Below are 68,630 nucleotides of genomic sequence, written 5' to 3' on the forward strand. Positions count from 1 at the left end.
GCAGCCAGGTGGTACAGTGGATAAATCACTGGCCCCAGATTTAGGAGGATCTGAGTTCAAATCTGGCCTTAGACACTTGACCAGATACCTAGGCTACCTCTGAACTGAGCAAATGCCTAATTTTCTTTTTTTTCTCTTTAATTTTGTGTGTGTGTGTGTGTGTGTGTGTGTGTGTGTGTGTGTGTGTGTGAGGCAATTGGGGTTAAGTGACTTGCCCAGGGTCACACAGCTAGTAAGTGTTAAGTGTCTGAGGTCAGATTTGAACTCAGGTCCTCCTGAATCCAGGGCCGGTGCTCTATCCACTGAGCCACCTGGCTGCCCCCTAATTTTCTAAAGGGAAGAAAAATTAGAGATAAAATGTCACAGAAACAGAAACTGATAAAATGGCTGAGATGTCCCAGATCACAGGATTTGAGAGACAGAAGGGACCTCAGCTGCCATCTTGTCAAACATAGCCAAAGGCATCTCTAAATATGATCTTCTCAACTTGACTTGAAGACTGCTGGGGGGGGGGAGCTGCACCCTGTTTACCTCAGTTTCTTCATCTGTAAAATGAACTGGAGAAGGAAATGGCAAACCACTCCAGAGTCTTTGCCTAGAAAAGCCCACATGGGGCTGAGAAGAGTCAGACAGGACTGAACAAGAACAACATCACACATCCATACATAATATATACTACATTTATGTTGATCAAGTGAATATTTATTTGTTGATAAGGTGAATGAATGAATGAATGAATGAATGAATGCCAAATCAGAAAAAAAAGCTAAGAACAAGACACTGTATATCAATCTGTATGCACACGCTGTCTATATGCTCTTCAGTATCTTGTTTTCATCCTTTTTTTCTGATTTGGTGTTCATTCACCTAATCAATAAACATTCATGAAACACCTACTGTGTGCCGAGCCCAGAAGGAGAAGCCAAGTTTAGATAAAAATGTAGTCCCTGCCCTCATACAGCTTACAGTCTATAAGGGGGACAAGAAACAGAAAATAACTCTAACATCCAACATCTAACATAGAGAGGTGCAAAGTGAAGTCTCTGAGAGAAAGGGGGACAGGGAAGATTTCAAGGAAGAGGTGGCCTATATGTAAACAGTTATGCTGAAGCCAGCCTGAACTGGATCGCTACATATCCAGTGTGAGCGTCTCTGCTGGGCACTGAAACAAGCACACTTCCTATCAAGGCTTGATGTATGTATGATCTTGGGAATGGTCTCTAGACTTAAGGAAGTCGTCGAGAAAATGTTCATGCCGTTGAAGCTCTTTGCGTGTGTCGAGAGAGCAATGCTGTTAAATATGGGATCAATTTAGGGGACAAAGAGCCCCAAATCGAGCCGGGCGGTGGAGGGGGTGGAGGGAGTTAATAGGTAACTAGGCTGGTCATTATCATTCTCGCGCTCATCGATTTACCGGAGGTAGGATGGGGACTAAACGGGGACATCGATTCTGCCATCAGGCAGGCTTTGTTTAGTTATCTCTGATCCCTTGTTTATCATCCATTTCACTGCTGATGCTGCGAAAAAACAAAATGAACATGTGCATGGGTACTACCCAGCCTATGCTGAAAAGGAAAGCAGGTGGGGAGAGGTTATATACCTTTTAAACAAAGGCAGGTAAGGTCTTTTGGAGAAAAGGTGGGCTTAGAAAGGAACGAGTCCGTCCCATTCCGAAGGGGAGGGAGATTGAGGAATTCCAGGGGTCAAGGATGTGGCCTTTGCTACACAAAACAGAAGACATCCTTGGCGATAAGTAGTTCACACTTCCAGGCTTGATAAGATCTCTCCAAAAACAGGGTAATTCTGAGGCCCAATAACCAAATTCAGGGGCGTCGATGGAGGTAAGTTTGTCTCCAGAAAGACCACAAACAGGATATATCCATAGTCTCATAACCTGCAGTCAGGTAGGTCTTTGAAAACAGGGATGTTTCTTTTTTTTTTCAGTTTTTTTTTTGTTTTGTTTTTTTTGTTTTGTTTGTTTTTATGAGATATTTTATTTTTCCGTTATATGTAAAGATAGTTCTCAACTTTTGTTTATACATGCTTTACAATTTCAGATTTTTCTCCCTCCCTCCCCTCCCTCCCCCCTCCCCTAGACAGCAGGCAATCTGATATAGGTTATATCTATATATCTCTATACATATACATATAGATATATATATATACACACACATATATATACACATAATAACATTAATCCTATTTCTGCATTAATCCTGCTACAAGAGAAAGAATCAGAGCAGTGATGCAAAACCTCAAAATAGAAAAAAAAAACCAACAGCACCCAAAACAAAAGAAATAATATGGTTCAATCAGCATCTATACTCCACAGTTCTTTCTTTCTTTTTTTTTCCTTGGATTTGGAGATCCTCTTCTATCATGAGTTCCCTGGAACTCTTCTGTACCATTGCATTGGTGAGAAGAATATAGTCCATCACAGTAGGTCAACACTCAATGTTGATGATACTGTGTACAATGTTCTTCTGGTTCTGCTCATCTCACTCATCATCAGCTCACGTAAGACCCTCCAGGTTTCTCTGAACTCTTCCTGCTCATCATTTCTTACAGCACAATAGTATTCCATTGTATTCATATACCACAACTTGTCCAGCCATTCCCCAATTGATGGGCACCCCCTCAACTTCCAATTCCTTGCTACCACGTAAAGAGCAGCTATAAATATTTTTGTACATGTGGGTCCCTTTCCCCCTTCCATGATTTCTTTGGGCAAAAGACCTAAAAGTGGGATTGCTGGGTCAAAGGGTATGCACAGCTTTATCGCCCTTTGGGCATAATTCCAAATTGCTCTCCAGAATGGTTGGATCAGCTCACAGCTCCACCAACAATGCATTAGTGTTCCAATTTTCCCACAGCCTCTCCAACATTTATTATCTTCCTTTTTTGTCATTTTAGCCAATCTGATAGGTGTCAGGTGGTACCTCAGAGTTGGAAAACAGGGATGTTTCTTAAAGGTCCATAAACCACCAAATGGCTCAGGGTCTGCTTTAAAATTGGGATGAGCTTAGTTGGCTTCAGAGTTGCTGATTTTCTGCCCCTTCAGCTAGGTCTACTCTTGATCACCGCAAAGGATTGTTGGTATGTCACCCCATGCAGCCAGTCCCTACACAGTTCTTCTGGTTACCTGGATGATATTGGGGGGGGGGGGGTGAGGGACTCAAGCAAATCAAGGTATTCATTTGTACACTTTCCAGCTTTGTTTCATAGCATTCAGTTTGTGAACCGTCCATTCTAGCTAATCCGAATGAAGCTGCTAGCTGTTCACCTGGTCTCTGTGACATAGTGGTAGAGTGCTGGACTCAGCAGGACCCTAGGCAAGTCACTTACCCTCTCGGCTTCAGTTTCTCCATCTGTACAATGGGGATGAGAAGATAATATACCACTTCCCTCACAGGACTGTTGTGAGAAACACGAGATAATATTTGCAAAGTATTTTGCAAACTTTAAATTGCTATATAAGTGTTAGCTGTTGTTATTTTTATTTTTATTTTTTTTTTTAGTGAGGCAGTTGGGGTTAAGTGACTTGCCCAGGGTCACACAGCTAGTAAGTGTTAAGTGTCTGAGGCCGGATTTGAACTCAGGTACTCCTGAATCCAGGGCCAGTACTCTATCCACTGCGCCACCTAGCTGCCCCATAGCTGTTGTTATTTTAAAATTTAAAAATTGTAATTTTCAGTTCCAAATCCCCCCCATGGGTTGAGAAAGCAAAATATTGTTGTCATTGTAATCTCCCACTTCAGTGTATCTGCCTAATTCATGCTACATACCTAGTGTGTGTCCCCACCTCAATCTCTCAGAATCCTTCTTTTCCTCCAAGTGTCCTTTCAGGTTCTGACTTCTCTGAGAAGTCTTCTTTGATCTGTCCTCTCATTAATAATGCTCTCTTCCCTCCAGAGTCTCCTGTTTTGTGCTTATTTCTACACATTCTGGGTATAGCAGCTATGCGGTGCATCAGACTGAGCCTGAGCCTGGAGTCAAGAAAACCTGAGTTCAATTTCAGCTTCAGACATTTACTAGCTATGTGACCCTGGGCAAGTCATTTTACCTCTATCTGTCTCAGTTTCCTCATCTATCAAATGAGAATCATAATAGCACCTACCTCCCAGGATTGTGGTAAGGAGCAAATGAGGTAATATTGAAAAGTGTTTAGCTCAGTGCTAGGTACATAGTAATAAATTATAAATTGTAAAATCAATAAATACTTGTTCCCTTTCCCTTCCCACCCTCTACCCGGTCCCCCCCCCCCAACGCACTGTCTGCTCCTTGACAGCAGGGACTGTTTTGCATTTTTTGTTTAAGTGTTTGTTGAATTGAATTGAATTGTGCCCATCTCTACACCGAGCACCTGAGCTGGAGCCAGGCAGACTTGAGTTCAAATCCTGCCTCAGACACTTCCTAGCTGTGTGACCCTGGGCAGGTCACTTTCCCTTTATGGGGTTACTTCCATCCCCAAATGTGTGACCATCTGTCCAAGTGCACTTAGATGGAAGGATTCTGCTGAGGTCAGTTATTTTCTCTAGGTCTTCATCCTCTGCCATGGATGGGGCTGCACAGGCTTCAGGGTGACCTGTTTGTTTAGAGCCCATGTGATTGAGAGAGGGGCAGGGACCAAGGATTCCTCAAAGTCATGTTTCTGGAAGGCTTTGGGCTCAATGAAACTGGCTTGGCCAACCCCTTTACTGTCCTCTCTGGGAAGAGCTGTTCTTCCACAGGACCAACGATTTAGTGTTAGAAGGGGGCCTGGGGACCATTCAGTCAAACTGACCTCATTTTATAGAGGAGGAAACAGGTTAAAAGGATGTGCCTGGGGCAGCTAGGTGGCACAGTGGATAAAGCACCAGCCCTGGATTCAGAAGGACCTGAGTTCAAATCCGACCTCAGACACTTAACACTCACTAGCTGTGTGACCCTGGGCAAGTCATTTAACCCCAATTGCCTCACCAAAAAAAAAAAAAAAAAAGATGTGCCTGAAGACACAGCTAGTAAGCGTCTGAGGCTGAATTGGAACTCAGGTCTTCCTGTCTCCAAAGCCAGTCTTCCATCCTGCCCACCATCTTGCCCTTGTCTTCTAGTTTCATCCACCTTGGATTGTTACCATGGTTTAGGGCTGCCAGGAAGGTGAGGAATTCGATGGTCTGTGGACAAAAACGATGTGGTGAACACAAGAGCAGTCACCTTGGTGCTGAGAACTAAGGGATCCTCATTCCCTTGTGTCTCCTGCCTGGCCATTCACTCCCCCAGCCTGGCAGCAGGCTAGAAAGGGCTGCGCAGGACAGAGGTCCAGGAGAGCTACAGCTGGCTGGTTTTGCATTCAGGGCAAGTAGCAGGAGATATACCCTGGGCCCATAGCACAAAATATGCATTTAAATGCTCTGGGATTGGGCATGTGACTGTGAGGAGTGGCTCCCCCACTTCAGGGGCAGTATGCAGTCTAACCTGGTGGTAACCACTCGATCAGCTCAGCATGTTATCCTTGCATACCTCAGTTGAAGGCTTATAGGGAAGTCCGCCCTCTCTCCATTTTCCTTCCTGGGAAAAAGGCCTAGTCACCCTACCCGATTTACAGCCCAGACGCCAGGTAAGTGTGATTATGGACACACAAACCGGAGGAGGGCGGGGAATGTGAAGAGACGCGGATGTGGGAAGAAGCAGCAACAATCGGATTCAAGGAGAGGTTTGATTTGGATGCAAGAGCGGTTTGCTCTGGCAAACACTAGCTGCGCTCTTGGCTGGAGCTGAGGCTGGGCTGAGCTGGAGTATAAGTTTGTCAGGAATCAAGGATGTATCTGCCTTCTCTGAGAACGCCTGTTCTTTCCATTTTGTTATCGGTTCAACAAACATTGATTAGATACCTGCTGTTTGTCCTCCGTTCTCCAAGACACCCGGAGGTGATGTCAGGACTTGCACTGAACGGGATTGAAGTGAGGCAGGGCTGTGCAAGGTCACCAACCTCACTCTCTCCTCCAGAGCCATCTGGGGCCAGTGGCCAGATATGGAAGTGGCTGTGGCTGTTTAAGGCAATTTTGGGTTAAGTGACTTGCCCAGGGTCACACAGGTAGTAAGTGAGGTGAGATTCAACCTCAGGTCCTCACAACTTCAGGGCTAGTGTTCTATCCAGCGTGCCCCTGGGTAGGCTTAGGACCAGCCAGGAAGAGCAAAGGGAGCAAAGGCTTGGAGGTGGGAGACTGAAAGGTAACCACGTGCTGCGGGATACCCTTGGGATGATCTCAACCAAACCAGACGTTGCTGATGGGGAAACTGAGGCCCAGAGAAGGGCTGGTGCTTGCTCAAGGTCACTAGGCCAGGACTAGACCTGGGCACTGCATTGACTCGATAGAATTGGCATCGGGGGCCTGGATTCGAATTCAGCTTAACTCTGCCCCGGTTCGGAAGGGGAAGTCATGGGTCCTCTCTGAGCCTCAGGTTCTTTTTTGGTCAAAATGATAGAGTGGGACACGGGGGTCACTAAGGCTCCTCCCAACCCACGTGGGAGGAGGCTACATTCAGGACCCCCACCTCTGCTTGGGAAACCCTCCCCTTCCCTTCGCCTTCAGCGCCGCAATCAATCCCGGGCAGGGTCGCGGGAGGGGCGGGCCCTCCCCAGATCCGCCTGGGGGGGGGTGCCTGTCTCTTTAAGAGGGGAGGGGCAGGGAGAACCATCTTTCCGACTCCGTCTTCTTCCTCCCGGATCCGTCATTGCTTGCAGGGGTGGGGCAGCGGCTCCACGGAGGGGCGGGGCGGGAGGAGCAGGAGGAACTCTGCCCGGGTTGCTACTGTCTCTTTAAGAGCGCGGGTCTCCCAAGGGGTGGGGCGCCTCTCGCTGTTCAGTCCCTAGGATCCTTCTTGGCCGAAGCTCCTTTCTCTTTAAGAGGCAGTACCTCAGGAGGGGTGGGGCCAAAGTGGGTGGGGCGGGTTCCTTACTTTCCTAGGCCTGCGCAATGCGCCATAGATCCGGGCTCCTGTCTCTTTAAGAGCGCGATGAGTACGGCGGAAGGTGAAAGGGGAAGAGAAAGCAACAAGGCCGCACCCCTGCCCCGCCCCGCGCCACGCTGCGTGAGCTGGAGGCGGAGGCGGAGCTAGAGCGAACCGAGATCGAGGCTCCTCCGGCTCCGCGCCCCCTGCCCCCCCACCCCACCCCACTTCATCCTGCCGGAATCCGAGCCGGGCCAGGTGAGAACTGGGGCCCCCGCGAGGGAGGGAGAGGCCGAGCCCCCCGCCCCGCCCCCATTCTCCGGACGTCTCCCAGACCCCCAGTTTCCCTCACTTTAGCTACGCGGGGCCTTGAATGCCGTGATCATTTCCCTTATCAGGTCCGTAGCAGAGGGCTGGAAGGGGTGGGGGCCTTCCGACCACCCGGCCCAGAAGTGGGGTCGGAGGACCAGGGTTCACATTCTGACTGCTCGGATGGGTCATTTCGCCTCCCTGTGCCTTAGTTTCCCCATCTGTAAGAAGAGGGCGTTCTCTGCGCCCCCTTCCTGGTCTGGATCTGTGATCTTATAGAGTACAGCCCCTCCCCCCCAGCTCCCTTTTTCAGGACTAACGATGATAAAGGGGCTCTGGCTCCTTTAGGTTTGCGGGGACCTTGGCCCCCATTTCACAGATGAGTAAATTGAGGCCCGGGGTCCTAGGGCGTGGCTGCCACCTTAGCTCCTCCCCCTCCGAGCCTGTCCCCTCCTCCTCTGTGCCTGGCTGGGGGGGTCCTCCCCTCCCCCCTTCCAGACTCCGCAGGGGTGTCACCCCCTCCTGAGGCCCTCCCGGATTCCCTCCCCTGTTAGCGGTCTCTGCCTGTCCTCCAGCGTCTGTTATTAGAAATTAATAATAATAACAATAATAACGATAACAAGGATAAACTGCAAAGGGCTGCAGCATCCAGGGGGTGGATGAGGAAGGGCGTCCTGCAGAGGTGGGCTTGGAGAACTGAGACCAGGCATGGGCTAGGAGCAGGGGGGACCAGCCTGGCTTCGTTATGGGGGATCTGAGTGAGGTGCCCGGCAGTTTGGGTTTGATGGTGGAAGTAATAGGGAGCCACTGAATATTATTGAGTGAGGGGGAGGTGAGAGGAGAATCCCTGTGGCATCGAGGAGGATGGAGGGACAGGGACAAAACATTTGGGCTGAGCCTTAAACGCACCTAGGAATGCCAAGCATGCACCTGACTGAAACGGAACTCGTTGTAGGCTAATGACCAGGGAGGGCTAGGTCCAGAGCTGGCCTCCTTGGAGGCACTAAGTACATGCTAGGTCAATTGACTGACCTCGATGAGCCTCAGTTTCCTCTCCAGGGAAATGGGTCTAAGCAACACCTCCTCACAAGGCAATTAGGGTCTAGGCATTTTATTAACTTCGAAAGGTTCCCCAAATGTCACCTGTTATTACTTCTCAGTTCTTTGGGTTTTTTGGCCATTTACAACAAATTTTTCTTCCTTTAGACGCCTCTGCAACTGTTCCTTTCGATAGCTGGACGGGAACCTACCGAATGAATGGCAACTGTGGATGACTTAAAATTTGAAGGTAATGACCTTCCAGGACTCTGACCCGGGAAGCAGTGTGTCTGCCCACAAACACTGACTGTACTCTTAATATCATAGGTCCCTCAGGGAGCTCTTAGTGGGCACCTACTGTATGCAGCTGCTTCTTGGGAGGTAGGCTAGACTTGGGGGTGAGGTCAGAGTGACAGTGACATGGGCCCTGCCCTCCAAGAACTTAAAATCTAGCAAGGGCCCTGAGGCAGAGAGAGAAGAGACTACATTCTAATCCATATTAGATTTGTTCACAGTTTTTCAAGTGGTCAAGAAAACAAAAAGAATGCATTTCATAGTAGAGGTTCTTGTGTCCAGCCCCCTCATTTTCCAGAAGTCTTGTCTCCCCCTATTACACTGAAACCTCCCCGAGGCAAATACTAGGTAAACCTGGAGGCCTGAAGCATTTCATTAAGCTCTTTCTACAGGCTAATCTGGGCAAAAAAAGACCTGCCCTCCTGAGTCTGAATTGGAAGGGGGAAAGTAGACCATACCTCAAAGGGAAGATGGCCTTAGTGAAATGTTCGTGTTCTGTTCTTAAGTATCTTTTCATTTCTTTCATTAGATTTATTTAGCTCTATTTTAAATATAGATTTTAACATTTACAATTGTTTGTGGGGTTTTTTTGGTGAGGCAATTGGGGTTAAGTGACTTGCCTAGGGTCACACAGCTAGTAATTGTTAAGTGTCTGAGGCCAGATTTGAACTCAGGTCCTCCTGAATCCAGGGCCAGTGCTTTATCCACTATGCCACCTAGCTGCCCCTACAATTGTTTTAAAAATTGAATTAAAAATTTAAAAAATGGATAAAGTGACTTATCAGGGGACGACTAATTAGCTCAGAAGCTGCTGACCAGAAAATAACCCTCTGTGGCCTCCAGACCCTTATCTCTGTTGCCCTTTCTGGTCACCTGCGCTCACCAGCCTGGGGTTGCCCTTCCCTCTTCCCTCTCCCGGGACTCCCATAGCCAATCAGTTCCCAAGTCTTGGCACTTCAGCTCCAATTTGGTTCAAGCACGGCAGAGCCCCAGAGTTTCCCCTTTAGGCCCAGCCCTAGTGCCACTTCTTATACTAGGCCTCTCCTACCCTGTTAGTATTGCCCCTCCTCCCCAATTCCAGTGAGACTAACAACAGCTGACCTTCCTAAAGCACAGGAAGGTTTACTGAGTACCTCACAGGTGGTGTTCCATTTGAACCTCACAACAACCCTGGGAGGTGGGTGTTATTATCTTATTATCATCTCACGGATGAGGAAACCGGGGCAGACAGAAGTTGAGTGACTTGTCCAGGGTCACACAGCTAGAAAGCATCTGAGGTTGGGTTCCAGTTCAAGTCTTGCTGACGCCAGGCCCAGCACTAACCACTGTGCTACCTCATTGGCTTAACCACGGTTTGTTCAGCCAGGAAATCATTGCATTTTGCTGTACCTGGAATGCACTCTGGAACTTCAGCTCTGGAACCTCAGCTGTGCCTCCTAGAACCCCAGCTTCTGGGCTGCCACTTGTTGAACATTTCCCGCTTCTCTTGGTGCCAGTGCCCTCCACCTCCCCACGTGGGTCACATATGTACTTGGCCGTGGGCACATCACATCCCTCCTTGTAAGAATGCGCTTGAGTCCAGGGACTGTTTCCTTCTGGTAGATGCTCAGGATGTTTAACATAGAAGGCCTTCAGTCAATGTTGGCACGAATGCATGTTGTGAGTTCCCTTCTGGACGCCAAGCATGCCCATGCCTGGCCATGCCCATGCAGTTGATTTCTTCCCTTTTCTTCTCTGGGAGACGAGGCCATCCCTTTCCCTAGACAAGGGAACTCATCTGAGCTTAACTCAAGCCTGAGAGTCATGGGGAATGTAGCAGGTTGTTAGGCCTGGAAATATCTTCCTCATCTCTGCTTTTATTTATTAATTCTATAGTTTTCTTACTTTTTTCTTTCTTTTTTTGGGGGGGGGCGGGGCAATAAGGGTTAAGTGACTTGCCCAGGGTCACACAGCTAGTAAGTGTCAAATGTCTGAGGCCAGATTTGAACTCAGGTCCTCCTGATTCCAGGGCTGTTGATTTATCTACTGGGCTATGCAGCTGCCCCTTCCTCATCTCTGCTATGTCCAGCTGACTTTTCTAGGCTTGTGCAACTAGGAAGTGTCTGCTGCGCCTCACTGCCTCCCCTCCAGCCCAGGCAGCCGATGTCCCACAGTGAGTGGGGGGCCTCTGTCTAACAGTCTGAATTCTGCATTAGCTGGTGCTGAGGTCCTAGCCCCTTACTCTGAACAGGCTCTGAGGGAGGTTGCCCCCTCCCCAGCATCTTTGGGGCATTCCAAGTGCAGAGTCTACACCCCCGTCTCTCTGTTGGGTTCTCGTCTGCAGAATTTGGCGATTCAGCCAACCTGCTGCCGGCCCCCCAGGATGACACCGTCGTGACCATTGAGGAGCCCAGCCAGAAGCCCCCGGCCCCAAGGGGTCTCCCGAGGGGCTCTGGGAGGGAGGAAGATGAAGAACTCCTGGGCAACAGCGACTCTGATAAAACAGAGGTGAGAAGAGCCGTCCTCTGGGCTCTGCCTTTTAGCAGTCATTCCAACCCTGGCAGATCCTTCTTGAGAGCTTGTGTGTGTCCCAGGCAGTCAGCACTTACATTGGATTTTACAATTCTGAGTTATCCTTAGGTAGGGGCTGTCGGGTCCAGCCAGGCCCACACCTTCTCCCGTTTCTGTCCTGCAGGGGTGCCTTATGCCCCGTCCCTTTGGCTGAAGTGTTCTAGGCCCCTCGTTCGCAGTTCACATTCTGTAGGAAAAGGGAAGGAAGCATTCTCCCCTCATGGAGACTGAGGATTTGAAGACAGAAATGCAGCCGGAGGAAAGAAGATTTAGGGGTGACAAAGCTTTGGCCCCAGAGGGCAGATTGGAAGATGATCTTGTGTGACCTTGGTCAGATCACTTCCCCCTGAGGGCCTCTTCTATAGAGTGAGGGGAGTGGCTCGGCCCCATCCTAAAGGCAATGGTCCTTTTTCTATGTGGGGGCAGGAAGAGAACACTTCTGCACCATGAGAGGGGGCAGAACAGGGTATGGGCTGCCCTGCCGGGAGGGAGTTCTCCATCATTGGAGATCTTCATGTGAAGGCAGGAGTCACACTTCCGTAATTGTGTCGGGGGGCAGTCACTGAGGCACTGGAGGGATGATGCCAGGGGCAGCTTCCTGTTCTGGGGAAGGAATACTTCCATGGAGGTGTTTGCTTCAAGGGGGGCGCCCTGGGGCAGTGGGCCTGTAAGGACCAGTTAGGAGGCGGGCACAGACGACTGTCCCTGTCTGTGCTGAGGTCGAGCGAAAGCTTAGCATCTATGGTAAGGCCAGAATGGGCCCTCCCTTCATGGTTTGCTACAGGAGGAATTCAGCACAGAGACGGGGAGAGGGTGTTCAGTACAGGGAAGAGCCCCAACAAAGCCGCGGAGGTGGGAGCAGAGGCCCTGTGGGGTGACTGGTTGGGCCGGATGCCTCTGAGGGCCTGTCCAGGCCCAACATTCTGGGGCTGTGGGTCCTTTCTGATTGGGGGGAGGGGGTCTAAGGCTCTCTCATTACTCTCCTGTGTGACTGGGGGTCCAGGGAGTCTGAGGCTTGGGAGGGGAGTGTCCATGAAAGCTGGGCCAAGAGAACAGGGGATGGGGGAGGGAAGGCCAACTTTGGGCAGCACCTGTGATTTTGCTCAGTGTGGGCAGCCCCCAGAACAGGGATGTGGCATCCGCCATCTTTGTATAGCTCAACAGACCCATGACCAGGGGCCCTGTCCTGGGCAGGGCTTTGCTGAGTGCACTTGTTCCTCCACTGGCAGCTCCTGGCCGGACAGAAGAAAAGCTCTCCCTTCTGGACATTTGAATACTACCAGACATTCTTTGATGTGGACACCTACCAGGTGTGTGAAAAGTGTGTGTGTGTGTGTGTGTGTGTGTGTGTGTGCACGCGCGCACGCAGGAGAGTAGCCTTGGGCCTTGGGCAGAGTTTCGTGGCCACATTTATGATCAGGGGTTCCTCAGTGTGTAGTCTGGCCCCTTCTGTGAGTCACTCAAGGGGCAGCTAGGTGGCGCAGTGGATAGAGCACCGGCCCTGGAGTCAGGAGGACCTGAGTTCAAATCCTGCCTCAGACACTTAACACTGGCTGTGTGACCCTGGGCAAGTCACTTAACCCCAATTGCCTCGCTAAAAAAAAAGTCACTCAGGTGGAGCCCCCAGACCTTTCTCAGAAGAATGTTTTTAAATAATTGAAGGAAAATGCAAAGTTTCCATTAGAATTTAGTGGAAAAAAGGTGCAATGTTATTTTTTCCCTATTAAACTTCCCAGATTCCCTGAAATCTACCCACAGACTGGGGGGAGGGGGCAGGGCGGGGTTGTGGACCCTCAAAAGAAGCCCTGAGTTAGACTTTACTGGGCCTGGGTCTGCACATACTTGGTTCCCACTCACACTCAGACCTCACACGGCCTGAGCCCAGGCCTTTGGGTCCCCAGGCCAGCACTTTTTGTTACATCATCCCCAGTCAGTCAGTCAGTTAACTAGCATTTAAAAAACGCCTACTATGTGCCAGAACCCAAGGATAGAGAGAGGCAGAGGACAGGCGCTGCCCGCCAACAGCCCTTGTAGCACAGGCAGTACCCAGTTTGCCGGCGTTGCTTCTCTGGTCTCTGACTTCACCGTCTTGTTTTTAGGTCTTCGACAGGATCAAAGGCTCGGTCGTACCCATCCCTGGGAGAAACTTCGTCAGGCTGTATATCCGGAGCAATCCGGATCTCTATGGTGGGTGCCGCGTCTCTGCGCTGGGGGCGGGGCGGGGAAAGCAGCGGCTCCTCCCATGGGGCCAAGGCCTCGGGGGCTTTCTCTTGGGGGGCCTTGGAGGCAAGGAAGGAGAAGAAGAGAGACCGAGGCCTTGGAAAGGCCTCAGCTGATGTCGCCACACAGCGCATCCCAAATCAGCCCTGGAGGGTTAAAGGGTTGATGTTCTGTGGGCCATCAGGATGGGATGGCAGCCAGGTGGGGTGGGTAGAGAGTCAGGAAGGGAGTGGGGAGCCCTGGCAGGCCTACGAGCTGGGCAGTGACATGTATCTATTCCATGGCCCAGGGAGATGGGTGGAAAGATGGCTAGCACTGATCAGGTTCTTACTGTGTGCCAGGCTCTGTGCCAGGTGATGGGGGTACAAAGACTTTGCTTGCCCTCAGACAGCTTACACTCTAATGCAGCCACCAGGCAAATACAGGCTATATCAGAGTCTGAATGGATGGCAATCTGAGGGGGAGGGTGTTCCCAGGGAGGGGACTGAGAAGAGCCTCCTATCAGAGGCGAGATTTGGGCTGAGTCTTGAAGGAAGCCGGGGTGGGGGAGGGGGGGGGTCTCCCGGGTGCTCCCGGCTCAGGCCTCTGGGGCCAAGAAGAACAGGGCTCATCTTTCTTCCACAGGACAGTCTGGGAGTTGCCTTCAGGTGTCCAAAGGGCTGGCCTGTGGACAGGGATTGGCCAGGCTGGGCTTGGCCCCAGGGGGCAGAAGCAGAGCCCGGATGGGGAGGTCTCTGTTATCCCTCACGTTTGCCGATCTCCTTCCCTCAGAGCTCTCCCCACCCTGCGTGGGGTGCTCCCCCTCCCCCCAAATCCTCAGGTTCTTTCCAGGCCCTGCTCAGAATCCTCGTCCTGGGGACCCCTTCCCTCTTCTTCTGGCCCTGGGCCTGGTCCGGGGTGCTGGGCATATTAGACACTTGGGGCTTGGACTTGGAGTCAGTGAGGCCTCAGGTCAGATCCTGCCTTAGATACTTCCTGAGCTGTGTGATCCTGGCAGGTCACTTCACTGGGCCTCAGTTTCCTCCTCTGTAAAATGAGGGGGTTGTGCTAGACGGCTTCTCAAGTCCCTTCTGGCTCAATGCTGATCAGACTGGATTGGCTTGGCTTGGCATGGACAGAGAAAAGTTTTAGCGGTAAATAGCGGTCCAATGAAAGCAAAAACCATTAGGCGTATTGTCTAAAACTAGGTCGGGCTGTCTCCGAACTGAAGGCCTCTAAGCAGAGGCCGGTGACCTGCCACCCTGGTTCTTTAGTGGGAATCCCGTGGTTCACTGGTTACTGAAGATCTATGTCCCTAATCCCTCAAGTCTTTAATCCAACTAGTGGCTGACAGAAGCTCTGGCCTTTCAAAGATAATCACATCAGGCAAGTGTTGATTTTGTCTGAAACTCTGTTCCCTCCTGGGCCAGTGCAGAGAGAGGGGAAGAGGGTCTTTGCAGCCCCAGGCCGGTGCTGACTCTGCATGTGTGTGTACGTCCGTGTGTGTGTGTGTGTGTGTGTGTGTGTGTGAGTGAATGTGAAGGGGGGTGTGCTACCTCTCATGCCCTCTGACCCTTCCTTCACAGGGCCCTTCTGGATATGCGCCACCCTGGTCTTTGCCATCGCCATCAGTGGGAATCTCTCCAACTTCCTCATCCACTTGGGCGACAAGACTTTCCATTACGTCCCAGAATTCCGGAAAGGTCAGGGAATGGCTCGGCGGGTGTCTGCTGACCTGGGGTAGAGAGGCACGGTGCTGTTGACATATTAGGGCCAGCTAGGGCATTGCTCAGGAGAAAAACTGGTAATGTCAGTAGAGCTGGCACAAAGTCTTGGCGTGTGCTGGGCACGGTTTGGCAGTCAGGTTGCATGTATGTTTGTCTATGGAGGCTTGGGGCCTTCATCCAGGATAGTAGGACTTATCAAGTGGTCAATCGACAAACATTCATTAAGCACAAAGGCAAAGAGCAAGCAATTATTTATTTATTAAGCAACTCCTCTGTGTCAGGTCCTGTACTAGGTGCTAGAGATGCAAAGACAAAAAGGAAACAGTTCTTTCCTTCCAGGCTTGCCCCCCCTCACCCATCGTCGTGCAGGTCTGATCATGTCACCTCCCCTGCTCAATAAACTCTAGTGGCTGCCTATTGCCTTCAGAATCAGATCCAAAATTTGCTGCTTGGTGTTCAAGGCCCTTCATGTCCCAGCCCCACTTTTACCTTTCCAGTCTTTTTACATCTTACTCCGCAACACAATTCTATGACGTGCTTAAAGACTCAGTCATTACTTAAGCAGCAGAGCTGTGATCTACATCCAGGTTCTTGTCACACAGAGTCCACTGATAACAGAATTTTTCATTTTTGTCTTTGTGTTTGTAGTGCCTAGCAGAGTACCTGGTACATAGTGGGTGATTAATAAATGCTACTTGATTGAATGAATGTAGGGATTGTGTCTTTGGGGTTTTTTTGTTTTTGTTTTATTTCGGGGCAATGAGGGTTAAGTGACTTGCCCAGGGTCACACAGCTAGTAAGTGTCAAGTGTCTGAGGCCGGATTTGAACTCAGGTCCTCCTGACTCCAGGGCCGGTGCTCTATCCACTGTGCCACCTAGCTGCCCTGAGATTGTGTCTTAACTAAACTTTGACCCTCTCTCAGCACAGTTCTTTGTATACATTAGGTATATGATATTTGTTGATTAACTGAATGACTCCATGGGATTTTTTGACATTAAAAATACATGCATTTATAAACAGCCATATTTAAAACAACCCCTTACTGTGCCCCTTCCTGAGTGTGATGCTCCAGGCAATTGTCTCTTTTGCCCACTCCTTGTCCCAGCTCTGGTTGGACACTGAACCAGACTGCTCAAAACATAAAGGAGGGTGGGCCACATCCTGGGGTTGTCTCACCTTTATGAACCCATACTCCTAAAGAAAGAGAGAAAGGGAGAGGAAGAAAGGAAGAGAGAGGGAGGGAGGGAGGGAGGAAGGGGAGGAGAGAGAGAGATAGGATAGGAAAGAAAAAGAGAAGGGAGCAAGTAAGAGAGAGGGAGGGAGAGACAGAAAGAGAAAGGGGGGATGGGATGGGAAAGAAAGAGAGAAAGGAGGAAAGAGGCAGAGGAAGAGTAGGGGACAGAGACAGAGAATGCAGGAGAGAGCTTCCTTCTCAAACCTTTTGTGGTTTCAGGAAGAAGAGAAAGGTTGAGTTCTAGGTGGACCCCTGTCATTCAGAGGAGTCACTGAATGGTATTTCAGCCTCTAAGGTGGCATTCTTTAGAGAAGAAAGGACACTGAAAATTATTTCCAGCAATTCACCATAGAACTCAAATACCCATTTACCAGATAGGAGCCTTCAGTAACATAGTGAGAAAGTTAGTTTGTAGCCAGGGAGTATTAATAAGTTAGCTAAAGACGTTGCTGTCAGCTCTGGTTATCCTGTGAGAGGGGAGGACATCATCTGCCGAGGAGTCATCAATCTGATTTCCTTGGTCGAGATGCCTGCCTGTGTCCCTGGTGCTGCGCCCTTTGTCGTTTTCTCTTGGCTAATCGAGTCACTTAGTGGTATCAGCCTTTCATGCCCAGGGGACAGCGGTGGGTGGAGGCGGTTGTGGCCGCCCCGTGTTAGGTCGGGCGTTTAGACGGCTGTGATATCTTTCCCAGTATCCATAGCGGCCACGGCCATCTACGCCTACGCCTGGCTGGTCCCACTTGGCCTCTGGGGGTTCCTTCTGTGGAGAAACAGCAAAGTGATGAGCATCGTCTCCTATTCGTTCCTGGAGATTGTGTGTGTCTACGGCTACTCGCTTTTCATCTACATCCCCACGGCGGTAAGTCAGCCCAGGGGGTAGCTGACCCTGCTGGCTCTTCTCCTGGGGAGGGAGCTGTGTGGCCCAGGGACAGTGCTGGGCATGGAGGCAGGCAGGCCTGGGCTCCCTTGCCTCTGCCCCCTGCTCCTCATGTGACCCTGGTCAAGTCAACTTCCTAGAACCACAGATGTCGAGCCAGATCAAACCTTAGACTCTGCCTTATTTTACTGCTGAGAAAACCGAGGCAGACAGTGGTTCAGTTACTTGCCTGGGGTCACACACCCTGTAAGATGCACTCTCCAGGTCAGAGTTGTGATGCCATGGCCACCCTGAGGTAGTTCTGCCCTCTGACCCTTCTGGGAGGTTCCCCCCTTTCCTGGAGGGAGAGCACGGATTGTTCCTCTTTGTTTTTATATCTCCAGCACCTGGCCCATTGAGGGGGCCTTGGGCCCTTGTTCTAAGGAGCAGCTGACTGATGACCCTTAGAAGAGCCTCCCAACATCCATGTGTCAGTCCCATTATTGTCTGAATGCAGATCAATGATTTTCTCACTGTGGGAAACTCCCAGGATGAAAACACACTCCTCTGATACAGATTGCACCTCATCTCTAAGCTGTAGTCTCAAAGAGCTGCCTGGGTCATTGAGTTGCTAAGTAGTAGGTTTCAGAGAACTGACTTGAATCCTAGTCTTGCTGACTCTAAGACCAGATTCTTAACCTGGGTTCTTTTTTTTTAAAGTGAGGCAGTTGGGGTTAAGTGACTTGCCCAAGGTCACTTGGTCACAGCTAGTAAATGTTAAGTGTCTGAGGTTGGATTTGAATTCAGGTACTCCTCAATCCAGGGCCAGTGCTCTATCTACTGTGCCACCTAGCTGCCCCCAACCTGGGTTCTTTTTTTTTTTTTTTTTGGTGAGTCAATTAGGGTTAAGTGATTTGCCCAGGGTCATACAGCTAGTAAGTGTCAAGTGTCTGAGGCCGGATTTGAACTCAGGTCCTCCTAACTCCAGGGCCAGTGCTCTATCCACTGTGCCACCTAGCTGCCCCCTTGGGTTCTTTTAAAAAAAACCCAAAATTAGTTACTGTTAAGTTGTGTTTGATTCTTTGTGATCCCAATTGGCGTTTTCTTGGTAAAGATACTGGAGTGGTTTGCCATTTCCTGCTCCAGCTCATTTTAGAGGAGGAAACTGAGGCAAGCAGGGTGAGGTGACTTGCCTAGGGTCACACAGCTAATAGGTGAGGCTGGACTTGAATTAAGGTCTCCTGATTCCTGGCCCATGGCTCTATCTGCTATGCCACCTGGTTGTATTTCAATCCAGTTGGTTTCCTTTGTAATACTATATAACTCATTTATGCAAGGGGCAGAGGGAGGCATTAGCAGCCGGGGGGATCAGGAAGGGCTGGGAGGAGGTGCTTGAGCTGAGTGTGGAGGGCTATTGGGCATCTGGAGGGACACAGGTGTGCAGGGAGAGCATTCCTGGCCGGGGCAGGGGCAGGGATAGAGATCTGTGAGGATATAATTCCATTTGACAGATAAGAAAGTTGAGGCCGAGAAAGGTGATTTTCTTTGTCCAGAGCTGCCCAGTCAGTGGCTGGAGGACAGCTTTTTCCCCAGGGCCTGGCCTCTGTCCGGGGCTGCTAGCGAGTTTGTTGTCCTGGATGGTGCTGGCAGCCTGGGGGAGCCTGTGGACCCCCGTCCCCAAATGTCAGTGTTTAAACAATTGAAGGAGGTGCCACATGTCAGAGGCCAGAGAAGTGAAGGAGGTTCACAGAACTGGCACCAACTTAACAACCCCTGACCCCGAGGGCGTTTGGCCCGAGCTTGTGCTGCCTGTGAGAGCCTCACCCTGCCGCAGCCTCCCCAAGACGCCTCTGAAGGCCCTTCTTTCTCCTCTAGATCCTGTGGATCATCCCCCAGAAGGCCGTGCGCTGGATCCTGGTCATGGTTGCCCTGGGCCTCTCGGGTTCCGTCCTCGTGATGACGTTCTGGCCCGCTGTCCGCGACGATAACCGGAGGATCGCCATTGCCACCATTGTGACCATCATCCTGCTCCACACGCTCCTCTCTGTGGGCTGCTTGGTAAGGGCTCTGTCCTGCTCCTCCGTGGTTGCCAGTGGTTAGTTACACAGGCTGGAGCTACCACTGAGTGCATTAGTGCTGCGGAATCCTGGAACGGGAGAGCAAATCCCCCCACCCAGATGGGAAGCTCCTGCCCACGATCAGGGATCGAGCTGGGCCTCGAACCCAGGGCCAGATTCTCACTGCGCTACAATTCTCTGGTAACATACAGGGCTCCTCTGCGGGCTCCCGGAGTTGCTGCCACATCTTGGGAGGGTGAGGAGGGGGCAGCTCACCGTGGTGAGGTGAGGGAAGCAAAGTCAGCCCCTAATACAGACAGCCACCCATCTCAAAGTGGGACGGGGTGTTTGGGGAGAAAGCGAGCTCCCGTCACAGGAAGTCTTCCAAGTGGAGGCCGGATGACCTTTGGCTGGGTGTGTTGTGGTGGGGATTCCAGACCTGCTTGCCCCACAGTGCGAAGCAGCTGTACAGGTCATTGAAGAGGGCGCAGCTCACATGGTCGTCTGGCCTCGTAAACAAACCCGGACGGCCACAGTACAGGAGAGAGTGTAACCACTCATTGTGGTTACAAGGTGCAGTGGAGGGAATGGCAGCAGGGACCTGGGTGTGAATTCTGGCTCTGACTGGTATTTACCGTGTGACCTTGGGCAGGTCATCTTTCATTGTTAAGCCTGTGAAGGGAAGGAAACACCGCTCACTTGGATGGAGAGTTGGGAAGGTCTCTCAGGGCTTCTGGGATCCCAAGCTCATAGTCTCGACCTGGGAACATGTTTGAGGTTCAGGGAAGATCCTGCACTCCTGAACCTTGGAGATAAGGGAGTGGAGAGTGTGGAAAGCACTTGGTGAACTTTAAAGCACTTTACAAACAATAGTTAATGCCTAGTCATCTTAATAATAGCAGCTAACATTGACATAGCCAGGCACCGCCCTCAGTGCTTTCCAGTTATTATCTCATTTGATCCTCACAACAACCCTAGGAAGTAGGTGCTGTTATCAACCCCATTTTACAGATGGGGAAACTGAGGCAGACACCGTGTAAGTGACTCACCCAGTGTCACACAGCTAGTAGTGTCTGAGGCAGGATTTGAACTCAGGTCCTCCTGACTCCAGGGCCGGCGCTCTATCCACTGCGCCACCTCGCTGCCCCCTGAAATGGTCTCTCCTGATCTGCCCAACAGCCCAGAGAAAGAGGTGCTATTGTTGTCCCCATTTCAGTCACACAGCAAGGAAGCGTCTGGCGCAGGATTCAGACTCAGGTCTTTGTGACTGTTTTGTTAGCACTAGTGAGTGATCAGCAGAGCCAGGATTCAAACTCAGGTTGTTTTATGCCAAATCTGGGCTTCTTTCCTCCATAGCATCCTCTTCTTCAGAGATCTGCCCTGTAGATCTTTGCAGAGATGTGGTAGCTGCCGCTTCAGGAAGGAAGCCCAGCTGTCGGCGGCTTCCCAAAGGAAAGCTGTGGAGGAAGAGCTCAAGTGGCTTCTCACACCTCCTGTGGCCGCCTCCTCTGGCATGCTCTTAGCGCCCCCTGCTGGCCAATGAGGACTGGTGTGAGGCTGCCCTGTTCTCTGGGCGGTCTAGCACCCGCTTCCCAGGGGAGGCCCTTGTGAAGATGCTGGCCTTTAAAAGGCCACTCTTAAGACACTGGTGACCAGAGGTTTGCAGGGGTCAAGGGCCAAAGGTCGAGGACTGGGCAGTATGGCGAGGCGGATGGGTTCCTGCCCCACACTGGCCCATATAAGCTGTGTGACCCTGGGCAACCCTTGAAGGTCATATGTCCCAGGGAAGGTGCCTATCTGCCATGGTGGAGGGCGTCTTCTCACTGTGCCACAGCTCAGGTCATCCCTCACAGCTCTCGTATCCAGCTTGGGCACCCCTAGTCCTTTGGGCACTTCCTACCTGGGCTCACAGGGCTGAGGGCCAAAGCTGGCACTACTGTGCAAAGGCTGCTGGGAGTCAGGGCACCTGGGTTTGAAATGGGCTCTTAGGCCAACCTGTGTGTGACTGTGAACAAGCCCCTTCCTTCAGTCTGCGGGATCCTTTGCACGTGGAAATGTGGGAAGCAGCACAGGGCAGCCAGGAGAATTTTGGACCTGACCCACGCTCATCTCTTCTGTAGGCATACTTCTTTGATGCCCCCGAGCTGGATTACCCTCCTGCTGTTGTTACCCCTGTTCCCACTCAGAAGCAGACAGCTGGAACGGTCAAGGTGCGGTGAAGAAGACTCACCCGGGCTGGGGGACGAAGCCTGTAAGTGATGCCAGGGTCTGCATCTCCCTGCTCTTCAGTGTATTCAAATAACCTGGGTGACTTGTGGGCCACAAGGAACCCAGTGTCCACCGAGCTGTCAGAGGAGACAGGCAGCTGCCCCTTTTGTCTTTTCAGAAGGGGATAACTTGAGTGGTTCTTCACTGATTGGGCAGTGGGGCAGAGAGTGGAGACAACAGCGGAAGGATCTTCCTCTTATTCTTTTTAAAACCAGAAATCACTTTGGAATTGGTGACTCTCTGGGACACATTTATCAGCTTACCAGAAGCACCTTATCTTCTTGGCCCAAGCAGCATCACCCTCATAGGGATTGCCCAGGCCTGGGCACATGACAGTGAGGCGGGTCCCCTGCCAGGCCTGTAAGCTCGAGTGTCGGGGTCTCCCAACAAGAGAGTGATGGATGACCCCTCTAGCACCGCCCTGGCAGAATCATCAGTCTCCTTAGAGACGAGCAGGGGCCTGTCCCCATCCCGAGGCGGCTGGAGATTTATGGCCTGGCCAAGCGCTTGACTGCGATCTCGGGATGAGCTTGCCACGAGAAATAATAGTTTCTAACCTCTCTGCTCCCCAAGATAACCTTCACTGTGTAAATCAGCGGTGCTGCTGGAGATGTTAACCCCTTCCCTGCCCTGGGCTTCCTCCTGGAAGCATCTGGCTAGAACCGGGGAGATGCTCAAGGCCACCTGGTCCAGCCCCCTCTTAGAGGCCCAGGCTGGGGAAGAGGCTGGCCCAGGGTCATGCGGAGGGCAAAACCCGAGGTCAGAACCTTTCACTCTGAATCCTAGGTACTAGAGGCAAATGGCAGCATCAGAAGCCCCGCCCCCCCAAAGCATTAGAAAGCCAAATCAATGGACATTTATTTTTTTTTTTTTTTTTTTTTTTTTTTACGGGGCAATGGGGTTAAGTGACTTGCCCAGGGTCACACAGCTAGTAAGTGTCAAGTGTCTGAGGCCGGATTTGAACTCAGGAACTCCTGAATCCAGGGCCGGTGCTTTATCCACTGCGCCACCTAGCCGCCCCCATTTATTTTTAAATAATTTTTTTTTTCAACGAATCAAAATCATCTTCTCCCTCTCAGCTCCCCAACCCCCATGGGAAAAAAAAAAGGGACAACAAAAGCCCTTGTGACTGACAAGTGTGACTGCAAACATGTTCCTGCCTCGGCCCATCCCTTGGCAGAAGCTGGGGGCCTCCATCCTGAGTCTTGCTGTCCTGGTTGGTCATGGTGTTAATCAGGAGTTTAAAAAAACTTAAAAAATTTTTTTTTGGTGAGGCAAATGGGGTCAAGTGACTTGCCCAGGGTCACACAGCTAGTAAGTGTTAAGTGTCCGAGGCTGGATTTGAACTCAGGTCCTCCTAACTCCAGGGCCGGTGCTCTATCCACTGTGCCACCTAGCTGCCCCTCAGGTACTCTTGAATCCAGGGCTGGTGTACTATCCACCGCGCCACCTAGCAGCCCCTGTTGTCTTTTTTTTTTTTAACATCTCTGTAATTTCCCCCCTTTACTCACTCCCTTCCCCTCCTGGTAGGCTCTCAAATAGCAAATAACATTAAAAACAAAAAATTCAGGGAAAACCAAGAGGGAAAAAAAATTGGCATAATTGATTGATACATTAAAAATGCCTGGGCAGCTAGGTGGCGCAGTGGATAAAGCATTGGCCCTGAATTCAGGAGGCCCTGAGTTCAAATCCAGCTTCAGACACTTGACATTTACTAGCTATGTGACCCTGGGCAAGTCACTTAACCCTCATTGCCCTGCAAAAAAAAAAAATGCCTGAAAGTCTATGCCATGCATCACCCCCCAGGCACCCAGCCTGTCAGGGGTTAGCAATGAATGTATTCTTTCCCAGTGTGCGAGGAGAGGGCCCGGCAGGGAAAGATGGGGATGTTTGCGGTGGCCCTTTTTGTGGTAGCAAAGGTCTGGGGTCAAGCCAGTGCCTGCCATGGGAGGGAGCCAGCTGTCCGGGGCGGGCACATGGGGGCGTGTGGCTGTGCCACAGGAGGGGATACCTCGGCATCATTTCAGGGAGCAGGGGAGTGTTCTGGGAACTGTTGCCGGACCAGGGAAACTTAAATGGAAACAGGCAACAGGGAATAGCCGGTGATCGTCATACTTGTCTCCAAAGAAGAGGTGAGAAAACTCACCTCCCTCCTCCCCACTGTCAGCAGGACTGGCTGGCTGAGGAGGGGGTGGGGCACATTTGAAAATAACCGGAATCTAAGAAACAGAAGTTACCGACGCAGATTCGGAATGACAGAGCCCAGGATGGGGTGCTCCCTTCTTTTGCTGGGGAAGAGGAGGCTGGTGTTAGGGACAGCTTCGTGGAGTCAGGCTTGAATTTGTGCCGGGCTTAGCTGGATGGGCCACAGCCTCCTGGGTCTGGGTGAGAAGGCCTCTCCTTTTACACATGAGGGGACTGAGGCCCAAGAGGCTAAGTGACTGACCCAAGGAGCAGGTCAGCACGGCCGGGCTTGGGCAGATGGTGGTGACCTGACATAGCGGATGCTGTGGTGGGGGGTGAGGGGGCACCTCAGATTGGGGAGTGGTTGTCCCCACGTCTGCCTTTTGCATTTTCAGGTTGGCCGTGGCTGTCTCATTTCCTGGATTAGGGAAGCCCGGAAGCCCAAGAGACAGGCTGGCTGCCTCCGGCTCCCTGGCTTCTGGATGCTGCCGAGCCAGAGACCAACCAGCTCCTAAATAAATGAAAGGCAGTACGGCCCCACCCCCTGCTCCTTGTCCAGGTCCTCGGTCATCATGGCTGGGCCTGGGCGTCTTGATCACATGTGGACACGTGTCCACGGCGCCTGGATTATTTATCATTCTCGCAGGCAGCAGTTCCCAACGCCTTGCATCCTGCCCAGCGTCTCTGGGCTTCACTGGGTCTCTGAGGGGCTCCCTGTCACCCTGCCTCCTGTGGGGCTGGGGTCGCTGTCTGGGGTCACTGGCTTGAGCTGCGGTGCAATAAATACCTCACAGAACGCACAGCTCTCCTCTGTTGCTTGTGTGCCCACCACGGCCTGGGAGCGGGAGGATGCCTGGAATGAGGCCAGAGAGGCCGAGGCCCGAGGGTCCTCACTGCCTTGCTGGGCTTTTCTCTTTCCTGCCCATGGTTCTGGCCCCTTCATCATTCACAGTCACCCCGGTGCCCTCACTGGGGGTGGGGGTTTCCTTCCCACCAGGGGACACCCTGGAGGCTGTGAGGAGTCGGCGAGCTGAGGGGAAGAACCTGGAGTTGGGGTCGGGGAGCTGGTCCTGCTGCCCACTCCCTGGGTGCCCCTGGACAAGTCCCTTCCCTGGGCCCCACTTTCCACATGCTCAGGGCTGAGAAAGCTGGGGGTGGCAGGGAGCATTAGGAGGACTGGAAGAGACTATGGGCAGCTTTGGGCCCCTGGGAAGCCCTCCCTCACCTTTTGCCCCCCAGTCGTCTTGTCATATTTCTTTCTTTTCTATATCCAGAGCCTAGCGTAGAGCCCAGCATACAGTAGGTGCTTAATGATAGGATTACTTGATACTTGCAGTATAGACAGGTCGTTAGTGACGGGGACATCAGGATGGGCTTCCTGGAGCAAGTGGCATTGAAAGGATGAGAGAGAATCCAGCAGGCAGGTGGGGAGCAGGATGCCAGGTGGGGAAGTGGGATGGGCAGCTTGGCCAGATCTGCTCCCCGACCCTCGGGATCTGAGTGGGAAGGGGCCCCAGGGGCCCTGGAGCCCAAGCCCAGCAAGGAAAGTGAGTCCCCTGGGCAGCGTTCCTGACAAAGGGTCCTTGGGATTTGGCTTGGCCACCTCTAGGGAGGGCCCCAGGCCATCCATTCTCAGCTAGCAAAGCTACTTCTAGCAATTTACGGGATGCTCTGAGGCCGCCCACTCAGTGCGAGCCGGGTCTTTATCCCATTCTATAGATGAGAAGCTGAGGCCGCAGTCAGGTCTAGGGTTGCCCAGAGTCTCATGGCTAGTGAGGGTCCGAGGCTTCCTGACCCCACCCGGCCGCCCACAGCTAAGAGGACTTTCCTGACATTCAGCCTCCACGGAGGTTTCTGTGATTTACACCCCGTTCTTTTGTCCTCTCGGTCCAGTTGGAACTAACCTAAGCCCTCGTCTATCCAGAAGTCCTGCAGGTACTGGGAGGGAGCCCTTTTGGCCTCACCAGCTAAACGTCCTGAGCTCCTTTGGTGGGTTCGCATTTGGTGGGAGCACGAGGCCCCTCACTGTCTTTCTCTGGGTTATTCCCTGCCTAACAAGCTTTAGCGACTCCCTGTGGCTCTGACGTTAGAATTGCAGCTGCTCTCTGGCATTTAAACCCCACAGTCTGGCTCCATCCCATCTCTACAATGAGATTGCCCAGCGTTTCCCTGTATGTCATTACTGTTCTCTGTCTGTGACATTCCACCAGCCATCCTCGTGCCTTTGCTTCAAAAGCTCTCTTTCCTCACGTCCACCTCTTGGATTCCCAGACTCCCTTACAAGGCTTAGCTAGAGGGCCTCCACCTTCACAAGGCCTCCTGAGCCCCTCACCCCTGTTGTTAGTGTCATCCCCAACTTGGAATTTGTCCATATTCCATATTTGTCCAGTTCCTCTCCAGTACAGTGTAAGGCCCCTAAGGGCAAAGACTGTCTGGCTTCTGTCTTTGCATCTCCAGAGCACACACTAGGCACTCAATATATGCATCTGGCCACTCTCCTCTGGACCCTCTCCAAATGTCTTTCCTAAACTTGAACCCAGAACTGAACAGGGTGCTTCAAATGTGGTGAGCCCTGGGCAGAGGACAGGAGATAAGCCCTTCCTCATTCCTAGAGTACCCAGCTCCACAAACCTTTGCCTCTATTGTCTGGGGCCCCCGCGGGCCAGGTGTCCAAGGATGCTTCAGTTTCTCTGTCACTGGGGAGTGTGGGGAGCCAGGGGCCATGCTCCCTTCCCAGCACCATCTAAGCATGAGTTCTTATTATCATTGATATTGTGCACAGAGAATGAAAGGCTTGGCAGGATTCAGGGCCAGGAGGCGGTTGCCTCTTTGTAGATTCCCAGCACTTGGTGCTGTACTTTGCATACAACAGGTGTTTAATCAATGCTTGTTGTCTGGCTGATGTCCTTAAGCATCTTACATATGTGGAAACGGAGGCCCAAAGAATTCTGTTAACTTCTTTGAGGTCCCGCAGGAGTTGAGGATGAACAGAAATTTGAATCCAGGACCTCAGACTCAAGATTCAGCAGGTGTTTTTAGTCAAGTGTTTTTAATGTATATGTGGTAGGGGGAGTAAGATGGAGAGATGTGTGTGGGGGAGACAGAAAAAAAGGAGAGGAGAAGAGAGGAGAAGAAAAGGAAGAGGAGCGGGGAGAGAGGGGAAGAGGGGGGGAAAGAGAGGAAGAGGGAGAGAGAGAGGGGAGAGAGAGAAAGAAGAGAGATATGCGGGTGGGTGTTTGTAGATGCTTTAAAGCCTAGTCATTTGCGCTTGCAGCTCAGGGAAACTCCAAGTCCCGGCGTGCATTGCATGTGTAGGCCGGGCCGGCGCCCGCAACTTCCCTTTTCTCCCCAGGCACCTCTCCCTCACGCCTCAGCGAGACTGGGAACTCCAAGTCCCGGCGTGCATTGCGTCCCCCCTCAGGGAAACTCCAAGTCCCGGAGTGCATTGCGCGGACAAGCTGGATGGAGGCGTGTCGACTCTCTTCTCTCCTTCTCCCCTCTTCGCGCACCTCGCTTTTCAGCATGGCAGCTAGTGCATCGCGTCCCCTCCGGAAAGCTCCAAGTGCTGCGTGCATCGAGCGCTTATGCAAGTCGACGGCGTTCCGACTATTCTCTCCCTCCCTGCCTCTCCCTCTTGCTCCTCTGACGGCTAGGGACTCCAAGTCCCATCATGCATCGCGGCGCGGCGCAGACTACAGCTCCCGGCATGCTGCCTTTGGCCCCGCCTTCCGCTCCCGCGACTTCTCCAATCAGGCGGCGCCGCGGGCAGCTCCGTCCACGTCGGGGTCCTCGCGCGGCCCGGCCTCCTTTGAACGGCTGTGGCGGGCGGGCAAGCGGCGGACTGCGGCTGCTGCTGCTGCTTCTGCCGGCACCATGGCCACGGCCTCGGCTTCGGCCGCCGCCAGCGCCCCGCCGCCCCCGCCACCTCCGCCGCCTTCGGCCCCGGGCCCCGGGAGCGCCCGCTCCCCGGCCAGCGCGGAGCGAGACCTGCTCTGGCGGGTGAGCCGCGGGGGCGCGGGCACGTGGGGCGCGGGGTGAGAGTCGGCGGTGGGGTGGGGGCCCGGCCGTGTGCCCCCCCCCCCGCCTCAGTCTACCCCCTTGGGGGCGTGGTGAGGGGGTGCTTTCGTAAGCTTTGGGAAAGTCCGTCCGTGTGTCCCCCCTCTCCCCTCCCCCACTCCAGCCTCCAGCCCTGACCTCTCTCTGGGCCGGCCCGGGCCGCTCCTTGCTGTTGTTCATCCTGCCCTTTGCCCCCTCCAGGCCTCTGGCTCTCTCCTCCTTTTGGCTCAAGGTGGCAGGGACTCTGGTGGTCATCCAGAACCCCCCCCCCCCATTTAACAGAGGGAGAGCCTGAGCCCCGGAAAGCTCACTGGCCGGTTTGCTCAGCAGAGCTGGGGGTCAGACCCTTGTCTGCTTGGCCTCCTTCCCTAGAAGTTGAAGGGATCTGGGAGGCGTCAGGTCCAGCCGAGGTGCCCGGGGCAGGGCGTGATCAGAATTCGAACCCAGGCCCTTGGGTTCCCAATGTAGGGCTCCCACCTGCCTTTTTGTCTGTCCCTCCCGGCCTCTGGGGACCCCTGGGTCTCTATTCTGGCCTCCTCTCTGAGCCCCAGACCCTCAGGACCTGCCCCCTTCCCCAACTCAACATAGCCTGCTCGTTCATCCCGCACAATTATTAAGTGCCTCCTGTGTGCCCTGCACTGTGCTGAGCACTGGGCATAGAAAAAGAGGCCCAAGGCAGGCCCTGCCCTCGAGGGGCTCACCCGCTAAGCTGCCTTCCTTTGCCAGGCTGAGCTGGCCCCTCACCCACCTAAGTGCCTGGGGTGCTGCCGCTCGCCAGGCTCCCTTGCGCAGTCTCCCTGATTCGCCTTGGCCTGTCTGGGCAGTAAGGGTGGCCAGCGCTACCTGTGGACATGGCCCTGGCCCCTCCCTTCCCCCCATGGCTCCCCAGCCTGGGCTGGCGCTGGGGGAGGCGGGTCTGAGACTCCGCAGAGCATCCCTGGGGCCTCGTGCCCCCCCTGCAAACGTGCTTGATGGCTTCATGCCGTCCCACACGGGCACGTTCATGCCCCCCACTGCCCGGGGTTGCACAACCAGGCTGATGCACCCCTGCCCCTGTGGGCACAGGCAGGGCCTGCCCTTTCCTCTCACTGCCAGATGCTGGTGCCACACTGGGCACCTCTGCCAGGGCCTTGGGCCCAGCTCTGCCCCCTCCTGCGGCCCCCCTGCAAGCCCGGAGCCTGGTCTCCTGGTACACGGGGTCCCCTCTGGCTTCTGATTCGGGCTCCCGCCAGGGCCTAGTGCCAGGGGCTGCCCGGAGCTGTGTCCACACAAGGGTCCGCTGACGCTCCTGAGACAGGGAAGGGCACCCACCTCTCTTCACGCCTCGGGCGTCTGCCCTGCTCTCAGGAGGGAGGGTTGGGGTGCATCCTGTGGGGGCAGCATAGAGAGAGGGAGGGGATGGTCCCATCAGTGGGGAGGGGGTCACTCAGTACATGGGGCCCCTGGATGCATGGCCCTGGGGAGGGGTCTTTTCTCTGCCCCTCTGGGTGCCCGCCCTCACTCTTGGCAGGTGTGTAGAAAGCAGGGCTGGTGGGGGGGGGGGGTGGGGAGGGAGAGCATCGCCCCTCTGGGCAGCCCCCGGCCCCGGCCCTGGGCCTTTGGCCGCTGGGGCCAGACCTCTCTTGGTTTTCCTGGGCGGAAGGCCCTGGTGCTGCTGCTGATTGTGCTTGTCGTGCCCCTGTAGATGCCATGTGCTAAGCTGGCACAGGTGGCATTCGGCCGTTGGTGAGGGAACGCACGTAGTCATTTCAGGATGACGGTGAGCTTCCCCCTGAAGGAGCAGGTGCGAGGGCGGCCGCTGCCCCGGCCCGTGCTCTACGGTCCATTGGCCGGTGTTTGTTTCGTGTTCACGGCCCCTGGCGCCCAGCACCTGGGCTTGCTTGGGAGCCAGCCCGGCAGGGTCCGTGACCGCATGTCCTGTCATTAGCCGTCGCTGTCTGACTGTCAAGCTCGGGCCGCGCTGACTGAAGAAGGGAGAGGCCCCGGCCCCCTCGGACCCTCCCGCTCATTGCCAACGCGGGCCTTGCGCTTTCTGTCCTAGGTTCTCGGCTGGAGAATAGTCACCAGCGTGCTCTGCTCTGTCCTGCTTCTGCCCGTCTGTACCACGGCCTTCATCGTCTTGAGCAGCCTCAACGTCCTGCACCCCGTCCAGTGGATCTCAGGTGGGCAGCTTCACGGGGATGCAGCCGCGGCTTGGGGCCAGGGCCGGTTTTAGGGAAATCGGAGCCCTTGCTTCCCCTCCTTTCACGCTAAATATAGAGAACCCAGAACCTGCACAAGTGGGTCCTGGCGAGGTGTGCTTGGTGCCCCCTGTGCTGTCCTCTCCCTCCTTCTGTCCTTTGGTGGGCCTGGGAGGTGACCCCCGGGGAAGGAAGGACGCCCGTGTGGGCGGGGGCTTTGGCGATCCCATCTCACTGACATTCGGATGAGGACGTCCTCAAGGTCGCTGCAAGGGGTAGGGTGGGGGGCAGCTGGGCCACTGTGGCCGGGTCACTTCTTGGGCCACGCAGAGGGTCAGTGGGGTTGCCTCTGGCCAGCAGCCTCCTTCCTCTGTGGTCATTTAGTTTAGGCCCCTGTGACGTGTCAGGCACTGCCAGGCACAGGGACACCCAGACACGAGCCAGCCTTGCCTCTTAGGGGCATGCTGGGCAGGTACGCTGGGGACCCAGGACCCCTGAAGCCTCCCCAAATGTCGTCTGAGGCCCCGGCCTTGCTTCTGAATACATGGCCATGGCAAGAATGGGGGGAGACCACCCCGGGGGTGGGGGACTTTTGGTGGCAGGCTCCACCACCCAGGAAAGTGGCCCTGGTTTGGCCAGCGTTGGCCTCGGCCTGAGGAAGAGCCATGAACAGTCCATGGGGGGGGGGTGGTCCCTTCTGTGTCCTGTGGCCTCTGGGGCTGGTCACGGGCCAAAGGTGCCCAGGAGCTCTCTCGGCCTGTGCCCACGCCTGGGGAGGAGGGGCCTGCCCTCTGCAGCCTCTTCTCAGGACCCCAGCTGGCCTCCCCCACCTAGCTCAAAGGCTCTGGGCAGGGATGTGAGGCATCTTGACTGTGGTCGGTGGCCTGTCCCGAGGCTTGGCTTTTGCAGCAGATTTGAATGACTCTGTCCTGTGTTCCAGCAGGAAAACTAAGGCCAGGGTGACTTTAGATCCCGGCTCTTGGTGAGGAAATAGAGCGTCGCTTACTGGCTCGCGCAGGGTGTTGGTCGTTCTTCAGGCTTTAGTTCTGGGGACTGGCAGCGGAGGTGTGGGCGGCCTTGCCCGTCCCGGTTGTGTTTTTGAGGAGGACGCAGGAGGACGGGCACTCTGTGTGTCTGTTCTGGGGCGGGGTCCCCTTTGATGTCACCCCCGCCCAGGGCAGAACCTTGTCAGCTCCCCCTGCTTGGGGGCTGCCGGCCACAAGGCTCCCCCCGGCCCAGAAAGGCCTCTGCCCTGCCTGACTTCTCCCCTCCGTGTTCTCTGGGGTCCAGCGATGTCGGTAACGGCAGCCCTGATCCTCACGGCTCTGGGAGGCGGGGGCTGCTGCGATCTCAGTTTTACAGAAGAGGAAACTGAGGCAGGCAGGGACTTGCCCAGAGTCACACAGCTACACGGTATCTGAGGCAGGATTGGGGCTTGGACCTTCCCAACTCCAGGCCCGGCACTCCATCCGTGGGGCCGCCACGCGGCCTTTTGGCTGCTTCCTCACATGTGACACCAATTCCTAGCTCTGGACGTTTTCTCTGGCCGCCCCCGGCTGGGCACTCGCTCCTTCCTCCTCTCAGCCTGCGGCTTTGCCCGGCTTCCTTGCTGTCTTCACCAAAGTTCCTCTCAGATGAGGGATGGCAGGCGGCCTTCTGCCCCTTTGTTGGCCACACGGGCCCCTGCCACGCCCTCACGGTGGCTGCTGCTGCTGTCCCCACCGTGCCTTGTGGGCGAGGGCCCGGCGAGGACAGAGACCCAAAGTCACGGCTGCTCTTTTCTCCGTCTTAGACGCTCTGCACGACCTCTGTGGCTCCTGCGTCATCTTCTACCTCCTGCTGCTCTCCGGGGTGGTCGTCGTCATCAGCGTTTTCAATGTCGAATTCTACACGGGTGAGTGTGGTGGATGTGGCACGTGCCGCGGATGCCGGGCGGTCCGGAGCCGCAGGCTCAGTTTGCTGCAGTGACTTTGGGCCTCCCAAGGGAACCCTGCAGTCAGCAGCGCTCGGTGGGGTCAGGTTGGGGGTCTCCGAGAAGGGGTTCTCCCTTGGGGGCGGAGTCTGGCCCAGATACTCCCTGGGCTCTCCTGAGCCAGGGTGCTGGGCTCCCTGTCAGTCCTCACTTGGGGCCCGGGGAGTTGCTTTGGGAAGGGTTTGGGGGCTTCTGTCGCCCTCTTCGGTCTGACCTTAATGCCCAGAGACCTCTTAGGCCTTGACTGTTTCTGTTCCCTGCCTAAAATGCCCGTCACCCAGCCCAGTCCCCATCCTCATAGATGGGTCAGTGCCAGCGTCCGAGTCCTGGGCTCCTCTCCCCCCTCCCTCCTGTGTCGCTGTTGGCCTGCTCGGCTGGACCCTCCCCAGAGTCCTCCCTGACTGAGGTCCCTCCGCGCTCTCCTCCTGGCCAGTGCGATTTAGCCTTCCTCACCCCCCACGCTAGGCCAGGGGTCCCCGGCTGCTTGGTCTTTGAGCCTGAGGGGAGTCAGCGGCAGACGGGCCCCTCTCCCCGGCGCTCACTGGCATGTAGGCGCCTGCTTCTCCCTCCTTCTGGCTCCTCCAGGCCCGCGGGTCGTGCACCGAGGTGGCTTGGGGAGCCCAAGCTGACCCCTGTGCAGAGGCTCCCCTTAAACCTAGGCGTCCCAGGCGGGTTTCCTGCTCTGGGTGAGGGATGTGTAAGTGTAGATGGTGCCACTCGGCCTTGGTAACAGTGGGCGCCTTCAGCCTGATTCACATTAAGCCGGGAGCCCCTCCCCTCCCTTGCTCTTACTGCGGTCATGCAGAGCCTTTCCCTCGGCCTGGGCGCTCCCCCCACGGCCCTCCTGCTGTGCTCTCTCCGCAGTGGTGCCGTCCATCCCCTGCTCCCGCCTGGCCCTCATCGGCAAGATTGTCCACCCCCAGCAGGTGATGCACTCCCTGGTGCACTCGGCCATGGGCATGTTGATGACCTGGTGTGCGGCCGTGATGACCAAGGACCGGTACCACGTTCTGGCGGTGCCCTGCACCGACTCGGACAGGTGACGATGGAGAAAGCGCCTCAGGCCTCCTGGGGTGGGCAGCCTGGGTGGGCTCTGAATGACCAGGCACGGGAGGGGAGAAGCATGTGGGGGCGTGGAGCCCGAGGCTGGGGTCAGATCCAGGCCCTGCCACTGACCTTGCCTGTCCCTCCCTTCTCTGGGTCACGTGCCTCTGGCTCTGTCCACAGTCGGTCCTATAAAATACCTACAAGGAGAGTAGAATTTCTCCCACGAGGGGTTAAATACATAGCTTTGGTTGGTGGGTGCCCTATTACCATAGAAAGGGTGAGGAAGCCCCGGGGACTAAGTACAGCGTTCCCGAGGGCATGTGCTGCCATCGTCCTCCCCCTCTGACGTGTTTGGCCCGATTTTTGTAACGAGTGAGAGAGACCAGGGCCTCCCTGGGGACCCCCTTCCTGGCCATTGGCCGAAAAGGGCCTCGGTGTGTGGCCACAGGGCTGCTGGCTCTTGTGCCTCCTCCCCTCAGGTACCTCATCTGAGCCTCTCGCTAGCCCCGGGAGAGCAGTCGTGAATGTAGGTTTATCCCCATTTTGCAAATGAGAAAACTGAGGCTGAGGGGGTAGAAAGGGCCCTCTGCCTACGCTTTCCTTCTGGGCCTGTTTCCCCTCTCAAATGATGCGGTGACTGGCTGACCTTCACAGCCTGTGATTTGCCGATCCCCTTCTGCCTCATCCTAGTTGTGGGATCCCCTTCTTCCACTCTGGCCTTCCTCTGTGCATGTTTCCTTGTGGCACGGAGGGGACTGGTTTCTTGGAGGCTTTGCTAGCTCAAGGGGAATGGCCCTGGCGGGTCCCAGCAGACTCGGAGGCCATGCGTGTGCATCTTTGGCGAGGAGAAAGCTTAGCTCCAGCTGGGCCTGGGAAGTCCTGGGGACCACGGCCCCCTTGGAGCCCAGCTGCAGGGTTAGTGGTGGGCATGGGTTCGAGGCAGCAGCGGGGGTTGTGTCCCCTGTGCCAGGCAGCTGAAATAAGGGCGCTGCATCTGGGCTAGAGGCTCCCTGGCCACTTGGCTGTCCTTTGTCTCCGTCTGCTATGGGCTTATATTGGGGCAGCTGGCTGGCGCATTGGATAGAGCACCGGTCCTAGATTCAGGAGGACCTGAGTTCAAATCCAGCCTCAGACACTTGACACTAGCTGTGTGACCCTGAGCAAGTCACTTAACCCCAATTGCCTCACCAAGCATCCTTCACAGAATCCAGGGCCAGTGCTTTATCCACTGTGCCACCTAGCTGCATCCATCAATACAATTTTAATAAAAAATAAATATTAGAGAGGCCAGGTGATACCATGGGAAGAGTAGGTGACATGGAGACAGAAGACATGGATTCGGGTCTGGGCTCTGCCATTTACCAGATGTGTGGTTATGGATAAACCGTTTAGAACCTGTTAGGGTTTCTTTTCATGGGGTCTATGATTTTTTTTCCTAAAAATATGTTTTTTCTCATAAAAGTATTATTTTCTCGTTACATGCAGAGATAAAAAAACAGCTTGTTTTAACTGACATTCAGGGCCCTGAAGCACCAGGTCAAGGGGGAGGGGGGGGAGGGGATCCCACGAGCATGCATGGCTGGTCCCGCCCTCCCCCAGGGCCAGCGGGTTCTGTGCTTGGCTTCCTGCCCTCTCACTTGAGGCAGGGCTGATGGCACAAAGGCTCTCCCGGGATCGCCCCTGGCCGTTCTGGGCGTCCCTCGGGATGCCCGCCTGTGAGTGCCCCAGGCCTGGCCTGGGGGACACTCCCAGGGCACCCTCTGCCTTTCTAGGTGTCCGGCCCTTGCCAGAGCTCCCGGTGCCAGGCGAGGCTGCCTCTTGGCCCTCCCTCACTCTGCCCTCCCTCTTCTGCCTGCTTCCTTTCAGCTTGGACGGCCAGGCTGCCCGGGCCTGCCTGAATGAACATCACCTCTTCCTCCTGTTGGCCGGAGCCTTCATGGGCTACAGCTACAGCCTCCTCTATTTTGTGAACAACATGAACTACCTGCCCTTCCCCATCATACAGGTGAGAAGCCACGGCCGGAACATGAGCGGGCAGAGCTTGAGCTGCTGTTCTGGCCCCTGGTGGTGTGGGGCCGTGGCCCAGAAGCAGAGGTCGCTCTGACTGTCCGTCTCCCTCCCGGGATGGCCAGCCTACTTGTCCCACCCCCTCACCCTGGGGCTTCCCTGCCTGCAGGGCAGGGGGGCCACCTCGCAGCACCTGTGCAGATGCCCTGTTGGTGGCCATAAGCCATGGTGGCCACGTGATGGGGGCATCTGCCTCCCAGTGTCTGGGGTGGTGTAGGGCTCAAAACCTGCCTGCCCTAAATTAGGTCCCATGGTCCAGTCCCTTCCCACTTCTGCCTGGCTGATTGGATCTTGTCACTGAATTCTTCATTAAGGCACAGGGTGTTGGCGCTGAATCTGCAAATATTTAATAAGCGTTAAGCACCTACTATGTGCTGGGCCTAGCACTGGGGAGGCAGAGGACAGAGCCTGCCCTCCAGGAGTGCGCAGTCTAATGGGGGACAGGCTGCAGACACTCGTGAACAATAAGCTACGGCCTGTTAGGGATAGGGCGGACAGAGGCCAGGGTGGTGGTGGTGGGGCCCCCCTGCAGCCGAGGCCCAGGTGGGCGGAGCTCATCCCGACCTGTGACCCCCCCGTGGCCACCCGGAGTCTTGCGCCCGTGACCTTGTGTTTCGGAGGCCCGTGGCCTCAGGGATGCCGCCGAGGTGGGGCCGCGGCTCCCAGAAGGCGCCACGGGCAGTGTTGCCCAGGGTCCCAAAGTCCATTTAAACACCTTAAGAGTAGTAGACTTAATCGTCAGGCGTTTCTGAAGAGCCTCCCCAGGAAGCTCCTGTCTCTGGCCCCTGGAGCCCCAGGCCCTCTGAGACCTCAGATAGCTCCTCTCTTTCCTCCTTCTGGCAGGGAGGAGCCCTTTCGATGTCTGGTGGCTATTCTGTGCTCTTGGCTCTTCTGTCTAGCCAGTCAGCAAAGCATTTATTGAGCGCTTACTGTGTGCTTCCTCAGCATATTCCCCTGGGGGGCAGGGAGTCCAGCCCTGGGCTTGCCTGTCAACAGCTCCTGCCTGAGGTGGGGCCAGTGACCGACGCCATCACTCCCCTGTGCCCGGGGCTTGGCAGACACTTTCCCCTGGGGTGGATGCCGTCTGGACGTCCAGTCTAGAGAAGGCTCAGAGAGCCCAGCTGGGGCCTGCGGGGTGGGGCACGCCCCTCACCCCTGCTTTTCTTCCTTCTCTCCAGCAATACAAGTTCTTGCGGTTCCGGAGAGCCCTGCCCCTGCTCCTCCGGCACAGCGCCGTGGAATCCCTGTACCTGGTCAGGAACTTCTGCGGCCTCTACTATTTTCTGGGTAAGGATCTGGCGCTTCCCAGAAGGTGGGCTCCCTCCTCTGCACGAGGTCCCCGTTCCTGGGGGGCCTGGGAGATCCAGCTACTGCGGCAGGACCTCTGCTGAGCCTCAGGGGCTTTGGGGGTGAGCATCCCGGAGTGGCAGGGCTGTCAGCGGAGATGTCTCCTCCCCGCCTGGGGCTGCTGTGGTGCTCACTGGGGTGACGGGCTGGGTGTGGCCCTGGCTGAGCTGGCTGGGAGGAGGTCAGGGCCGCAGCTCAGCCAGAAGCAGGGGGCAGTGGGGTCTGGGGCTCTTGGGCTCAGATTCCTGACTTGTCATCCAGGCCTGGCCGCCTTTGGGCAGGGCCCTGCGCTCGCCCGGTCCTTGGGCACTTCAGGTGTAAAGTGGGTTGGGAGGGGCCTCTGGGGGCCCTATTAGCGGTGAGCCCCCAGACCAGGCTTGGGCCCCTCCCCTTTTGGCTTGCTTCCTGGGTCTCCCTTTGCCTTCTCCCCAGCTCTGCTCTCAGCCTGTCCCCCCCCAATCCAGGCCAGTCCTCGCTCCCTGTGTCCCTCCCTCTTCCCTGCCCTGGTCTCACAGACATTCAGACACAGGCCCGGCCCATCTGCTTGTCCTCCCCTCTTGTTATCCCTGCCATTAATCAAAGCCGAAATCTGGAGAAAGCAGTGGCCCCTGAGAGCAGGGTGCCGTCAGTATAGTTGGCAGTCAGGATTTCTCTGCCATGACCCAGGATTTCTGTAGGACCCCCCGGAGATGCCAGGGCTTCTCTATGCCAGGAGAGCCCGGGCAGCCAGCATGAGCTCAGCCTCTCTGTGTGTCCTGCCTGGGAATGCCGCCCAGCCAGGGAAAAGGATGACCTGCCACTGGGCGCTGAGATCTGATGGTGCTTTAAAAGCCGGGGCCTTGGGTGGAGGAGGGTGTGGCACGGCTGGTGATGCCGTCTCCTGGGTCATGTCTTTGTCACTCACCCAGTAGGTGAGGGGCATGTGGGCTCTGGCCCCGGGCCACTCGCTGCCCCTTGCTTCTGGGCACTCTCCCTGGTGGCGTCAGGCGAGGGCCTGGGTAAATGCCAGTTGTGACTCTTGTACACTAGAAGAAGTGGGGCCTTCCCTGAGCAGGAGCTGCCCCCGGACTCCTCCCTGTACTCCCTCATTATCACTTCTCCAGCCAGGAGAGCCGGCGGCTGAGGCAGGGGTATTGTGGGAGATGGGAGCACGGCATATTTGCTCTATTTTCTGACCAGTAGAGACCTCATCTGCTGTGACTTATGAACACGTCACGGGCGCCGTACAACGTTTCAGGGTGTGCCGGGCAGATCTGGGGGGACAGCTGTTCTGTATTTCCCTTTTACAAGTTAGAGAACCAGGACGTGAGCCAGTCAATCAAGCAGCATTTATTAAGCGCTTTCTTTATGCCAGGACCTGGTCAACCAGAGGTCAGCCCATGTCAGTGCTGCTCTCTCTGCTGGCTCCTTCCTGCTGGGGTTCCTTGTCATGGTCCCAGGTCTCTCTTCATGGCTGGAATCCCCCACATCTCTGGCGGCGTGAGGAGTGGGGGGAGGCTGCCTGTGCCTTGAGCCACCTCCGCTCATGCCACTGCTGGCCAGGCCAGGCATCATGCGCTTGCAGGCAGAGGGGTGAGCTTGGCAATGCCGGGGTGTTGCAGAGAGCCTCCCCCCAGAGGGTGGGGCTCAGCAAACACCGTCTTCCTTTCGGACCAGCTTCTCCTGGTGTCCCTTGTCCCCTCCCCCAGCCCTGGGGTACTGCAGAGGCTCCCCTGGGCTCTGTTTCTAATAGGGTCTGGTCTTTCCAAAGTCCTTCCCTCTTCAACTGTGGCCAGTCTGGCCTGAGCATTCCCCGGCCTGGTGGCTTTGGCTCAGTTGGGCTGCCCAGACTTAACGGTTTGGGGTGTTTCCCCCCCCAGGTTATATCCCCAAAGCGTGGATCAGCACTGCGATGGACCTCCAGAAAGATGAGTGAGTGGCTCTCCCCTTCCCCCTCCCCTCCCCTCTCCTTTTCCTCCTCTTCCCTTCCTGTCTCCCCTTTTCCTGTGCCATGTGCAGGGCAGGGCTGGGAATACTTGATAACAGAGTTCTGGACTTTCTGGGAGTTGGCATCTGGTCAGGAGAAGCATCATGTAACCAGATCATGGCAGCGCAGTGTGAGAGGGGTTGGGGAGGAGATAACTGGCGAGTTCTCTGAGCCTGCCTAGCCCAGCGGGGGCTCTGGGGTGGGGCTTTCAAGGATGTGGAGAAATTTAGCAGGTGGAAAGAGAAAGCAGTTCCTGGAAGAGGAAGCATCTAAGCAAAGGTGTGGAGGTGGGAAACCCCCGGAGGCCACGTGCCAGAGGGGGCACCTGACCACCTGAGGGGCTGGAAGGGCCTCAGGTCACATTGACCCGCTCCCTCATTTCCTGGCCGTAGACACTTATGAGCTGTCTTTGTCTGCCTCGGTTTCCTTATCTGTAAAGTGGGGATCGTGACGGCACCTTCTCCTCTGGTTTCCATGAGGATCAAGTGAAGTCACGCCTGCATAGCCCTTAGTGCAGGGCCTGACGCACAATAGGTGCCATATGGACACTTGTCTCTTTTCCAGAGCCAGGAATCTCTGCTTTGATCTCACTGCTGCTGGTCGTCCAGGCCTGGGGGGGGAGAGGGGCCTGGGGGAGATTGGTGAATGTCTCTGCGTCCCAGCTAGCGTGCTTGGTACAGTGCCTGGCGCGTAGTAAGTGCTCAGGTGTTTGGGGGATAGTCAGTTGAAAGGCAGTACAAGGGAATCCAGTGATCCGCCAGGTCCAATCTCACTTATTTTTGTTCTTTTAAAAACTTTCCTTGATATCCCTTTCCACAAAGGCCGTTGACACAGCTGTTGCTTCCCAGTGAATCACTGTTTTGGTTTTTAAATCACAAAAGTATTTTATTATTTTCCAGTTACATGTAAAAATAGTTTTCAATGTTTGTTTTCATAAGATTTTTAGTTTCAAATTTTTCTTCCTCCCTCCCTTCCCTCCCCACTCCCCAAGACAGAAAGCAATCTGGTAGAGGTTATATACATACAATCACATCAGACCTATTTCTGCATTAGTCGTGTTGTAAAAGAAGAATCAGAACAAAAGGGAAAATCCTCAAAAAAAGTAAAAACAAAAACAAAAATAGAAACAGTGTGGTTCGATCTGCATTCGGATTCCACAGTTCTTTTTTCTGGATGTGGAGAATCACTGTTTTCAGGGCATTTCCTTAGGGATTGAGCAGGCATTCTGCTGGTGTGTGTGAGACTGTGTCTGGGAAGGGCCTGCCCCTCCCCACCCCGCCCTTAGGTCTGTACATCTCGCCCTGGCCACTCAGGAGAATGTGGCCAAGGTGCCGCGAAGTGTGTGTGATTTCCCTTCTTTGTCTGAGCGACTCGAGCCCACTAGAATGTTTAGAATAAGTGGAAAGATGCCCACAAACCTGAGAAAGAAGCCTCATGGATTCCCTTGAGAATGGGAGCCTGTGTTGGGCCACTGAGTATATCGGGGAGATCAAATGGGACATTAGGGAGACTCCTGGGCTTGGTGTGCGCTCCCTTCTGGGTTCACACCTGGAGGCTTGGTCAGAAAGAGCCTGGGCACCCTGGGCATCCCTGGATGTGTGGCAGGTCCGTGTCCACCAGGAGCACCTTGGAAGCCCCACCCCGAGTGACCCCCTCTGGCTGGAGCCCTCGAAGCACAAGTCGGGGCTGGCGCAGACGTGCTCCCCGCCCCATCGGGCCGAGCACCAGGCTCTGGTTATTCTCGCCACTGCCGGCAGGCGCTCATCAGAGCCTCATCTTTCACAGGAAGCAGCCCCCCCTGGACAGCCTGAGTGGACTCTTGGACCTCTCCCTCCTCTACCACGTGTGGCTCTGTGGGGTCTTTGTTCTGGTGCCCTGGTACATCACGTGGGTGCTCTTCAAGATCTATGCCACGGAGGTCAGTGTTGGGCCCACTGGTTGGTCTCCTGCAGGCAGGTTTTTGTTGCTGAGTCCTAGCTGCCCAGAGCCCTGGACATCACAGGGATAGTAGTGACTCACTTGCCGAAGGCTTGTGTTGAGCACAGGGCCGCTTGTCACCCTCACAGCCCCGTATGCCTCGGGCCCCGTTGGGGACGTGTCGAGAGCTCGGGCGTCCTGGCTCCCTCTCGCTCTTTGCTTTGTCTTTGCTGCCTCTTCTCCCTTCAGCCCCGCGGGACGTGGGGTTTGGCTCCATGGTGATGTTTACATTAACGACGTAGAGGGCTTGGATCTCCTGAGGCCTTCAGGCAGGCTGTGCGGGGTGGCTGACCCCTCGTCAGTTTTGCTGCAGATGGGGGTTTCTCTGGGTGTCGGCCAGATGGGGTGGCCTCTGCCTACAAAAGTACCCATGATCCTGTACCCAGGGCTTACCCATACTGGGCTGGTGTTGCCGTCCCCCTGAGATGGAGGTGCTAGGGAAGATGAAGCTTTGGGGCATTGCCTTCACACAGGTTGCATCGATCCCTGGCTCTGGCCTTGTTCTCTCTCCTTGTGGCCTCAGGAGCCGGCGGCCAAGAACCCCCTTTCTGGATGCTCGAAAGCTGGGCATGTGACCTCCAAGGGTTGGGCCCGTCTGGGCCCACCTGGGCTTCCCGACTGCTTCCTGGCCCTTGGTCTCGCTGCCTGGGCGTGGTGAGAGGGTTGCTCTCCTCATCCGTCTTCTCTGATTTCAGGCTCACGTCTTCCCCATTCAGCCCATGTTTACTGGAGATTCGGAGGAATGCTTGCCCAGAGTCCTCAATGGCAACTCTCCCCTCATCATAAAGGTACCCGCTCCCACTTCCCCAGTGTTCCCAGGAGGGCTCCCTCACTGTCAGCCCACACTTAGGTCCTCTGTATGTGGTAGTGGATAAAGGATTGTGGCTCTTAGTTTTTAGGGGTTTGTGTGATGCCTCTCACGGCTTTAAGGGGCACTCTCCCAGGCATTGTTGTCTGTTCTTTGGGGGCCTCCGGGCGCATTTGGGGGTGCCTTCTCACATGGGGCTCCCCACCCTAAGCAGCGTGTGTCCGTCTGTCTCCCCGCAGTATCTGGCCCTGCAGGACCTCATGCTGTTGTCTCAGTACTCTCCTTCTAGGCGACAAGAAGTGTTCAGCCTCAGCCAACCAGGTATCTCGAGGCCGGGTGGGGGAAGAACTCTGCCCGACCTGGCCTTGGAGCCCCCTCCAGGCCTCCTCCCTTCTTTGTGGACCAGAGTGCGGGCCTTGGCCAGTGTTTGGTTACGTGGGCATGACAGACTTCCCCTCTTTTCACTCTGTTACGTGAGGGGTCAGCTCCTGGGGGGGTATATTTGGAAGTAAAATCAGCATAAAGAAAGCCCAGACATGAAAACCTATGACCGTGATCCCAAGATACACTGTCTAGGGAAGGGCAACCGGTCAGGTGAGAAGCCAAGCAGGCCGGAGGGCTCCAGGGAATGGCAGCAGACAGCCCAGCGGGAGGAGGATTTTAAGCGGAGACATCGATTTTTTTCCTCGGTGCTGTCTCTCCTCCACTCGGGAATCTGAACTAGACAGTTTTAGGGAAAAGGAGAGAGGGCTGGTGTAGAATTTTAAAGCTGAAGGGGACCTCTGAGTAATCTCCTTTTACAGGTAAGGAAACTGAGGTGCACTGAAGGGACGTGCCCAGGGTCATGTAGCTGCAAGGGGTAGGGCTGGACTGAAGATTAGAACTGCATGACAGCTCACCTTCGAGCCTCGTTTGAACCCGAGGTTCTCCCTCTGCCCGTGAGCCAGGGGTGGCCGGGATCTGCCACTGACCTCATCTCTAAGTGGTTTCCTCAGTAGGAGGAAGGAGGCTGGGCTCTTCTCTAATCCTCTCCCCCTCAGCTTGGGGGCGGCGGGATCCCCTGGCAAGGGACGAAGAAAGCCAGCCGAGCTCCTAGGCCTTCTTCCACCATTGGGGGAAACAAGGGCCCCTGAGGGAAGCTGGGATGGCTTGGAAGGAAGTGAGCAGGCCTTTGTGAAGCCCTCCCTGGGTGCCAGGCCTTGGGCTGTGTGCTGGGGGCCAGAGCCACGTGAGGAGCCACGTGAGGAGGACAGGCCCTGCCCACAGGGAGCTGAAGCAGGGAGGGCAGCTCCCGGGTTGGGGGATGTGGTGAGAACTCACTTGCGGGGGAGTGAGTGAGTGTGTGCGTGTGGGTCTACACAGCAACAGAACCGTCCACGTCCATGAGGGATTTCTTTAGTCTTTGAGGCATCTCCCACCCTTTCTGGCTGAAGTAACTGAGCCGCTTGCCTGGGGCAGGGTTTGTCTGTCCCTGCTGACTTCTCAGTGCATCCATCCCTAAGGCTCCACCCTTCTTTTTGGCTGATTTTAAGGCTCTTGTCTGATCCCTAGGGGGGCACCCCCACAACTGGGTGGCCATATCTCGTGAGTGCTTGGCTCTGCTAAACGACCTGACTCAGAAGCTTGTGATGTACCAAGAAGCTGCCGCTACCAATGGACGAGCGAAGCCCCCGCCCAGCCCTGTGGAGCAGAAGAAGCCTGCTGTGATGGAAGGTGAGACGGGGCACCTTGTGGGCCGCCCGCTGTAGGCCGCCTCCACATGTTCCCCTGGGGTCCCTCCCCCTCCCTCCCTTCACACGGGCCTCTGGTTGTGCTGCCCTCTCCTTCCCCCACCCCTTCCTTTGGGTTCTAAAGGAGGCTGGTTTCCTGTCGGGTGGGAGGGACGCGGCCTTGGGGGCTGGGCCAGGCCAGCAGGCAGCCCCTGAGCAGCCCAGTGACCACATCTGGGCTAATCTTTGTGCTTCCCCCCGCACTACGTTCTGAGGAGGCGCTGGGTATGTTCTGGGCATGTTAAGGTGACATGGAGCTCTGGTGGCCTCTGAGTCTTCAGGTGTCCTTATTAGTCCCTTTTATAGACGAGAAACCGGAGAGTCGGAATGGGGTGCTCACGGTGCCGCAGTCAGGCGGCTCACACCAGGCTCGTCAGGTGCCATGCCCAGTGGTGAGGCCAGAGAACCAGGGCTGGCATCTGAAAGAGAGAGTGCTGGGATTGGAGGCCTGGGAACAGGCGGCGCCCCTGCCCCGCCCTGTGTCCCCACCTTTTCTTCCCCCCCACCTTTTTGGAGGCAGGAGGCTGGTTTGACTGTCAGGTTAAAGTTCCCTTTGGCCTTTGGTTGAGGAGGGCCGGAGAGCCTCTTGTGGGGGCTGTTGTGTCCGGTTTCTCCCGGCCCTGTCGACGTCCCTCCACATGGGTTCACGGAGATCTCCCCGAGTTTCTGTGCGTCCCTTACGGCGCTTCTCCAGGCTGCTGCTGTTCAGGGCCAGCCCTGGTTTGGAGGGCCTGGGGCTGTTCATGTTGGAGGCAGTTTTGGGGTGGGCGGCCTGCAGGGCCCCAGGCCTCTGGGGGCCACACACTTCTTGCTCGCTCACACACAGATCTGTTTGTTTTTGCAGAAGAAATTGCCTTCCAGACTCCCAAGGCCGGTCTGATGTCGAAGGCTTTGATGCCGTCCCTGGTAAAAGCGTCCCTCTTTTCTTCCAAGTTTGCTTCTCCCGAGGCCCCGGGCCCGATTGGCTCTCCCTTTGGGGACGGCGTCGGGACTAGACTGATGGGGATCGTCGACTTCAAGTCCCCCCCACACGAGGGTCCCCAGAGTCCACAGCTGACGAGAAGAGGACCCAGACTGTGGACTTCACTGGCAGGTGAGGGCCGGTCGCCACGGCTTTTCTTCTTGTGTCGAGTCAGTGTGTGGTTGTTACACACTTACCATACGCTGAGTATGGTGCCAGGCCCCGGGACTTACATGGGCAGAAAGAAGGGAAGTGCCCGCCCGAGGTCAGGGTGGGGGAGGTGCCCGCCCGGGGCCTGCGAGAGGAAGCCTGGAGGGCGGCATAGGAGAGAGTGCCTGGTGGGGCCTTCTGATGCTCCTGTTCCAGGGAGGGAGGTGGCTTCTTTCTTCCCCGGCCTAGTCAGCGCCTGTCGACAGACCAGAAGCTGCCTCTGGCCTGTGCACGGCTGGAGCCAGACAAGGAGGCGAGAGACCAGTGAGGTTGGAGTGAATGAGGGGCTGTGTTTTCAGATATGGGGGTGGGGGGAGCCCCGCTTTAGTGTGGCTGAGCCTTGATTTACGGATTTGGGGCCAGACGGAGGCAAACCCTGCAGTGTTGCAAGATTGCGGAGGCCAGCCTGTGTCTGCTGGTGCTTGCTCAGCTCAGGACCAGCTGGCGTGTTGGGCCGTAGCCCGGGACACGGGGGCTCCTAACACTTTGTCCCACGGCGGTGGCTCGGCGTGTTCTGTGTTGGTATTTTTGTTACTCTCAAGCAAACTTAGTAAACCAACAATACCCCCTCCCCCCTTAGAACTGCAAAACAACGGGCCCCAGAGCCCCCGATTGTCACCTCCCCCCGCTCATCATGGGGCCAAACACAGAGGCCGAGACCCGCCCCGGAAGCTGTATTTGTGGCTGCAGAGTAAACAAGAGCAGGTGCGTGGAGAGGCCGTGTCTGTGGGGCGCAGAGAGCGCCGCCTGATGCCCAGTACCAGCTCCTTCCCTGGAGGGTCAGGGTGGCTCCTCGGGGGCCGCAGGTCACGGTAGAGGAATGGAAGGGGCCGATAGCATGTCCTTAAAGGCCGCGGCCCCTCTTCCTCTCAGAGCATGACGGTTGCGTGGCCCTGTACTTCCCTGGTTGGAAGGGAGGGCGGGAGCCCGGCCTACCTGGGAGAGGCTGGGAGAAAACCACATCTTGCCCTGAGGAGGGATTCTGGGAGAGGGGAGCAGGAGGGGCAGCAGGCGCCTGGGGTGGGAGAGGGGAGGGATGAGAGGTGAGGGCTTTCATCGAAGGCCTGTCTGTGGGCTGGGCCCCTGCGGGGCTCACATGGGGATGCCCCTCCTGGTTCCCAAGTTCACAGAAGAAAGCGTTGGCCCCAGCGGGGTTAGTGGCGGTTCCAAACTGGTTGAGGCGGCCGAGCACAGCGTAAAGAGCTGGCTCCGGACGTCCTGGGTCCCCATGTGAGGCCTCCTCGGGGCCTCGGTTTCTTCATCTGTCAGGTGAAGGGGGAGCACTAGATGAGCTCTGAGGTCTCTGGACAGTTTGGCCGCTGCAGGTCTTGGGGTTAAAAGGCTGAGTCTCTGGGGAGGTCAGGGGCAGCTATGGCCTGGGTGTGGTGCCAAGGACCAGCTGGACCCAGTGAGGGTTTACGGCAGCCGTCGCTTGATGCCTGCATCTCGGCGGGTCCATGGAGCCGGCGGGGCCGGCACTGGCCCAGCGGATTCCCGTGGGCCGATGCTTCTATCGCGGTCCTGGTGCGACCCGAGGCCTGGCCCTTCATCGTCCCTTTCCCTGCCCAGGTGAAGAGCTTCCTGTCCAGGCGGGTGCTGATTGTCTACTTTTTCAGCAAGGTGAGGACCCAATGCTGGGTGTGGGAGTGGGGAATGTGCCCAGCCGTGGAGTTCTTGGGCTGCCACTTCAGGGGCTGCCAGGGCTTCCTTCTCGGGTTCACCTGAGCCAGCTGCGGGGCCTGTCCCGACCAGGCTGGCCAGGAGTTCTGTTCCATCGGTGATCCTTGTATTTTATGCACTTAAAAATATGCTTCTGAGAAGGCATCCCTGCCCTTTCCCAAACTGACCGCCCAGGGTGTGCAGGCCGCAGGGTGTGCCCACGGGGAGTGAGGCCACTAGTGCTAGTGAGGTGAGCTTCTCACCAAGAAGCCTGGGGCACCAGCACCCCACCCCCACAGTCTGAGCACAGCCCTTTTCTGAGGCGCAGTGGGAGGAAGGAAGTCCTTGTGTTTCTTAGACATGTCTGCGCAGTGACCATGTGTGATCATCACAGTCCTGGGACTCCTTAATGTCTGACCCAGGGGCGTTCCCTCCCCTCCAGGCCTGGGTGACAGGGCAGGCCCCGCTTGGGGGCGTGGAGGCTTCTGAACTGAAGTATCTTGAAGAGGATGCCCCCCCCCTCCCCCGTAGAATCAAATTAACCCCTGTAATTAATAATGGTGGAGGGGAGCCGCCTTGGGGAAGGAGGGAGAAGTGGGTGCCATCCCTGCCAGAGGATGAGGAGGAGCAAAGGCGTGCGTCTTTGTAAAACACTCAGCAAACCTTCTAGTGTTGTAGATAGAGCCGGTCTTTCCAAGCTCTTTGTACAACAGTATTGGTTAGTGCATAAATTGGGCCACTGGGTGGTGCCATCGTGCACAGAGCACCATCCTGGAGTCAGGAACACCAGAGTTCAAATCCAGCCTCAGACACTAGCTTGGTGACCCTGGGCAAGTCACTTCACCCTCATTGCCTCAGTTTCCACATTTGTAAAATGAGCTGGAGAAGGAAATGGCTGAAATCCCTCCAGTGTCTCTGCTAAGAAAACCCCCGAAGGGGTCATGGAGAGTTGGATGTGACTGAAATGGCTCCACAACAAGCATAAATTGTTCTCCTTGTAAATCGACTCACTTCATTCTGTAGCCGTCAGCAACAGTAATAGCTAGCGTCTGTATAGTGCTCTAAGGTTTGCTAAATCCTCTTCAGATGTTACCTCGTTTGTTCCTCACCGTGACCCTATGAAGCAGGTGCTCTCATTGTCCTCATCTTACTGATGACAGAACTGAGGCAGGCAGGTTCAGTGATGTGGTCCAGGTCATACAACCAATAAGTAGCTGAGGCAGGAGTTGACCCTGACTCCAGGTCTGGCACTCTGTCCACTGCCCGCGCAAAAACAAAAATCCAAACCCACCGTCCTCAGAGAGTGAAAGGACGAAGAGGACTTAGGTGTGCAAGAGTCCTTGGAGGGGGTCTTTTTGTGGCACATTAATGGAATGGAATAGTGTTGGCCCATAAAGAAGGATGAAGCGGATGGTTCTGGAGAAACCTGGGAAGCCTTGTAGGAACTGATGCAGGGGAAAGTGAGCAGAACTAGAAGAATTTGTATTAAGACCACAACATCAAAAAGGTATTAACACAGTATCTGGTCCCGATTCCAGAGGACCGCTGGTGAACTAATGCTGTGCACCTGCTAGAGACACTGCTGTTTGATTAAAGGGTTTTGCTTTTCTTTTGTCTTTGGGGAGGGATTGAGGGGAGAGAAAATCGATTTTTGTTTATTAGAAAAGAAATTTAATTGAAAAAACAACTGTCAATATTTTTGTACATATGGGCCCTTTTCCTCTTTCTTTTGGCTTTTTGGGTACAGGCCTAGAAGTGGCATCACTCCTGTTCCCTCTACTGGGGATGCCACACTGCTAGATGAGCATTTTTTCCCTATTTATTTATTTTTATTTTTTAAAAAAATTTATTTAAGGTTTTGAGGTCCAAATTTTATCCCTTCCTTCCCTCCACCCTCCCTGAGGCGATAAGCAGATTTAGGTTATACATGTACAATTCTATAAAACATTACTATATTAGTCATTTTGTATAAGAAATTGGAATAAAAGAAAAAAATGAAGGAAAGTGAAACAGCCTGCTTCAATCTGTTCCATCAATACCAGTTCTTTCTTTGGAGGTGGAGAGTATGTTTCATCATGAGTTCTTTGGCATTGTCTTGGGTCATTGTATTGCTGAGAAGAGTTAAGTCATTCACAGTTCTAGATGAGTGTTTTTTACACGCAGAAATGTATATAAACCCATCTTAGAATTTAACTCTTATGCCTCAAAGAGTTTTGGAGACAAAGTGAAATGTTAGAAGAGCCCTAGTTGAGACTTTTCATTGTACAACTGGGAAGAGATGTTAAGACAGGAAGGGAGCTCGCCAATGTCCGGGAGCTGGTCGGTGCTAGAGCTGCGGCTGTGACTTGCTTTCCCAAGTCCCGGATGTTGCTCTCCCCTGGTTTGGGTCCTTGTGTGGGTGGGAAGGAGCGTTGGCTGCTGCTGCTGCTGTTGCTGAAGTGAATTTGTTTCTCTTTGTTTCTTAGCACCCAGAAGCCTCCATCCAGGCAGTTTTTTCAGATGCCCAGATGCACATCTGGGCATTAGAAGGTAAAGTTTCTTTCTTTTTTTAAAGTTTTAATATTTTTTCCCCTAATTACACGTACTTTTTTTTTTTTTTTTGCGGGGCAATGGGGGCTAAGTGACTTGCCCAGGGTCACACAGCTAGTAAGTGTTAAGCATCTGAGGCCAGATTTGAACTCAGGTCCTCCTGACTTCAGGGCTGGTGCTTTATCCACTGCGCCACCTAGCTGCCCCCTTACATGTATAATTTTTTTTGTTTGTTTGGTTTTTTTTTTTTGTTTTTTTGAGGGGCAATTGGGGTTAAGTGACTTGCCCAGGGTCACACAGCTAGTAAGTGTTAAGTGTCTGAGGCCGGATTTGAACTCAGGTACTCCTGAATCCAGGGCCGGTGCTCTATCCACTGCGCCATCTAGCTGCCCCTACATGTACAATTTTTAACCCTCATTTTTTACAATTTTGAGTTCCAAATTCTCTTTTACTTTCCTTCCCCTCCCTCCTCACCGAGAAAGTTACACGTGTTCAGTCATAGAAAACATATTTCCATATTGGTCGTGTTGTGAAAGAAAACAGACAAAACCCTCAAGAAAAATCAGGAAAATAACAAGTGGTGTGTGCTCTGCTCGCCTTCAGAGCCCACGTGTTCTCTCTGGCCACGGGGAACATTTTCATCAGAGAACAGGAGGTGAAGTGGAGTGCGATGAGGCTTCCTTGAGCCCACTGAATGTCTGTACGATCTCCAAGTGCTCGTGGTCCGTGGGCCGAGGGGAAGCGGGGGTGGGGGTGGGGGCAGAACCTCTGCTCTTGTGCCCCCAGACCCAGCGCCGGAGGAGGCCCCTGTGTGGGGCACCGTGGAAGGAAGTGCCATCTTAGAACCTGTGATCATCCCTTCTTTCAGGTCTGTCCCACTTGGTAGCGGCATCCTTCACAGAAGACAGATTTGGAGTTGTCCAGACCACACTTCCCACCATTCTGAGCACTCTGCTGATGCTGCAAGAGGTAAGACACGCAGGCCAGCTTTCTGCCTTGTGTTCCTAGGTTGTCTGCTGCCAGAATCTGTGCCCCAGAGGTCACGTTGGGGGGGATCGTTCAGGGCCTCAGAGAAGGGCAGTGACCGCCTTGTGGTCACTCAGCCCGTAAGGGACAGGGTGAGCACCAAGGCCAAGGAGGGCCCTTCTTGCCTTCCTGCCTGTGAGAGCGCGGGCCCCCCCCCCCCCCCCCCCCCCCCCCGTTTACTGTTAGGACTTGTCTGGGGTCAGCCAGCAGGGAGGGGCTGTGGCGCCTTCTGTCCAGGCCAGCTCTGTCCTGCATGTCACTGCTGTCTAGTCTGTGTCTCCCTCCGAGGGCTGGGCCCCCGCTGTGGGCGAGGCTGAGTGGTGGAGATAGAGGCGGCGCTTCTCTGACGGGATGGGGATGGGGGTGCAGGAATTAGGGACAGTAACTTAAGGCTGCATAACTTCCCCTGCAGTGAGGGGGTCCCCCCGCCGTGGTTACAGGTCACTTTTCAGCCTTCTCTTGGCCCCTGCTCCTTCCCCCTTGGGAAGCCTTGGGGCGGGATGTGACAGAAACGCCCAGGGTTCTGCCTCCGAATGAAGGTGACTTACCCACCGCCAGCACAGGCCGCCACGTGGCCCCCAGGGTTATCCTCTGTATTCCCAGTGACTGCTCCGCGCCAGGCCCTGTGCCTGGCATCAGGGACACAGAGTGAGGCCAGAGACAGTCTCTGCTCTCAAGGAGCTCATGGTCTGAAGGGGAGACCAGCCATATGCAGGATAAAGGGAGGCAGTTAACGGGGGGAGGGCCCTAGAATTGGTGGGGGGAGCAGTCCAGACCTGGGGGCAGCTGGGGAGAAGGCCCGGATCCCAGAGATGGAGGGGCTCGTTCTAGGAACAGCCAGGAGGGTCGGATCCCTGGGCCCTAGGGCATGTGTTGGGGAGGGTGTAAGGGCTGGGAAGGCTGGGAAAGCCTGGCAGATGGTGTTGCCCTTGATCCTGGGGCTGACGACCGGGAGTCTCTGGAGCTTCCCGAGCATGTGGGGGTGAGTGACGTGGTCAGGCCTGTGGTTTAGGGAAACTCTTTGGTGACTGAGGTGGGGGGAGATTTAGCGGGGGTGGATCCCCAACAGCCGTTGTAGTAATCCAGGTGTGAGGGGATCATCAGGGACCAAGGGGGTGTATTTGAGAGATGCCACAGAGGTGAAAGTGACAGGTCAGAGAGAGGACGTGAGCCTGAGGGTCAAGGGGATGGCGCTGCCTCTATAAGAGGGAAGGTAGGAGGGGAAGAGGGTTTAGGAGGAAGAGAGTGAGTCCTGTTTGGCCATGTTGCATTTAAGATGTCTGCTGGACAGCCGCTTAGGGGGTATCTGAAGGGCAGCTGACGGTGGGAGGTCAGTAGGGAAGGAGGCAGGTAGATGGCAGGACTGCTGTGGGGTAACCAGGAGCCCCCTGGAAGTGTAGGTGGAATCCTGGCTCTGCTCTCCTGAGCTAGGTGGACTTGGCCGGGGGGTGGCATTGCCATTGCCATTGTGCCGCCCCCCCCCCCCCCCCCGGCCAAGAGGAGAAGCTGTGCCTGGGCTCAGTCCCTCACGGTGGGCGATGTTCCCGTCCTCTGACGTGCTTGCACTGTCTAAAGGGCTGAGGGAGAGAGGTGACCCCGCCGTACCTCCTAGGTCATCTCTCAGGCCTCAGCTTCGGGAGAGACGGGCTCTGGAGTCCTTGACCCCGGGTACAGTAAGTTTGCCAAGGCCGAGCAGCTGCTGAGTGTGAGTGGGGGGGATCTGAGCCCAGTTCTTGCCACATCCCAAGCCTGCTGCCACTGGCTGCCCTAACGGGGGACTTGTCAGGTGGCTTTGGCCTCTGGCCTCCCTCTGTGATGGCCTAGCTCCACATTGGCACCTGCCTGCCTTCCCGTGGCTCCACTCCACATCCAGGTGTGTGGGGGTCTCTGCAGTGGGGAGACCTTGGCCCACACACATTATTTGGAGGGGTTTTTTGGGTTTTTTTGAATGATTGTGTTGTGAGTTCTGAGAGCTTACACTTTTTTTTGTTTGTTTTGCTGGGCAATGAGGGTTAAGTGACATACCCAGGGTCACACAGCTAGTAAGTATTATGTATCTGAGGCTAGATTTGAACTCAGGGCCTCCTGAATTCAGTCTAGTGCTCTATACACTGTGCCACCTAGCTGCCCCCTGGCTCCCACACACGTGAGCGAGCACATACACCCAGGCCACCAGAGCCACCTGACACATAACAGGTGCTTTAGAAGATGCAGGCTCATGTATCCACAGGACAGTGACCAGGCCAGGCGTGTCTTGGGTGAGGAGCTGAGGCTGGAAGGAAGACGGCCGAGGAGATAAAGATGCTCCAGCAGCCTGCTCTGTGCCTGTGGCTCAGGACCAAGTCTTTGTCCCACAAGGCCAAAGGCCGCCACTACCCTCTGCTCAGCTGGATGCCTCAGGGGCCTGAGTGTGACCTTGAACTAGGCCTCGTTAGCTGTTCTAAGCCAGCCAACTTCTTGTCCTTTAGGCAGTCGACAAACACTTCAAGCTGCCACACGCATCCAGCAGACCACCCAGGATCTCGGGCAGCCTCGTGGACACTTCCTATAAGACCCTGAGGTTTGCGCTGCGGGCGTCGTTGAAAACGGCCATCTACAGGATAACGACCACCTTTGGGGATCATCTCAAGTAAGTTTGTCTGGAAGCTCCTGCTGCTTTCTCCGGGTGGGGGCCTTGCAGCAGCTCCCCCCAGGCGGGGGCTCGTCCAGAGTCCATGCAGTCAGGGTGAGAATTACAGGGGTTCACGGGTGGTCAGGGCCACCTTCATGACCCTCGGGGTGGCTAAAGCCAAACTTCCCGAATGTGTGATGGAGGACCACTGCCCCAGAGCCTTTCTCACAAACCAGGCCCAGGCCCCCTCAGCGTGTTTGGCTGGCTTAAGGAAGGCCGTAGGAGGTGAGAGAGGAAGTGAGTGCAGACATGTTGGGGGACTCAGGAGTGGGAGCCGGGCTGAGAGCCGCAGTCCCCAGGGGAAGGAAGCCATAGGAACCCCCGGCTGCCAACAGTTCTCCTTTAAAGCATGATGGAAAACCCACCTCTGGAGCGCTCCAGGCCCAGAGCGGGGCAGGGCAGCCCCTCTATTCGGGACTCTCCCAGGCCCCTCCAGCTCCCAGTGCTGTGACACTGAGTCGAGTTCTCCTTGGTGAATCAGCTAGAGAGAGACCTTGACTGTCAGGCCTCCCTGGGGGCTGCTGTCCTCCTGTGAGCCCTGCCTCAGTCCTGCCTAGTGAGGGAGCACTACCAGGAGGCCGGGCCTGAGTGGGAGGAGCAGAGGGTCTCGAACTTCCTCTGACCCTTCTCCCTTTCACAGAGAGCCTTGCGAGGGGCTTTCGTAACCACTGTCCCACTCCCTTTTCTTTATATGTGCAGCTAGGAGCAGAGAGAGGAGGGGACTGGCCCAAGGCCACCCAGTCAGTGGGAGAGTGGGCAGGACCCGGGTCTGCTGACTCCAAGGGTGTTGCTTTTCTGTGATCTCAGGCTTTTTCCTCCAATGAAAAACAAGGAAGAGATAATAATGTTAAAAGCCAAAGCAAATAGTTAAGAGTATGAAAATGCTGAATTCATAAATAAAAGCAAGAGCTGTTTTTATGACTAATGAAATCGACAGAACATAAGCAAAGTTAATCAGAAAAAGGAGAAAGCAAACACGTCACCAAAATTAGAAATAAAAAAAATCTATCTCAGAACAAAAAGAAGGCCATTGGATGGGCTCTGGCTGCCAGTCGTAACCTCTTTTTTGCCTCAGTGGGGGGTTGTCCTCTGCTCAGCCCAGCACACGTGTGAGGTCCAGGCTTCTCCCTGGGACAAGGCCCTGGCACATCCCCAGGCAGGAAGTCACACGGTGGGCAGTCAGTGCAGAGCAGGGCATCCGTGAGGTTACTCCTCATGGCCAGGCAGGATTCACTTTGGCCGCTCCTCAGCCACAGGTTAAGGACCCTTTTTGGATCAGACATGCGGCAATTCCCTCTCCCAGCTCACCTGGGCCCCTGCCCTGCTGGTTCTCTTCTTGGAGGAAGGTCTGTGAGCTGTTCACAGCCTTGCTCAGGCTCACTCGGCCAGCCCGGACGGGTGCATCAGAGCAGGGCTGGAGCGAGGAGGCGTTCCCTCCCAAGGCCGGCTCTCCGCCCACGATGCAGCTCTGACACATCATTTCATGAGGCCTGTTTCAGAAATTCACAGAATGTTGTTGTAGGAGAGATCTGGCAGAATCGAGTGTTCACTTGGGACTGTCACACAAAAGAATAGGGGTGGAGGGATTTCTTCCACGTGATAAAAATAATATCCTTGAAACCAAAAGTCCCTAGTCTAGCCTGTGTAAAAATGGAAGTCTGCCGGCCAGAGTCAAATTTAAGGGTCCCCTTTGCCCTTCGGGGGATACAGTCCCACCCCACTCCTAGGGCTCCTCCTCAGGTTAACCCAGGCCTTTGGGGGGCGTGTTATCCCCATTTCACAGATGAGGAAACTGAGACTCAGTGACTTGACCTGCCTTTCCCATGGATACTTTTTGAGTAAGTGGCAGAACCAGGATTCAAAGTCAGCAGGTCTCTGGACTTGAGGTTTTGCATTCTTTCCATTCCAATATGGAGATTGTATTAGAAGGGCTGGCATGAGTGATAACCTGGAACTTCCTTTGGTGAGGAAGGGCCCTCACCAGGCCTGGCACCTTCTCTACACCCTTGCCCGGAACCCTCAGCACTTAAGTGACTCACCCAGGATCAGTTCTTTAGCCAGGATGGTCAGTGGTGGGGCTGGTTTTCTGCTTTTGAGGCTGGCCCTTTAACTACTATACTACTCAGCCGAATAACACGGGAGAAAATGAAGAGGGCAGAATGTTATTTATAACTGTCTAGGGTAGGATTTCTAGAAAATACAGGGATTTCAACAAAGTGTCGGTATATAGAAAACCATTCCTATCATTCAGAATTTCATGCTACCAATTATGCCAAGAAAACATGATGAGAAACTTTAGTATTCGAGAAGTTAAACAGATGATATTTATAAAAGCAAATACCAACTATTGACAGAAAAAAATAATTAGGGACAATCGCTCTACATAGATGGGTCAGATCAACATGGTAGAAAAGAAAGTGTGGCCAGATTATCGTGTAGATTGGATACAATACTGATCAAAATGCCCGAAGGGGACTTTTTGTACCCACTGCCCGGGTCTCAGTGAACTTAGTTTAGTTACGAGTGGAGCCGCTTGGGCCAGTGGAAAGATTGGGCTGTAAATCAGTAGGCCATAGTTCTTTTTTTTTTTTTTCTTTAGTGAGGCAATTGGGGTTAAGTGACTTGCCCAGGGTCACACAGCTAGTAAGTGTGTGTTAAGTGTCTGAGGCCGGATTTGAACTCAGGTACTCCTGACTCCAGGGCCGGTGCTCTATCCACTGCGCCACCTAGCTGCCCCAGGCCATAGTTCTAATCTTGGATCTGCCACCAACCCCCTGGGTGACCTTGGAAAAGGGACCAAACACTTATTAAGTGCTTGCTGTGTGCCAAGCGCTAGGCTAGATGCTTGACAAAGATCCCATTTGATCTTGGATAAGTAATTTGCCTCTCTCTGGAGGCACCTTCTTTATTGCTGAGCAGATCATTTTTGTGAGTTGATGTGGCTGAAAAAGACAGTTTTCTCCTGGTGAGCAGCCTTCTTACACTACTTGAGGCTGCTCCTTGGTTGTAGCCAAGATCATAACAGTCGTTAAAATCTCTTCTTTTCTTTTCATTCTTACTTTTTTTTTTTTGGTGGGACAGTGAGGATTAAGTGACTTGCCCAGGGTCACACAGCTAGTAAGTGTCAAGTGTCTGAGACTGGGTTTGAACTCAGGTCCTTCTGAATCCAGGGCCAGTGCTTTATCCACTGTGCCAGCTAGCTGCCCCATAAAATCTCAATAATAATGATAATAATAATAACAATAAAATACGTCTCCCTTCCCCCTCCCCTCCCTCCCTTTTGTCTGCTCTCCCCACTCCTGCCCCCACCAGTAGGGAGAGCAGTCCTTCCTTACCAGGAAGAGTGGAGCTTGGGCCGGGGATCCCTGGGCTGAGGTACACTCCGTCCTCGTCTGGTTCACGTGCTCAGAGTGTCCTGGTAATGCAGGGGATGCAGAGAAGGCTGGGGAGTGTGAGACAGATCAGAGAATGGGAGGAGCACCAGAAGCTCTAAGGGAAGAAGCTCAAAGCAGGGCTAGCAAAGGCTGCCAGGATCCCCGTAGCTGCCCTGAGGGAGGCCTGGGCTCAGGGAGTCCAGAGCTGGGGGTTGGGCCTCCCTCAGGAGCAGTCCACTTTTACTATGCACTTGGGCCCCCGTGTTCCTAGCCTAGTGCAGGTCCGAGTTGTAGGTCCAAGGGAAGTTGGGAGAGGAACCCCAGACCGACCCTGCTTCTCCAAAGGTCAGCCTAGCGGGTATGAAGGCCATTCAGCGGAGGGCACAGCAGAGGCCATCCTGGGCCAGCCCCTCCCCCTCCATCCCTTGCTTCCAAGAAGAGAAGCAGCCAGTGCAGCCCAAACATCCTAGGAGGGAAGTGACCCGTGTAAGGTCTCACAGTTTTTGGTGATGGAGCCTTGGGCTCTGAGCTCCTCCTCCAGGGTGCTTCTGTCCTTCCTTGTTCATGGCCATGACCTAAGTTCAGAAAGCCTCCATTCTCCTCCTTGTGTAAAATGACAGGGAAGTGGCCCGTCCAGCCTGTTAGTTTTGGGTGCACGGTGAAGGCTTCCGCTACCTGGGACACGCACTCAGGTGGGATCAGAGATGTGGGGCCACAGAGAATGAGAGGTTGGAAGGGACTTTGGAGGGGTTCTTGGGTGTGCCTCCTTCAAAAGCCCCATGGCGTGGTGTGGACGGCGGTGCGAAGTGACCTCTCCCTGCACCACTTCACAGATAGAGGGTGAGACCAGTGCAGGGTCTGAAGCCGGCGCTCACCCCTTCTGCTAGCCCCGACTGCCTCTGCTTCACAGTGAGCGGGTGTTGAGGCAGATTAGTTTGCCGATAGATAGGGTAGAGGATGAGAAAGCCCTAAATTCACCGTCCTTGGGTTCAGGGGGAAGGAGAGCCATCCCCTACGCTGTTACCTCTGAAAACGCTTCATGTGGGTCGTTGTCTTCTAACCAAACAGTTTGGTTTAAGGGATCCTACATGAAAGGCAATCCAGAAAACCCGCAGCTCTGAGATAATGCAGGGGTCTGGTTCAAATCAAATAATAAGATCCAGAAAAGTCACTGCCAGGCCTGGACCCCCACGTCCGGAGCAGGTTCCCTGGGGCAGGGGCGCCTTCTCACAAGGGCTCTTCCTCGTGCTGCTGGGCCTGACCAGGGCTCCGGCTTCCCCTGCCCCGGGATGTCAGAGCAGGGCCTGGGACGCTTTCTCCGAGGGCTGGACCTCGCAAAGATTCTCCTGAGCAGGATCGGCTTTGTGTTCTGTGGTTCACTTAATATGCTTCACGTAAAATAGGCTTATGCTTTGAATTTGTGTTTCATTCAGCGCGGTGCAGGCATCTGCTGAGCATCAGAAAAGACTGCAGCAGTTCTTGGAGTTCAAAGAATAGTTAAGTAATAGAAACTGTGTTCATTACCCTGCCGATACTGCTGCAGATGGGACAGTAAATGTTCAGCATTCCTGGATCAGAAGAAAATGGACTAATTAGATGCTTCCTTTGTCATAGCGGTTGCTTTGAAAACTATACTTTAATGGGAGAAATCATGGAAAGAAATTCCCAGCCGAATAACAGAAAACTGCTTTTTTGTACTGATGACTTTTTTTTTTTTGCCGGGGAGGGGGATAATAAAGTCTTTTATTCCTCTCCATGAGCATCTGTGACAGCGGACTTGTCTCTTGTTCATAGAACTCAGAAAGTTTGAGCTCTTGCTTTTGAGGAAGTGGGCTGTTGGCCTCCAAAGGTAACTAGGTGTTTTACAAAGAGCTGTGACTGCAGTGAGGAGATGGCAGGACCGGCGGAAAAGACCCAAGACGACGGAGGGGGCATATTTTGTTAATCTGTCAGGTTGTGTTTTTGTTTATGGAGAGATTAAATTTGCATGATTGTCCAAAAGAGCCTTCTCTGCTTACAGATGCCAACTTTACATTCAGGAATGTGGAAAATTTCACTTCTTAAGTTACAAGATCAAACATAAACATCCATTTTATGAAAAACAATTGACCAGAATCTGTGAATTGAACTTAGTGATTTGCTGGTAAATAAGCAGCGCTTGGGTATTCATTTTCTCGGCTCTGACGGAATTTGCTTTCTTTTTCCAAAATGGAACTTGATACAATTGTACGGTTTTTAAAACAAGAGGAAAGCATTGCAAAGGAAAAACATGGACAGCTCTTTTCTTGGGATGTTTTTGGGAGCCGATTTTCCTTCTGTCAGGTTGCCTTGCGAAGCTCTCTAACCTTGGAGAGGGACTGGCCTTTGCTATACCAACTGTTTAATTAAAATATATTGGCCGGGAAACACTGTGCCTCTTGTATACAGTCCAGCTGATGGCAGCTTCAGGGGCGAAGGCTGGAAGTCTCAGTGGTGGGCGTTCGACAGACCGACTTTGGATGAAGTTGCAGCCCAATCGAATGGAGGGACCCTTGTCTCTGGCCTGGCTCCTCCCCCAGCCTGGGGCTCAGCGTCCTGCGCAGCACATCCAATTCCCTGATGTGTCGCTCACTTTAGCCCCCAGCTGCCCCAGGGCTCTCTGCAACCAGCACATACCAAACCACACCACGAGGTTAAGTGAATCCTGCTGGCCTTTTAAGTTTCCCCTCTTGGTGAGCAAGGCCCCAAGTTTCAGGCTCTCTCCAGGCTTTCTCTGTTGAATTCCTAATGTGGGCTGGATCTTTTTTTTTCTCTTGTTTAATGTGAAAGTTGAGTTTTGAATATCATCACCTCTTTGCCTAGACCCAAACAAATACTCCAGCTAGCCAAAAAAACAATGGTTGGCTTGTGTCTCCTGGTCCAGGGAGCTAGAAGCATCAGGCGTCTTAGATTCCATTCCCAGTGAGCGGCATCACAGGTGAAGGGTCATCTTATGCCTCCGAGCTGCCTCCTATTAAATAGGAGTAACACTATTTAACCTCTCCCTGTCCTGAAGCCAAGCGTGTGATGGACGATTTGAGCTTTAAGGTCCTTGGTTTACAGTTGCTGACCAAATATGGAATGTTACCGTTCAGCCGATAGTCTGGGTGAAGGCATCTCTCTGAAGTCTAAGGAGGAGATCTATGCCTCGGCCCTCAGCTCGCTCCCCGAGGAGGCACAGATCTTTGGGGAGATTGGGAAGCCCTCAGCCCTCGCAAGTGGGGCAAGTGGAAAGGAAGTCCTGGCTGTGGACCAGAAAGTCTGGGTGGGGGGCTGTTTTTAGTGGGGCATACTGTATTCCAATTGAGCCTCAGGCTATTAGATGGCCATGGTAGCTCCTGTGAGTCACCCCGTCTGGGAGCCCACTGCTGCATCATCTTTTCAAAGGCATCACCCTTCTCGCTCACCTGTCGGGCCCTGCTTACATCAGCACTTCTAATGGCTTGATTTTTGTAATGGGCACAAATTCCCCAGGACTTGTTGACAGGAATGGGGACCCCTGACTGGTAGCTTGTCAGTTGGCCAGGCCTGGGCACAGATTTGTGACTCTCTAGAGGTGGTTTCTTGGTCGTTATTTTGGTGTGTTTTCTTATATTTATCGCTTTTGAAATTTTTGTTATAACCTTTTGTTTGTCAAGTGGCTCAAGGTTGGAAAACAGATCAGGAATTTAAATGGTTTGTTAATTAAAGATTAAAGCGTGTGGATCTAACGGTGTTTCAGGAGTGTCTCTTCCTTTGTTAACTGGAGAGGCGGCAGCAGAATGGTCGGGCTCCACATTGATTGGCACGGGAATGCTGGGCCCCCTTGGGAATCAGTCTGGCCAAGCCTTTGGTCCCCATCTCAGAGTCGAGGTCTTTGATGCCTGAGCTGGAATCTACTGAATGACAAGGGCAGTCCAGGGGGATTCGTTTTTAGCTTGGAAGTCAAGAGAAACCCAGGTCTGCCCAGAATGGCTTGTGTGTCCTGGCGCTGGGCAAGTCCACTGCTCTCTGCAGCTCCCTCTTCGGTGGGATGCGGGAGAATTGATGCTCACTTGGAGGTTATGAGAAGACGAAAGCACTGGGGAAATGTGAAGGAGCCCATCCCCCAGGAGTCTGGGCGGCTTCTCCTCTCCCTCTCAGCCCAACTGTTCTAGTTGTTTTCTGGGCAGTGGCCAAGCACTTTGAAAAGGCCCAAGTTCTTGGGATCTTACCTTGGCTTTTATCCTTGACGGCACCAATTTGGCCACCTCCTAATTTGGGTTCGGTTGTAATGTTAATCAGCCTGCTTTCTCCCAGTCTCCCTCCATCCTCTTGAACATTCTTCTTCTGGGCTGAACCAAGTCTGAGGTGCTGAAAGCTGCCTCTCCACCCCCTCACCCCCAGGTCCATTTTCTTGCCAAATAGTGTTTGTAAATAGATCATTTCCCCCCAGGATCCACGACTTGCTGAGTTCCTGTTGCCTTCACTCAGATGAGATTAATGAGCCGCCTCCCTTTGGAATGACCCTCCAGTCCCTAAGCCCTGTGGTCCCTTCGCTCGGAGCCGGGTAGAGGCTTCATAGGTGCCCGTGCCTTGGGACCTGGCTCCGCTTCCAATCCCGGGGTGTCTACACTGTATAAAATCTGGTTCTACTTGTCCTTGAGGCTCCATCCATCTCCAGAACTGCCTCTGGGCTCCCCATAAGCTTCTGGCTTTGCCGTCAGTAAAGTCTCTTCTGCATCTGCACCGAGGAGAGAGATTGGCCCAGGACATTCCCGTGATACATGGTGCCCCTTCCTGAAAATTCCGTGTGTTTCCATGTATTGTGGGCACCTGGCGGGGGGCGAGGCGTGCTCCAGACTTGGGATCTCATAAACATAAGGAGCTCCTTTAGACTGGAAGCGGCTTTAGAGCAGGGATTGTCTTTTTGCACCCCAGCACATAGTAGGTGCTTAATACATGCTTATTGACTGTCACTCCCAGTATGGAACTCCATCCATGAATGCAGCTTAGCAACTAACTCATCCATGGGCACATAGGCGTAGCTGGTGTCCGTTATTCAACATCTACCAAGTCAGTTGACAAGCATTAATTAAATACCTATCATGCACCAGGCACTGAGGATCCGGACAGAAGAAATGGGCTCTGCCCTGAGGGAGCTTACACTCTTGGGTGTAGGTCAGAGACCTAGACCCCAGCTCTTTGGGCCAGCCCTCCCCCTACAGTCCCACCTTTAGCTGGGTTGGTGTAACTTCAGGTATATCCAGGATCCATTGTGACTTCATCTGTGGGGACAGACTTTCCACTAGTGAAGGCTGCGAACTTTTTGTGCCCCCAAGTGACCTGGTGACCAGTAGAAGCCAGTAGAATATGCTCTCCACCAAATGCTTGGACGTCTGCACGCGTGGGTAAGGCTGCGTATCATAGCTCATCATGAAGACCCCTTTTGCACAGGGCGGGAGCCCATAACTCCTAGGGCCCTGGGCAGCACTCAGGTGGCCCAGGGATGCTTTGGCTGACTCGTTCTTTTCTGCCCCCTGGTGGGCCGTAGGCCACAGTAGTAGTGGACCTTGCTGCCTTCAGTAGGATTTCAGAGCTGCATGGGGGCTCGAAGCCATTGAGTCTAACGGGAAATCGAGGGACAGTGGAAGGCTTCCAGAGGCCATCTACTCCAGCCTCTGTGCCTGAATGATTCCTCAAGGCAGCATCCCTGGGGGGATTGGGGGTGGTGTGCCATCTCTGCTGCAGACTGGCTATAGAACCCTCTGGTTAGGTGACCTGGGAGTCAGGAGGACCTGAATTCAAACCCTGCCTTGTGACTGGCTTTGTGATCCTCGGCTAGACACTTCCCCTCTGCCTGGCTCAGTTTTCCCATCTGTAAGATGGGGATAGTAATAGCACTTCCTGTTGTGAGAATTAAAGAAGCGCTATATAGAGATGCTGCTTATTGCTTTTATCAGCATCCGGGTCAGGCAGGAACTCTGGAGAGCCCCAGTTTGGCTGCGGTCTGAGCACCTGGGTTTGCTCTCTTCTCGTGACCCTGGGCAGCTCGCTTCCCCTCCAGACGCCCGGCCGTGCTTCGCTCTGGATCCACTTCTCTGTCTCCCCTCCTGCTTTTTTGGGATCCTCGCTCTGGAAAATGTGAGGCTTCGATGGCAGATTGGCTGTTAATGGGCCCCTCACGTTGTTTTCCTCTTGTGACATTTGTGTGCGATTATGACGTTTTAAAAATAGAAGCGCATGGGACTGCAAAGAATTTCTGGGCCGATGAACAAGTGGGAAGGGCGGCTTTGAATTCTGCTAACATCCCAATTCCATGGCGGTAACCCCAGCGCAGCTCCGAGGGTTCCCCCCCTGCTATGGGATGGGGGCACCAGGCTTGGGGCCCCGGGACTGTCGAGCACGCCATGTTCTCTGACGGCCAGCAGGGGTCACCGTTTCAAAGTGGTTGGAAGAAGAAAACCTCAGTCTGGTCCCAGCCTCCTGCAGCTGGGCACGATTGTGCTACAAGGGGCTGGTGCACAGTCTCCAAACTGGGGGCCCAACTTACTGGGGGCCTCGACCCAGTGCCCTTAACAGCCTCAGGCAGCACGGCCAGGGGTGGCTGTTGTGAAGAGCAGCAGAATGTCCCTGTTTTCTCGTCTGTTACAGAACCAGTGCAATCACAAATGATGAAAAAAGTATTACAGAACAGAATGCCAGGCAGTGCATGCAGCGAATGCAGTGGAGTCAGGAAGCCCTGAGTTCAAATCCTGCCCCAGACACCTCCTACTTTGTCTGACCCTGGGCAAGTCACTTCTCTTTCAGTCTCAGTTTCTTTATCTGGAAAATGGGGATGATAATAACACCTACCTCCCAGGGTGGTTGTAGGGGGTCACAACGTCAAATGAGATAATGTTTGTAAAGCATTTCATAAGCCTTCGATTGCCAGCTATTATTAACGCAGGGTGTTGGGGCTGGGAAGATGTCAGCAGGAAGGATCTTAGGGCAGAAAAATGTCAGGGCTGTAAGGCACCTCAGAGCAGCAAATGTCAGAGCTTCAGGACACCTTAGAAGTCAAGTCAACATGCATTGATGAAGCGCCTACTGTGAGCTTGGTCCAGTCCTAAGCTTTGGAGACACCAATAAAAGCAAAAAACAGCCCTTACCTCCACGGAACTCACAAGCCACGGGACCAACTGTGTCCAATAACATGTAGACGGGATAAATCGGAGATGATCCACAGAAGGATGGCACTAGCCAGGAGGGTGAGTCGATGAGGGAGAGAATTCTAGGCATGGGGACCCACCCATTGCCAGTGACAACACCCACAGCATGTCAGAGTTGGAAGGCAGCCCAGAACCTGGTGGGTTCCTCACTTTACAAAGGAGGGAAAGTGACTTGTTCAAAGCCACTCCTCCGTGCTGGTTCTGGGGCCAGAAGTCCCCTGGTCTCCGGGGCCCAGGTCTGTGCTCTTTTTCTTGCTGTGTTCTTTTGGAGTAAACTTTGCTTTTTGAGGGTGTCCCTGAAGCTAGAGGTTGGGTCCCTCTGACAGACTTCCAACCAGGAGGAAAACAGAACTTTAGTAGGCCTCAGTTTCTAGAAACATCCCAAGCCAAAGAAATATCTGCTATCTTTAGGCTAGCTGGCTAATACTAATAACTAGCTTCATTCTAGGCCCTAGTGAGGCTCTAGAATGAAGTGGACATCGAGGCTTATGGGGATTGGGGGATGGGGAGGAAGATTCTCTCTGATTCAAAGAGACTTGAAGTTTTTTATATTCTAGTTTTAAAATTAATCACTGAGGGTTTCCCATAAAAAGTGGTGAGTTATGAGAGGACAACTGTGCTCATCACCAGATAACAATTGGTCAGTTTGACCCTCCTGTTCTCACTCAGGAAGTCAGGGAAGAACAGGAAGGAAGGGCTTAGCGTTTGGGGGGCTGCAGTTCTTGAGTCTGAACCCCAAGCTGTCCATTGTCTTGCCTTCAGAATTGTGGTGGCTTCTCCCCTCCCCACCACGACTATCTTTGAAAGCCTTCCATCACGATCCTTTTAAGAAGCGTGCTAGAGGAGGAAGGGTTAGATGGAGTCCTGGCATCGAGGAGGGCACAGGGCATAGGGGCATCAGGCCCTCCCTCCTCCCTGAAGCACGAAGCCCCCCTGCTCACACGCCCCTGCAGCTGGTGCCATTGTGGGCACCGAAGCTCACCCTTACTTAAGTTCTCTCTGCAGCCTCACCCACTGCCTCTTGCTTCGGCACTTTTGGGAAGCTGGGCAATTTTTGTTAGCTTGTCACTTAGGAATAACTCAGGGGATTGGCTGGGCTCGGGGTACAGGCCGAGGATGAGCCCTGTGGACAGTGCTCACATCCCTAGTTATAGATTGGGGGGGGGGATGTGACAGCCTACCAAATGGCAAGCCTTGAAGGGCCTACTATGCGCCAGCCCAGCCCAGCCCCACCCCCAGGACTGCAAAGACAATGAGCTCCTCCGGGCCAGGCCTTGCCTCTTGTCTCTGTTTCTCTAGTGCATAGCACAGGGCCTGGTGCACGGTAGGCAATGTAGACTTGTTTGCTGACCGTCTGGGAAGGAATCCTTCAGTGAAATGAATCACTGGCCCTCACTTATCTTTTACTGAAACAACCTAGATTTTCTTTCATTTGTTGTTCAGTGTTGATCCCATTTGGGGTTTTCTTGGCAGAGACACTGGAGGGGTTTGCCATTTCCTTCTCCAGCTCACTGGACAGAATGAGAAAACAGAGACAAACAGGGTGAAGTGACTTGCCCAGGGTCACACAGCTAGGAAGTGTCTGAGGTGAGATTTGAACCCAAGGAGATGAGTTCCTGACTCTAAGTTCAGTGCTCTATCTATTGCACCACCTTTGCTCAAAGCTCTCTCCATGTTCCCTGAGGGCAGTCAGTCAGTAAGACAACCTAATGGAACAGAGCAGGGACTATTTTACTTAATTCACTGGGTCCCGAATCCCTGAAACAATGCTTGGCATATAGTCAGACCTTAATAAAATTCTTGTTGGTTGGTTGATTGTATTTGTGTTCCTACCCTCATTGCCTGGCACAGAGGGCAGCCAGGTGGCACAGTGGAGTCAGGAGGACCTGAGTTCAAATCTCACCTCAGACATTATCTGTGTGACCTTGGGCAAGTCACTTAACCCCAATTACCTGATACATCCAGGGCCATCTCCAGTCGTCCTGATGTATATCTTGCCACTGGGCCCACATGGCTCTGTCGGAGTGAGTGAGGCTGGTGATCTTGCGCAGCCCTCCGTCACTTCGATCCCATTGTAAGTCATGATATCACCTCCTGATGTCCTCTTTGACAACTGCCATAGCCTGGCTCAGAGTGGGGGCCTGATGAAGGCCTGGTGAATGTCACCCAAGCTGCCTGGAATCCCAGAAATCCAGCTGCCCCTCGGAGTCTGAAGAGCTCTGTCCTAGGGTCCCAAGTGAGCTGGGCCTTTGCATTCACCTGGGTCAGGGAGTGGGGCTCACTCAAGAAAGCAGCAGAGACCTTGGGAGCCATCCCAGGTAGGTCACCCACGGGAGCCCTGATGTGGCCGAGAGCTCCTGGCCCCTAGGCCGCTGCTCTCTCTGACGGGCCTCTTCCTATGGAGGGGAGGCTGAGCTTGGCAAGCCTGAGCTGGATAATAGCTTGTTGTGGATACTATGCAGGGCTCAGCCTAGACGCCCCTGGCATCCCTGCCAGTTGTGGGGATAGCTTTCATACACACATACTCCGCCCCCCCCACTCATATACACACACACATACTCACACACACACATATATACACCGCCCCCCTCCCCCGCCATGATCATGAAACACATGGACTTGCTCCCCCTTGGACTTCTCTAAAAGTGCAGTTAAGTTTACAGCAGGGCTCCAGTAACCGTGAGCTCCCTCCCGTTCCTTTTATCCGTCCCTTCTCCCCACGACCCCCCCCCCTCCTCAGCAGGCAGCCTGCTGTGAATTTTACATGCAGCCTGATTCTGTTTTCTCCCACCCCAAATAAACCAAGACCAAAGTGGCTGAGGTCTTCAAACCCGTCTCCTACAGAACACCTGGAAGGGGAGGTGCCGCTTGTTGGAAATCTGGGTCCCCAAAGTTGGTTTATATAAAACCTGAGTGGGCTTTATAATTGGGGGCATTTGTCCACATAGAAAATCGATTTTTAAATTTCAAATAACCCTTCAGGAGTGGGGCCTCTTGGGGGGCTGTGGCCCTTTATGGGCTTGATTCTTGGCCCTTCTGCCTCCTGACTTTGTGATCTTGGGACAGTCCCTTGACCTCTGAACATTTCCATTTCCTGGCAGAACGGGCCATGGGGAGGATGAAGTGCATAAGGGCCTTTGGGTGGGTGGGCCGAGCTCTGTCCAGGTTCCTAGAGCCTCTACTCTTATGGTTGGGCTGGGATGAGAACCATTTCATTCCCTGGAAGGTTTGGGCCTGGGGCAAATCAATTAATCAGTCAATTAACAAGCATTTAACCTTCCTAGAGATACAAACCGCACTGCATTTCTTCCTTTCCCCTCCATTTTATCCTGTGGAATCCTATTCCGAGATGGGACCTGAATCTTGGAAGCCTGGCTGGGTCCTTCTGAGCGGGCCTCAGTTTGCTTCTCCGGGCTGTGAGTTAGGCCAGATGTCTGGTCTTGCCATCCTTCCAGTTTTCGAATTCTATGTTCTAAGCCCTGTTCCGAGTTCAAATCCACGAATGTTCTGAAGGCAGCCTTGGAGGAGAAGCAAAGGCCGCTGGGGGCTGGAAGAAGGATGGAGAGGGAGGCCTTGGGCATGGTGGGGGAGAGAGAAGAGATGGAGGGCCTGGTTTGGGGGACTTCTGGACCTAACTTACACCAATGGAGGGCGGGAACCAGATGAAAATGACACTAGGAAGTATATGACAAAATAAAACAGCAATAGAACGTAGCCCTGTGCAAATGGCGGCAGGCGGCAGGGCTCCCTCTGGGATGGCTGTTGGTGCAGGACCCCTGGTGAAGAAGGTGCTCCCACTGAGGCCCGGGGGCACTAGCTTTGCACCTTCCACTGGAGTAGACCTCGGGACACAGGTTCGCTAAGTTTGGCCCGGGGTCACAGCGAGAAAGTATCGGGGAAGAATTTGAACTCAGGCCTTCCAGACTCCGGGTCCGCTGGGGGCCTGCTTCATTTCTGCATCCATTTCCCGGTTGTATTCGTGACCTTCCCCCTCCCCACAACTTCTGGGAGGGCAGGACCATTTGTTTACCCCCGTTCTGTCCCAGTTTCCCCACCGTTGGGTAGCGCCACGTACGTGGTAGGTGCTTGATAAATACTTGTCCGGCCAGGCCTGGATTCAGAGGACCAGGGCTCTCCTCCCGGGCCAAGGCAACGCAGGCCCCACGCCCGACCCGGGCTCCCTCTGATTCGGAATCCTGCCTCATTTCCCACGCCTGGCCAGCCCCGGGGGCCCGGGGCCCGGGGCTCTGAGATCTGGGCCAGGTCTTTCATTGGTCCGCGGCTCCCTTTCATCTGTAACCTGCGATGGCTCCCTCACTACCTGGGGGTGTCTGGAGGAAGGTGCTTGGGAAAGGACCACTGGTGGTGCCCCCCCACCCCCCCGCAGCTGGCCCAGCCAGCTTGTTCCTGTGAAGCCACCGCCTTTGGGGGGAGCTGGGGAATCTTGTGGCCAGGGGCAGGGCAAGCATCACAGGGGGGACGAAGCACGTGCAGGCTCTGGGTTCGAATGCTGATGCTCCTTGTGACCCAAGGCGAGTCACTTGCCCCTGTCCACCTGAGTAACTAGACCCTCAGTCCCGAGGGGGGTGGGTGGGCGGGGGTCAGAGTCTCCAGGTTCGGCCGGGAGCACAAGCTCACCGCCACGGGACCGGGTCTCCCACAAGGCCCGCCCCCAGCAGCCCGGCCAGAAGCAGGGCAGGCCCCACCCCGCGCGGGGATTGGCCCAGGAGCCCCCCCCCCGCGGGGCCCGGGAGCCCCGCCTTCGCTCCGCCCCCTGTCCCGCAGCTCTCGCTTGGGGCTCCGGCGCCCAGGCTCTCTGCTCGCTGGGGGCCGCGGCAGCGCTTTGGCTGTGCCTAGCAGGGGAGGGCGGGGTGGGCTGGGGAAGGGAAGGGCGGAGGAGGAGGAAGAGGACGAGAGCCAGGCCCAGACGAGCCGAGCCCAGCAGCCCGCCTATGCGCCCCGAAGGTCGGCTCGGGGGGGAGCACCTGGCCGGGGCCCCGGGCGGCTTGCGAGGTGAGCAGCTGGGAGCGGGGCGCTGGGGGTGGGGGCCTCCCGGGCCGTGTCGCTGCCGCGGTGGGACGGACGGACGTTCGGGGCCCTCGGGGGACCGGAGCCCCTGTGGCGGGGATGGGCGCCTGGAAGCGGCAGTGCTGGGGCGGAGAATGTTACAACGTGAAACAATGTAGCGGGTGGACCCGGCGGCCGTCAGCGCCCCCGCAGCCTCTTTGTACAGTAGGGGAAACTGAGGCGCGGAGACGGCGAAGGAGACTCTCCCAAACGATTGGGACCCGGGGGTCCTGCCTCACAGCAGCCCAGTCGTGGGGCTTATGATCTGGCCCCAACCTCGGCTTCGGGCTGCGGAGGCAGGGGGAAGGGGGCACGGCGCCCCTCCCCCTTGGCGATCGTTTATTTCTCTTCATGCCAGCGGGGCGGGCTGGCTGGGTGAGGGCTCAGGTTCGATTTCTGCATCTGACCCATGACCTCTGGCACGTAGCGTCCCCCCTCCCCCATCTAGAAGATTGGCCTGGATGATCTCTAAGCGCTCTCCTCTCGGCAGACCCTTCCCCTGAGTTCAGTGCGTCCGGCTAGCGGGCGCCCCGGGAGAGGGGATCTGAGCAGGTGGGCTTCCCCGAATCCCCCGTGTGACGCCCCCTCGGGGCTCTTCTCCGTCCCGCAGGAGGAGCCCCGGCGTGACCCCGTGTGTGCGCCCCCCACGCGCGGACCATGCACTGCGAGGTGGCCGAGCCGCAGAAGCCGGGCGCGCCTTTCTACGAGGTGCTCGTGGCCAAGCGGTCCGGGGCCGGCGGGCCCGGCGGCGGGCCCGGCGGCGGCAGCAGCCCGGCGGGGGCGCCCAAGGAGCTGGCCGCAGGCCCCGGCCATGGGCGAGCGGCCGCGGCAGCCGCCGCCTTCCTCAACTCTCCGATGGCCTTCAAGATCACGCTGAGCGCCGGCGGGGCGGGGGGCGACGGGCCCGAGCCGCCGCAGCCGCCGCCACCGCCGCCGCCGGCCCGGGGCCCGCGCGACGCGGGGCTGCCCCTGCTGGAGCAGCTGCTCCCCAAGGCCCCCGGGCTGCAGCCCGCCCGGCCCCGGAGCCCCAAGGACTTCTTCCCGCAGAAGCCGCCGCCGCCCGGGACCAAAGGTGAGTGAGAGCCGGACGGCGTCCGAGCCCCTCCTTCG

At 54.8% G+C, this 68,630-nt stretch overlaps 2 protein-coding genes across 2 annotated transcripts; both read left to right on the plus strand.

Moving 5' to 3' along the window:
- Positions 1 to 6,978: 6,978 nt before the first annotated feature.
- YIPF1 (Yip1 domain family member 1) lies at positions 6,979 to 24,447 on the plus strand. The gene is made up of 10 exons (XM_043963920.1): positions 6,979 to 7,188; positions 8,446 to 8,527; positions 10,895 to 11,058; positions 12,351 to 12,431; positions 13,221 to 13,308; positions 14,907 to 15,023; positions 16,975 to 17,141; positions 19,014 to 19,196; positions 21,316 to 21,446; positions 24,043 to 24,447. The coding sequence occupies exons 2-9, from the start codon at positions 8,497 to 8,499 to the stop codon at positions 21,412 to 21,414; spliced, it is 930 nt and encodes a 309-aa protein (XP_043819855.1). The 5' UTR covers positions 6,979 to 7,188; positions 8,446 to 8,496; the 3' UTR covers positions 21,415 to 21,446; positions 24,043 to 24,447.
- A 2,722-nt stretch (positions 24,448 to 27,169) lies between these two features.
- On the plus strand, positions 27,170 to 58,994 carry NDC1 (NDC1 transmembrane nucleoporin). The gene is made up of 18 exons (XM_044003065.1): positions 27,170 to 27,646; positions 29,745 to 29,865; positions 31,676 to 31,777; positions 32,720 to 32,894; positions 34,769 to 34,907; positions 36,148 to 36,256; positions 38,176 to 38,227; positions 40,068 to 40,200; positions 40,955 to 41,047; positions 41,307 to 41,388; positions 42,619 to 42,780; positions 43,681 to 43,929; positions 44,588 to 44,712; positions 45,577 to 45,627; positions 48,132 to 48,195; positions 49,064 to 49,164; positions 51,690 to 51,850; positions 56,700 to 58,994. Exons 1-18 carry the CDS (start codon positions 27,170 to 27,172, stop codon positions 56,761 to 56,763), a joined length of 2,460 nt encoding a protein of 819 aa, XP_043859000.1. The 3' UTR covers positions 56,764 to 58,994.
- The last annotated feature ends 9,636 nt before the right edge of the window (positions 58,995 to 68,630 follow it).

The sequence above is a fragment of the Dromiciops gliroides genome, chromosome 4 (genome assembly GCF_019393635.1).
Source record: "Dromiciops gliroides isolate mDroGli1 chromosome 4, mDroGli1.pri, whole genome shotgun sequence".
NCBI lineage: Eukaryota > Metazoa > Chordata > Mammalia > Microbiotheria > Microbiotheriidae > Dromiciops > Dromiciops gliroides.

Excerpts from the sequence above, each read along its gene's own strand:
- YIPF1 (XM_043963920.1), top strand. The coding sequence starts at position 8,497 with ATGGCAACTGTGGATGACTTAAAATTTGAAG. Across the intron at positions 11,059-12,350 it reads GCGACTCTGATAAAACAGAG|CTCCTGGCCGGACAGAAGAA; the intron begins GTGAGAAGAGCC and ends CTCCACTGGCAG. Across the intron at positions 17,142-19,013 it reads TCATCTACATCCCCACGGCG|ATCCTGTGGATCATCCCCCA; the intron begins GTAAGTCAGCCC and ends TTTCTCCTCTAG.
- NDC1 (XM_044003065.1), top strand. The coding sequence starts at position 27,170 with ATGGCAGCTAGTGCATCGCGTCCCCTCCGGAAAGCTCCAAGTGCTGCG. Across the intron at positions 41,389-42,618 it reads GTTCAGCCTCAGCCAACCAG|GGGGGCACCCCCACAACTGG; the intron begins GTATCTCGAGGC and ends TCTGATCCCTAG. Across the intron at positions 51,851-56,699 it reads ACCTTTGGGGATCATCTCAA|CGCGGTGCAGGCATCTGCTG; the intron begins GTAAGTTTGTCT and ends TGTTTCATTCAG.